Source organism: Lytechinus variegatus, chromosome 11 (assembly GCF_018143015.1).
Source record: "Lytechinus variegatus isolate NC3 chromosome 11, Lvar_3.0, whole genome shotgun sequence".
Lineage (NCBI taxonomy): Eukaryota > Metazoa > Echinodermata > Echinoidea > Temnopleuroida > Toxopneustidae > Lytechinus > Lytechinus variegatus.
The window spans coordinates 20,018,467-20,090,555 of record NC_054750.1 but is presented as its reverse complement, the minus strand read 5'-3'; the positions used below and the strand labels follow the sequence as shown (position 1 = coordinate 20,090,555).

Below are 72,089 nucleotides of genomic sequence, written 5' to 3'. Positions count from 1 at the left end.
GCGACGAAATTCACGACGTCGCCAATTTCGTCGTGAATATTCGCGATTTGGTCTATTTGCGATGTCCCTTCAGGGCCACCATACGTACCTAGGATTTTCCAAGGGGGCAAATTTGTCCGCCAAAAAAAAAATGACAAGCAAAAAAAATACGTCCCTTGCATATGAGTTGTGACTCGTCAGGGGGGGGGGGGTCTGCCCCCCCTTAGGTACGCTAGTGCCACTATATTCATAGCGTGGTGTCTCAAGACCGGTAGTCCTATTTTAGTCCCTCCCCCTTCCCAGGGGCGTATTCTTGGAGCCCCGCCTACATGTACATGGGCCTAACCCTGAAAGACCATCCAATAGCCATGTTCACAATCAGAATGCTGTACCAGAGAGTCAAACTATTTTTTTTTTAATTCTAGCATCAAATTAAACACAAATTATTCACGAAAAATAAGTACAGTATGAACGTAGGGCCTATCCGATCCTATATACTACACAATATCATGTACACTCTCTATCTAGATCCCCTTTGTTTTCTTTGACGGCGGAACCCAAACGTTCTTTCAAAATTACGAGCGAACGAAGCAATTAAGCTATGGCATTTTTTTATTTTTACCAAAATCAAATCATACGTTTAGAATTTTGTGTTTTAACGCAAAATATGTTGTCGAAATAATAAATTTGTTTTAAAAAATCGTCAAAATACATCACCCGCTTTGCCACAAACCCATCAACCCTTCCTTTGGGCCGCCGAATTGATGTTCTACCTAGGGGCGCCATATTAAAGTTCGACATAGGGGCATCGAATCGCTCTTCAACCTGGGGGGGGGGGGGGCGCCGAATTGATGTTCGACATAGGGGGTGCCGACAGTAAGCCAATTTATTATTTTGCAAACTCTGTTCAAATTTAAATTTTGTTCATGAGCATCTTGAGAGAGAAAAGCGCACAAAATTAGGAAGTAGGCCTATATAATATGTAAAGAATAAATCGATAGACATTCTAGTATGGCGAACTGGTAACCAGACTTTAACACACTAATTTATTGAGTCTGTCATTCTCAGTAGCTACGGCTGTCGACTCAAGTTTGATGATTTAAAAAGGCTTACTACCAATTTCTTAATTTTAATCCATTAAATTGTCATTCAACTCTCTCTCTCTCTATCACCAGGTCATCGCGTGGCTTGACCCCGACCTGGGCTCTGGTCTTATTCCAAGAAACACACTGACTCAAAACAGCTTCTAGGGCACATGAGAGTAATTCAACCGCGCGCAAAGCATGCCGGACAGGCGTAAGTAAAGATCACATGACTTTATTGATTAAAATAATTCATTAAAAATAGATCAAATGTTTGTATATCAAAAGAAAAACGATAGACATAATGCTATGTTCATACTCTTTCATAATCAAGGCGTTTGGGAAGGCTAGACTGCATTTTTGTATTTCATTTTAATCATTATTACCCACAATGCAGTTCTGGTTTTTCTGGCGATGAACTGGCCGAAATTATGGTTAGTCTTATTTCAGGCCATTTAACTTTTGATTGAGCTGGACAAGTACCTGATTAACATATCAAGTCTTTATGTACTGTTAATTGTGACTAAAGTCAGTGAATTAAAGCAAGATCTATCGAGGGATTGATTTTTAATGATTTTTTGATGAGCTATGATATAACACGTGAGTGAATGGGGGTCTGTAATACTCATGTGTGCCCTCTATTGTAGACGGCGAGAAGACGATGGAGGTGAGGCGATTAAATCGCAACTTTGGCGGGTTTTTTTAAATTGTTGCTGTTGGATGTCGGTTTTTCTTACTCCGCTACGCATGAAAAGTCTTGTTCAGATGACACAGGATTTATCACAATTGATTAATAGTTTTGAAGTTTTTGATAAAGTATGGTAATTTTCAAAGGTAATCATGAACATCATAGAGTCATTTGGGAACATTTCGTTAATTTTGTTGTCTGATAAGTTGTCTGATGATCTATGTCATTAGACATAAGGGATAGTAGTTTTGATAGACTTGGGGTCGGTATCATTAGCGTCGCTGCTCTATCCGGGTCTTTTCGCATTTACTACACGAGGAAACTGTCAACAACGCACGCACCAATTCCTTTGAAAACGCAAGTCAAATCACAGTGGAGAGCTGAGAGGCTTTTGTCGAAAGTTAGTGGACCGGAAAAGCGTCAGAATCTCATGACTCTGGACAACGACATATTTGCGATTGTTCGTCCGGTGCAAATCTTCGGATGATCAGCGGCTGTCCCAGTCCTCCAACTTTCGACAAAAGCCTCTCATTCTTCCATTGTGATTTTAATTGCATTTTTGAAGGAATCGATGTGTTACAGAGAGTTTCCAAGGAGTAAATGCGAAAACTACATATTGATATCAAATCAACAACTGGGTAGACCCACCATTTTAGAGGCTTGATAATAGACCAGTTCGTAGTTACTTCATGGGCAATTTTGGTCAAATGACCTTTCATTTCTTTCATCATGATAGGCAGATTTTAAAGCAAGATATTACGTAAGCTTGCCTTACATAGCAGGATGAAGAAATTGAATAGACCAGATGACTAGAATAGCACACCAATGGACACTTAATGAAGGTATTTGTTGCATTCCTACTTTGAATGCATATCATAGCATGTTGCACGATGTACTTGACAAACTGTGAAATACCAGTCGTTCGTGGAAGCATTGTCGTGTTTTGTGGATGTAAATGAAAACGACAATTCAAAAGAATATATGAATGATCAAGACATCAAAGTTGGTGCTTATCTCATTAAATTTTAAAGCACCATGTCACTTTAGTACAAATGACCTTCTTCTGATCATATGTAGAATCTTTTGATCATGCGCAGAAAGGAACTACGAACTTGCTTATTAATTAATTTTCCGTTAAAATTGTTCTCCATCACAGTTTAAGCAATTTTAATCTAATTTGTCTATTATACCCCCACAAAAAATGGGGAAATAAATGCGACACTCAGGGCGGAATGGCGTTTTTTTTTTCTGTTCAACAGTGATTGGCCTGTTTTTGGAACGATAAACCGCGCAAAGAGGCGGTTTGCTGGCTCGTTCTCGCCGCTGATCGCCTGGTGTGGCCATGAAATGATTGAGATTCCACGTTGATGGGACTCAGTCACACCAACCAAAACGGCTCCAGACCGACCGATGGGATGTCATAGGAAATAACGTAAAATATACTGCTGGCCTGTAATCGGATTCGCAGTTCTGACTGCGGCATGTCTCTTCAACCACATGCTTACTTGTTGTGATCGTCTGGACATGTTTACGGTAACGAATATAGGTCAATGGGTTAAATGGGTATCTCGGAAATAATTCGAAGTTTGAACGAATGATAGAGAGAGTTAACTTGGTGAAATTTTAAAGATCGGAAGAAAAGGGTAAGAAGCAGAGAAGTGAAAATAATCATAAAGAAATCTAAATGTTCACAACCAGACGTTTACGATCTTGAAATAAAGATTGAAGTACATCATAAGTAAATTTCCGGATGGGAAGTGTCGTAAGTTAGGAACAATTACGAATCATTGTTGACCAAAAGAATGTAACTCATGGAAAGGAAGGAAGAAGGGGGGGGGGGTGTTTCCACACCTATGGTCATGACGTCATTCTGTTATTACATCCCAATTTCTCCGGTCCTTTTGACAATGATTTTCGATCCCATGAAGACGAGAATTTGGGCTCTGCACATCTTGCTTCTATCATCCCTGAAAATAGCTCAAATTAGGTTTTTTGTTACCTTTTCCAACACACCTCCCCGGGAGTGGTAAATTTCCCACTTAGACCCGATGTAAAGCCGAATAAAAAGGGTGCAATTAATGGCACGTGTAAGCGATTTGGGTTCGTAATCGGGGTCCCATCGTGTTAACCCCTGGCCCTCATCTAGCGAGCGTTTCACGAAAAGTCATGTCCGTGATCTTCACTCAGTAATATGCTCCCAGCCAATCAGATACAAGGATTTGCAATCGCTTATATCGTACATCGATGAAAAATCACTGGCATAACTTTTCATGAAACGCCCCCCTTGTGCTACGGTGTAAATAGTCCATTGGTATCCCGTCACACCGGCAGGCGTGCTGGGTTGGAACAGGGTATCTGACCACGATCTTCCGCATCGAATCACATTGATCCCACCCGTTGCAATTGATGTTAGCAAGCATGGGAACCAGAGTCGATATTTAGTATGTACATCTGAGCAAGTTGACGTTTACAATCTCTTAAAAAAATATCTTACACAGATTAATTTCGAAGAATAGCAGCATGACAGGATATATGTTTTCCCCAATGATCCCATGCAGCACAAAACTTCAACGATTCGCACCATGTTACCGAATAAACTTGGACTTTGCGAGAACGGTTCTCACATTTTTAGCGGGGTGGGGTGGGAGGGGAGGGGATGGGGGTGACATGAAGCTACATGAAACTGCAGAAGATACAGATTAAAGGTAGGAGGAAGGAGATGTCAGGATGTGGCAGGAAATGTCGAATATGATCCCACTTTAACACATAACGATCCTGCATCTTTTTATTTGGGGGGGGGGGGGACATAGAATAACACTACGAGCGACATTAGCAAGTGAGTAAAAAAAGAAATATCATGTAGACCTACATTCATTCTCCAAACCAAACATTCAGGATTTTTCTCCCGAAAGCATCGCGTTTTTAGCATTAAGCTATGATTGTTTTCACTTTTATTCGTTTGCAATTTTTTTAGTGGTCTCCCAATTCTAATGGTCTCAGTAAGCCAAACGCACTAACTCGCGACAGGTATGTCATAATGAAGATAAATTATGAATAGGATCATAGTCAATATCATGCATGATCGTCAAACAAGGGAAGGGGATTCAAGTCCCCCCCCCCCTCCCCGGCGTCCCCTTCATAAAAAAATGCACCCGAGACATGGGGGTCTGGCAGGGCCATGGTAACGATTTTTTTTTACTGGCGTGCTGATGTAAATTTGATAAGCCCACACCCCTAAAAAAAGTGTTTCACTACAAAATGTAGGTTATTTTGCTTACATTTCTATAGCTTTTACACCCACCGGAATTCCAAGGATGCTGCCTATGGAGAACGCAGCTCACCCGCTTCCCATGGCAATGAGGTCTGGCAATAATTCTTTTAATGGAAACATTTTTAATCTGATATATTGATATATGTCATTCTAATTTATACACTTTTCAAACTTTACACGTCTCTCAATGTACTGCCCTTTTTCATTATTTTTTTATTCAGCGGTGTGGCAATACGTTTTGAAAATTATAATTTGAGTTAAATTGTGTTGTATCAAGCATGTTATCTATTCACAATAATAAATATGATAATCACATAGGATTTGAAATTTTTGGCGCCATTTTTATATAGTTCGTCACTTCTACAAACAGATGCCAGCGATTGATATCGATCAATCAAACACTGTAAATCTTGCCACAAGTCAAAATTTTGTTACTTGGATATATACGTTTTGATATACGGCCTCTTCGCCTTTCAACCACTTGCGTGTCCTCAATCGATCGAACTGTTTCCTCGTCTTAACCAATTTCGTTTTCGACTGAAATTGACTGAAATTGTGATTTGTTGGCAATACTTCGGGAAAGGTCAAGAACTTTTAAATGCCCATCGGGCTCCTTAACTGGTCAGAAATCTCGAGGCAAATTGATGGACACAATAGGCCTATCACCCCACGACCTTGTGTTTTATTGAAGATAATTTCTAATGACATGTCGGAGTTATTCACAGGTGGCGAACCGAGAAGACAAACTTCATGAATCATATAAATCTATGATACATTGTCATGATTGATATTCTCCTATTTTTCTGTGGCATGTAGGGGGGGGGGGTTGTCAGTGACGTAATGAGCAAAAAAATTGATGGGGCTAGATGTGGCGTATAGCGTAAAATTGATAAAAAGTTGCGAGCGAGCAAATTAAATATCGACATTTTCTACAAAAAATCGAACTTTTTATTTTATTTTATTCATATATATGTATTTTTTTGGGGGGGACCTCCCAAGTCCCACGGGGGTGTAAGTGGGCCAATGGCCTTATATGCCTCATTAGAGGGGCTAAAAATATAACAAGAATACAATAAAGAAAGTTTGACTGCCAAGAACCATGCACCTGCACCGGCATCAAAGGAGGGAAAGGGCGTGGTCTTAGCCCTTCGATTGGCGCCATCTACTCTCTAAAAACAAAATAACTGAATAATCCACTCCTCGAATTCACCTGATTTCGAGTGACTTTCACTTGATGTGTGAATGTCACGCTTTTAACATGTTTAACAAATGAAATTTGTTTTAATCGCTCGTTCCTGTACGTTCACTCTTCACTCTAAATTGAGTGGTCCTCCACGTCACTACCACTGAGAGTGAAAAGCGAGTAAAAAAAATCCACTCATTTTGGGGAAGAATAAATCGCATAAAATACAGAAATACAGAAACTAAGTCAAGATGACCAACAAACGCAGAGCGGACACAAGTCTGCTATATACATCAAAACATCCGCATGAATTATATTTACACCTTCTATATATCGTTGTATGCCCTTCAACTGTTTTTCATTTTTCGAGTTTTCTGCCACGTGCCTCTGTGACAGTCACACCAACGAAACGGACTCCAAACCGAACGATTGCATGTCATTGAAAAAACGTATGAGCTTTGATCGGTCTGGAGTCGGGGTCCACAAAATATACTCAACCAACCTGAAATCCTCTGATTCATGAGTTACAATATCGGGATTATTGAGGAGAACTTCGAGGGAGACTGAAAACAGACAGGTAGCCATGTTCATAAATCTTCCCTTCCCATCTCTCTCTTTTCCCATGAGAATCATCATATTTTTCATGTTTTTCATTCTATTTTTAACATTCCAAAGTTTTAACCCAAAGTTTCAACCCATACATGCCATATTAACAAGGTTGACGCTGACGGACAAAGTACACTAACCAATTAAGGTGAATTTTATCCTGACTTCACATTAGTTATAATATGAGTGAAATTTGTTAAATAATGTTGGCTAAATCTGTCAGAGAATAGCAGTTATGATTTTCTATAGGGATGGGCTTCCAAAGTCATAGTATATAAATTCCATAACTGTAATGGTTAGTGATTGGTGCATTTTTTAAAATGAAGTATATCATAGGACAATGTTTCTGATTACATCGAATGGTTTAAAAAGCGGTTGATACACTTGGTCCATTTTGGAATTGGGGATCAATTCGATTGTGACGTCACAAAATGAAATCTTTATAAACAGATTTCATAACACTGATTCTCCATTATATATCATCTATGAGTATTCGGGAGCATCCTCAAGGAATAATGTCTGATTCTAGAAATACATTCAAGCACTATACATGTACTAGTATTTATTCAAATTGAGTTTTTCGTACTTAATTCAATGCGAGTGAATAGGCATACAACATATGCCTATTTTCTAATTTGTGTTGTTACATGATTCAAACAGAATCACTTTTTTCAAGTGACTAACGCAAACCACACCAACAGCAAAACGCATGCACATAACGTAAAGTGTTTTGTATAAGGGGGCTCAGTGGTATATGTGAATCTATAATAAAATTGAAGAATCAACTCAATTTGGAGAAGATCTGATGCATGTAATTACATTTTCATCAACAACAACCATCAATAAATTTTAACCATCTTCCGAAGAAAAAAAATCTTTCAAGTTTATCGGGCAAGATTGTACTTCACACCGAAGTAGGGTTTCGTGCGGGAATGAGCGGAACTCATACCTTGCTACAGGCTAAATTACGTCAAAACCCAAGGAGGGGGTTAATTTCAAGGCTGTACCCAACTATTTTGTCACGACATATCACCTATCTGTAAAAGAAGTCTATAGATACCGTATTTGTCTGGCTTCTTATTCAAAAATTCACTTCTTGCCATCAAGGATCATGTAAATGTACATATTTTTTCCTCTTTTTTATCATACCAATTTAATCTTGTGTGTTGCTCATCATTGAAAAATTAGCACATTGGCAGACATTGTTTTCTCGGTACAAATACACTAAAGGTTGGAAATGTTACATGGGGTCGAACTCAAATACTCGTTTATTGCACAAAATTTGGGTCTGTGACTGCAACATTAGTCAATACCATGCAGCGGCACCACATTCTACCCATAATGCCACCTCTCTCACCTGCGATCTAATGAGGGGTAGGTGTACATTCACTTCAGTAGAGTACCTAGGATTTTCCACGGGGGGGGGGGGCAAAATCGTCCGCCAAAAAAATTGCCAAGCCAAAAAAAAAAGATTCAACCACAAATAAAGGATTTCGCGCCAGAAAAAAATTGACAAGCAAAAAAAAAAGTTTTCACCTTCAAAAGAGGGGGCCACTGGTGGCTCGTCAGAGATCAGTTGTGACTCGTCAGGGGGGGGGGGGGGGCAGTGATACGTCCCTTGCATGGGTTGTGACTCGTCACGGGGGCAGTCTGCCCCCCCCCCTGCTCCTGCCCCCATAGGTAAGCTAGTGATTCACTTGGTCTAATAAATTGCCGGTTAGTTTACATTTAACTTGGTCTTCTTGATATTTTACTTCAACGAATGAAAATTTGGTTAATAAACAATTCATAGATTGAGTGATGTTCAGCCATTAGACGAAATAGGTGTAGACCAATCAGCAACTCACCAAGCCACCACTAGCGGTATACCCATAATGCAATTCTCTCACCTGCCATAATGAGGGATGTCCATTGGAATGCCTTGGATAATGGCCATGTAATATCGTCCAGCATGTTTAGTTGATCCTGACAATTAGACTTCATTTCCTCAACGACTGCATGAAGAAGTTAGTTAAAGGGAAAATATTCTGTGAAAAAAGGGCAAAAGAGGAAGAAAAGTGTAGATTTAGATAAAATGATACATAACTATAGAGGTTTAAGGATTTTTTTGCGCTCTACTGCTCAAACTGAATGGGTTGATGTTCGGATTAAAACATTTAACAAAAATACATGAACAAATCAATACATATACAACCCCAATACTTGACACAATTTGCATGACTTGTACTTGTGTTGGTGCTAAATAACTTTCGAACATAATTTGAACATCGTTCAAATAAAAAAAACACTGTTCTTTATCAGGTTTAAGCAGTATATTTGAAAATAAGAGGAATTTAAAACACCCTTCAGAACAATACTGCGGCTTACTTTGGCAAAAGGAAGGAAGTTACAAAAGTATTATTTGTTGCAAATGAGCAATGTGTGTTCGTCCTTCTTCAATATCTTTCCATAGAACAATCATTTTCTTCCCCAAATTTTGCCTGAACATGCAACATTCAAGGAGTGTTTCAGAAACAACATGAACTCTGCCCCTGTACTCTGGAGTTCTCTACCATTAATGCACCATCCTTCCCCATCTTTAAATTAATGCTAAAAACTAACTAATTTTTAAATCAGTCTTTTTATAATGTTAAATATATCATGTTGTTAAATATTGCAAGTTTCCACTTCATTAGTGATGTAACTTTATGTATTGATTTCATTTGTTCCAATTTGTATTAAGTAGGTTTATTGTGGCGCACGCCACAACTGGGCGTTGTGGCGTGCGCCTGTAATCCAAGCTGTGGGGAAGTTACAAATTGATGCAGAGGTTCGAGCCCTGGTCACGTCTTTCGGATGGTGACGTTAAAGGTCGGTCCCAGACGTAAATAATCATATCTGATTGATACACGTCTGACAAAACTCAAATACACACACACACACAGTATAATTAAATCCTTAAACCTCTATAGTATTGTATAATTCAGATAAGATTTAATATATTAGTTATTAAACATATTTGTAAAGCGCATAGTCTTTTGAATATTATGCGCTGTATAATTTTCAAATATTAACTCAAATTTGACTGTCGTGTCACTTATGCCAACTTGGGCAGAATGATTATAGAACGTCAATGCAACAATGAGACAGCATTACTCCACACGTATGAGACTAAAGTTTACAGTGTTTACTTTAGAGCACTGGTATAATAGTTGGCACCGATCGAGTTTGGTGGTCCATAACTGTTTCCGATGAATATTACGTTTTATCAGCCATGTCAGTCATAATTCTGCTTGAAGAAAAAACACCTATCTCTCATTCTCTTCTTCACGACTAAAAAAAAAATCACATGACTATGTGTTTGTCTTGAATAATGGCGGGCATGGCGTAGGATTGGGATGGAGTTTAAGGGGAGCTGGATGGGGGTTAGGTCAGCTGAGGTGGACACTTATTTTGAAGAAAAAAAACTGCCAGAAGATCCTTACATTTTAACGATATTTTCGTGTGCGCAAATGTAGGTAATTTCGAAAATGATGATTGGACCGTTCTATAAGGTAAGAAAGAAAGTGAATTGTGAGATAATGGCTCCACATTCATACGCCATTTAAAGTATTACTGTCAGTGCGCACCAGCTTAGCGTATTTTGAAAGCGCCCTCGCGAGGTAAGATTAGAATCGTTCTGCCAGGATGTAACCCGCAATGTACCACTCTACAAGCCCTATTCAGGGGTTTCCCTTTTTCAAGTCCGATTAGAAAATAATACCTTCATCATCTCCTACCCAAGTTCCCCATTTCACCTTCCTTCGTTGCCCGTTGTGATTAATTTTCCTTGATTTTTAGATACGCCCTCATCTGTCACCGGCTCGGTCAACTTCGTAAATCTTGACCGAACAGAACAATAGCACCAGAACTTAATTCAAACGAGCATTTATTGTTTCCTCCTTCATACAGACACCTGCTTGGCTGCATCACAGCTTCACGATCATGGAAAGGGAGTTTTGTGTGCATTATCTTGCACGATAAATGTTCGTAATCCCCTCTATTTTATTGATCCAAACTTCCAAAGCAGAAAATATATTTTGAGATCACGAAGACCGTTTGCATTCAATCGTCAGTTCTTGAGTTCAGTCATTGAGGTTCAACCAATAATCATCTCACATTCCCACTAAACCGACTCCAAACTGATGGTATGTCGATTAAAATACTCTAAAAAATTGATAAATTCGAACTCATTCTTGTCTCTGTGGTCGTTCGTTTGGGTAATATAATTCAACATTTCTCTTTATTTTTTAGGAAAATATAGTTCTTTATCTTGAGGACGCTGAATGGTATCCATCCGGAGAAGAACCAATCAATCGGGGCTGCAGTGCACGCACAAACCCAACCCAAACCCCAAACCTTTCACTTGGAATATATACTCCCAAAATAGGAAAGCGCCGACCGTTCTGTAGTTTTGAGTTCTTGCTTTTGTAACGTTATTGATATTTCAAGGAAAATGAATTTTAAAAACTTTTCTGCTTGTCAAATTTCGATGAGGCAAATGTTGACCCATCATACCTCCATGACGTTTCTTCTTTGTCTTCTTCTTTCCCTTCTTCTTTTTGTTCTTATTCTTCTTCTTCTTCCCCCTCTCCCTCTTCGTCTTCTTCTCCTTCTTCTTTTACAAATACATTTTCCGTCGACGAGAAAGAATTTTTCGGACGAGTGGGTGGTGGCAAATATTGAACCTCCTAAAAAGAAAAAAAAACATTTACTCGTTTGGTATCCCTGTACATCGAATTTACATTACTTTTAACCATGGAGAATCTCTTTGTTTTAGCAGGTCAAAATCTAGACCTCGATATTGTACATAAGAGTGGGACACGGGTCAGGGAAAGTCAAAGAGCACGGATCAGCAAAAGTCACTGACACTGTCTATTTTGATCTGATCGTTCAGTAGTGCTATCACCAAGAGTATCATGCGTAGTGGGAAAACCAGTTGTCTGAGTGAATTCTAATTCTTTTTAAAAGAGAAATAAATTAAATACTTTGCTGTTCTGCAGCGAGCAATCCACTTCAACAAGTTGCACAAGTTGAATTGCTCAATAATGAGTTTGGTTAAGAAAATACGAATAAAATATAAAGAATAATAATTTCGCATTTCCAAAAGTCATTCGGAATGACAACCCGACATTATTTTGAAGTTAAAAATATTTCATTGTCTTTTATTTTTGTTTATATATTTTTCAAATAAGAGTAGCAATAATATAGGTTAAATGAAGTATAATTACACGAAACGAATTACCTAGCAGGACAGGAAGTAGGAACTTTTTTTGAATTAAAAATTATGATTATTAAGTATTATTATTATGAATTATGAGGATTTTATAACCTGCAGCTATTTAACATTGTAGTGTATTTCATGTAGAATTCAATCATTTGTTTATTTCCCCCACACATTCGCTATTCGCCAGTCTGAGAACATGTATAAAAGACCATCACCACATAACGCACACAACTGCACTGAATGAAAATGATAACTAATATCATTTTGATGGACACGCGTCATGTGTTGGCACGAGAGATGACTCCCAGCGAAACGAGTGTTGACAGACACACATAACTGGTGGTGCTGGTCGCCGCGTTGGCTTGTGGGTAGGGGAGTTTCCCCCTAAGGACTATGGGGGAATTCCCCCGGGACGCGTGTGAATTACCGCAGTGGTCTAGGTCAGTGTCACTAGTGGTGAAGGATGTGTATCTTGGCTTTATTTAAAGGGAAACATCGAGGTAAAAAATGTAATAGTCCTATGGTATGAACTTTATATATTTCCAACACTGTTAGAAAAAATAAAAGAAGTTCCTGCAGCAGAGTCTCGAGAACACCTGTAATCTTAGCGAATTGCGTAATCTTACAGGAAATTGGTATTTGATGTATGGAATCTTACAAATTTCCTTGAATAAAACACCCTTTTCCCCTTTTTAAACAGACCTGTTCTGTTAAATTGCAGAAAAATTCTTGTTTTATGAATTTACAGAATGATTATTACGCAATTCGGTAAGATTACAGGTGTTCTCGAGACTCTGCTGCAGGAACTTCTTTTATTTTTTCTAACAGTGAACAACATGGGATATTGAAATATGAATTCATGAACGGGGTAAATATTTTGAATGAAGTGTGACGTAATATTGAAGCGTATATATACCTAATTACTGAAAATATTTTGCATTGAGTCATTCATAATTTGTATCAAAAGTTAGAAGCACTGACAAATTATTGAGCGCATTATTTGTTTTATTACAGCCTTTCGTTAACGTTGTCCCATGACAACCGTAATTTTTATAATTAAACCACTGCAGTGTACACAAATGAGTTTAATCTTTTTCAATTCAGGTCTTATAAACATTAATTTTCTTCCATTTTTAACAAAATATCATTATTCAATATGAATTCCATAAAATCATGTGTCATAAATGTAAAATATTTGTTAACAGAAGAAGGTGTAGTTCCCTGAAAGCAAAAGCCTGTGACGGTGTTAAGCACCTAAGAAACGCACCTGTCCAGTATGTATCCTGAGAGAATCATATAGCCTCTGGTGTTAGAAATACAGCATGGTGTTTGGCAGTATAAACACCAACATAACATGTCAGTGTTAGGTACTCTGTTCATGATGTTAGTGTTCTTTACATAACGGACAGAAAGTGTTGTAATAACACCAAAGGATGCTAATCTAACACCATCAAATTAAAACTGATGTAAAGCGTTTGTTGTGCATGGTCCTCTATGGACACTTGGGGTGTAGTTCAAACACCCCTGTCTCTTCACTATGACCAGCTTTCTATTGTAATCAAGCCAACATCAGATTCGATTAAAGATGAAAGATGAGAGAGCAAAAACTTCACGAGCAAGGCCATTCGCAGCTTATGTCAAAGTTTGTCAAGTTTTGATGAGATGCGACAGATTCATTTTCATACTCTTCCAAGAAATTAATATTGACCTTTACCGGGTGAATAGGAGTCGCTTATTCGGTTAGGGTTTTGTTCAAGATTTTACTTTAATACGAGGAGACTCCTCAAATTGGCAATATTAGTATTTTTGTTTTATACAATAGTTTGGTCTGATTTCTCGTATAATGACCGCAAAGTTGATATAAGAAACCGCCTGACATTTTTTTTTCTTTTATTCATTTATTTGAAATGACTAAAAAAGTTCCTAGTTATTCATTTATGCCTTTTTTGTAACCACTGTTGTGGATCGAAATTCGAAATATTTTCCTCCACGATTTCCATAATTATTCGATTATAAAAGTAATACGTATGATTCCATTTCTCTCCCATCCCTATTTCATGTATTTATCTATGAATCTCCCTCTCTCTCTTTCTTTCTCTCTCTCTCTCATACATACATACATACATATGATCTCTTAATCTCCCTCTCTCTCTTGCTTGACTTTCCATGTAAGTTTACAATTATGTTTCTCCCCTCTCTGTCTCTCTCTCTCTCTCTCTCACACTCTCTCCTTTCTCTACATTTAATTTCCCGCGTGTCTCTGCGCGACTTTTTTTTCTAAAAATATCATTATATACCCCCACGTGTCTCTTAGAAAAGGTACACCAAATACCTCAATTGATACCCCCGTAGATCAACCGTGACCATGAGGAGATAACTAAGATGAGTCGGAGAGGAAACGCCTTAATATCCTTACCCCCTATCCGAATCCATTACGGTGTGTATACATGTTAGTCTGTCAAACACCCCTCATCTCAAAAGAACTTTTTAAAATATAAATCAGTATTTAATAACAACATAATCAACACAAAATTACAAATTAATCAAAAGAAATCTTCTTTGGTACACTGACAACTCGTCCACTTCCGACATTCCCCCTGATTTCTTTTTTTTGGAGGGGGGATGCGGGTGGTGGCAGGACCCACGTGGTATCGCTCGTCTACCTTTCTACCATGATTAAAATAATTTATCATACCACTTTTGGTTTTCCCCGTACAAACTACCATTTTTAACATAAAGACACAGGTTTCTCTTATACGACATAAGGGCATGAAGGGTATTCACGATTTACCACGGTAAGCCTGGGAACAATAAACTCCCTATAGCCAACGCTCTCAATGTAAAAAAATGTACACTCTAGTCAAATATTCATGTTTCGTCTGTATGTCATCAAAACGATAAAGGCGGGTTACGGTAGCCTTTCCGCGTGCGCGAAAAGATTATTCACCTGTTCTTGCATTGTGTAAGAGTTACCGTCTCCGTGACTGCCATGACCGAGGTAAATCGTGAGCTTTACCGCGTTTCGACATCGTTATGACTTCCCACAGGCACAACGTCCAATCTGTGACTATGAATGGCAAATTGCTAAATGAAATCAATCAAGTAAGGACGAAAAAGTAGTCACCCCACTGGTAATTGGGTTGTGTGAGAACGAGACATGCTTCGTGAGGACGACTGCATGGAATGGCGACAAAAAAAGTCGGACGAGCACGATACGGACATAATAAATATTGATTTAAGATGTTCTTCAATAGCATGGATATACTACATAATATCAATTGTAATTTACAGACGATAAAAAGCTTAAAGAAACGGGCTAAACTACGGGATGAACTACCATAACATACGATGTAATATAAAGCATGATAGGAGCGTGACAGCGTGTGACAAACTCAATTTCACGGGAGAACGTTCACGGAGAGTGCCGTCTTTCCCGCCAAAGATCACAAACCATATCTGAAAATGGCGCGAAATAACAGGTCAGGCGTGCAACCAAGTTTGAAATGTCGTCTGTCAGCATCGGTACGTGGTTGAAACAAGAGAAACGGTTTGCTCATTCTTTCTTTTTCTTCCAATCCCCTCTGGTTTCACAGATGACTGGTAATATTGCCAGAGGTTAAAATAAAACATAAATGAGATTGGGGTGGGGACGGAAAAGAAGGGGCGATGTGAATATATCTGAGGTTGATCAAGTGCTAAAAAGAATGCAACCCCCCCGCCCGAAAAAAAGGGAAAAGAATAAAATAGATGTAAAGTTGTTGGAAAGTAACCCAACCATTGACCCTCCAACCGTAGGTCCGTGCTCCAACAAATGGTCCTATTTTGAGTTCTCTGAAGTCGTGAGTTGGTCAAGGGCAATGGTCAAAACGGTTTTGGCTTGGAATAATGTCATGGTGGGGATAACCCAAAGAACATTGATTCTAATGCCATGATCGCCCAAGTGTACACTGGCCATTTGAACAGAGAAAATCTATTTCGATTGAGTCGTTTACATGTTTATGATATCCCGAGCGAAAAAGAATGGTATTATAATCAGTTAACAGAGTGAAACTTATACCATTTTGATCCTGCAACAAAGAAGAGCCTATGCAACAAGATGTTGCGATGAAGAGGTGATTATCATTATGTGAGGGAGTGTAGCGACCAAGCCATGTCACAAATTACGACACGGGTTTCAACTAGATAGGGTATATGGGTTTGGGCGGTCTGTGGACTACAGTAATTGATTCACTTTCCCCAATGCGTGGCAGTGTCAAATTATTTAATTGTTAGTGCAACAAATGGTTTCATTCCCTATTATTGATTCGATTCTATATTGTTTAATTTATTCCGAATATAATAGTAAATCACAATGAATTTAAGCAGAAATCTGAAATGATGTGGTAATTTTTGTTGACTGAGAGATGAAAGCCGAGGATCACTTTAAATTCAGGTATATAACAGCTCAAGATGGGTGACGTATTCAAAGAAAACTTTTTGATGATCGGGGTTAGAGCTTTTAAAACCACCTACTTTCCTTTCTTGATGAAACTTTTAACAAAGTTTTAGTTTTTAAGATGGAGGTAAGTCAAAACTAGCCTTGGGCTGAGTGGGATGTAATGATAAAGCCAGGATACAGGAACCTGGGTATAGCCTGTGACAACATGGCGCTACACGCACCAATAAGCATGTCGTTCATCACCGATATATCATACAGAGATGAGGTATCGATGTCACGATGTGTGACGAAGAGGCTTCGGGAACCCAGCCGAGATGATCGGATCCTCTCGGAGATGATCGAGACCTTCCGGAGAAGAACGAAAGTTACCAATGGTTACTTATGAAATCATCGAGAAAGTCCGATCTTGAATGCCGCGTCTGAACTCTGAAGAATGGTAAACATTGTAAAGGAAGAGATAAGTATAAATAAGATTCGTTCAATTTGAAAAGGTGAGATAAAGATAGATTTGAAAGCAAGGTGAAATAATGTGTGTGCATAAAAGATAAAAGCTGCATTCGGAAAAAAAAACATTTTGATATAAAGTCATATGAACTAGACCCTGTAATCAAGTTGTTGGGCGTTGGTATTATAATCATTTATTTCAAGAGAGTGATCAACGATGATGTCAACGATCATTGTTGGAATGCTTCCCAGAGAGTGGATGAGGTGCATACATTGTATTCGGGCAAGCAAATAGCCGATGACCGGCCGTAATCATGGTAATAATATATTTGTAAAGCATAACGTTGGAGACATCGTTGTGATGTATAAAAGCAGATTATCCTTGTTATATTTTTTGATTTTGTTCAAAGTTGATAATATCAAAAACATGTTCAACGGCACCAAAAGTTACATATAAACTTTTGTAATAATAGTGGAGGTGCCGTGTCTTAGGCGCCTGGCTATACATGTAAAGTCCGGGTTCGATCCCCGGCCGCGGCACCTATGCCCGTGAGCAAGGCATTTAATCAACATCGCTCTTTATCTTGCTTTCAAATAAATGGAAATGCTGTGTGCATTATTAGTAACTAGGTGTGCAAAAAAAAAACTTTTATAATAATGTTTTGGCAATGAATTATCGTTTTTCTAAACAAAAATACGAAAGTAGGTCAAATATTCCAGTTAATTTATTACACATTGAAACTCACATGTAAATCCATTGTTTTCACATTTTAATGACCATGAAATAGCAAAATGAATGGTTCAACGTTTGTAATTCCACATTGCCCCGTGATAAAAATTAGGCTTATTGGCGCCGATAAAAAATCTTGAAAAATCATTATGATTGTGTTGGTGAAAGTTTAATGTGCCGGGGGTTCGGTTCATGTTCTGGTTATGTGGGTAATATTACCTTCAAAACGAGTATTTGTTTGATGATTGTTTTCCTGAGCAGTTGCGAAAGTTGCTAAGGGGATTTCCGTTGTAGCATGATTGTCTGTACACACCTTTCATCAAGCAAAATGCTCCATGGTGTATTAATAGAGGGTCACAAATGAAATAGTAATTCCAAAAGGCAGTAAATCCTTATTGACTTGGGAGAATAGTTCATTTGTTCAGGTACTATATGTACTATTACTAGCCCCTTTTTTCACAAAACAGTTAGGCCTATACCCATAAGCACAACTATAGCACTCAGCAAAAACTGTGGTGTTAACCGGTGTACATAGAGGACCACACCAATTATTTTGTACCGGTGTTAAATTAGTGGTGTTAGTTTTACACCTAAAGGTGTTATTACAACACCTTTGGTTGTTACATTTACACTCTTTGGTGTTATGTTCAATCTTTACGCTGTAATTTTAACACCTCAGGGTGTGGTCATCTATTAACACCAATTGGTGTCAGTTTCAACACCACAGTTTTTACAGTGCATGACTAGGTGATATACGAATAAGAGTCATAGGTCACACACTCATTTCTTTTGTATTTTTACGGAATTTTATACAATATACAACTTTTTAAAGGATCTTCCAATAATCAAACCCTATCAAAATAGGTGACAATTACACCTGTTTTGTGTGTGTAGGGAGGACCCAAGCTGTGTTTCACGTTTTCCAGCAGAGCGCTGTCCTGCCAAGTTCCTACGGGAGCTACCATAAACAGAAACGGAGAAAGAATAAAGAGGAAAAAATGTATTATGGACTTCTGTGAATCTACTAACTACTACTAATAATAATATTAGCTGGATTTATGTAGTGCTTTTTGCCTGGAGATACTAAGCGTTGCTATTTTCACCCAGGCATATAGTTCGAGCTATACCAGTTTTTTAATCCTAAGTACCCATTCACTTCACCTTGGTCGAGTGTAGCACCATAGATCTCTGTAATAGCTCCATGGTAGCATAATTTCTTGCTGAATGAAAACCCCGCAGTGGCTAGGATATCCCACGACACTCTCTTTGAAATGCGGGTGTCAGAACCACTAGACCACGACGCACCCAGAACTGGACGCCACACAACTAGTGACATCCCCGGATGAGATATAATTTGTAAAAAGTATCTTTTACTCCAATATTAATATTATCATATCAATATTATCATATTGGATGTGGATGGATGGGAAGCGTCCCCATTTAGCTGTGGCCATGTTTGTCGTACATTACGTTCGTAAATGAACCCTGTTAAAAGGGATCGAATGGAAAATGTATAACATCGTTCACACATGCACGTCCACACTATGGCAGGAAAAGATAAACGGCTCCGCTTTGACACTTTACAGGAGTGTACGGGTTCATGAACATTTTGTCTGACAAGTTGTCAGATCTGACATCTTTCCTTGGTTCTGATTGGCTGAGAGGCAATGTTACTACATGTATAGTAACTGTCGGATAAAATGGAACTTGTCGGATAAAACGTCCGACAAGTCCTTTCATGAACCGCACACCAGGAGTGTAGGGGTGCGTGAACATTGGCCTAAAAACATATGAGGTTAAGTAAGAACATGGACCTACTAGAGAATAAGAAATTAATATTCATTGGTATTCTATAACTCAGAAAGGTCGGATTGTTTTACTTGGAACTATTTTGCTCATAATATACGAATCATGTTTTACTATAGTATACTTCATTTGTGGAATTGTGATAGCTGACCCCTGCATTATAATTTTGTATACTTGTTTGAATTGTGTCTATCATCCATTATTATCATTATCTAAATGACACATTGTAAATTTATCAATTCTATTGTATGTTTTTTTTCGTGAATTTGTATTTTGATTTATCAATAAATGCAGAAATTCCTGATAAAAATATTAACAGAGTTATCATTTGGACCATCTTCCTCACAAATATTTACCGACATGACGTGGAGTTCAATATATATATATATATATATATATATATATATATATATATTAATATATATATATATAATATATATATATATAACCGTGTAAATCTTACAAATCATTTTTTAAAAATGTTGAAAAAACATTTGATATGCAAGAGCCTCGGTATAACTGAATTATTCGAAGACTTGACTACCCATAAACCCTTTTAAATCATCACCAGTGATTACTTGACTATTTCTAGCTACAGTACGAATGAAAAAAAAATGAAATGAAATTTCTATTTATAAATCGTTATCTACCCGTGATTAAAGCAAAAAACAAACATACTAAAAGTTCAAACAGATATTCCTTGAATCTCTGGCTATCACTGATTAGGCCCCTGGCGAAATTATTCCATGGATTTGCTGCTCTTTCTTCTCATTTTATAAGAAAACTGAAGCAAAAGACGGAAAGGGATTTCGCGAGACCACGCACCGATGACATATTTAAGGCGGGAATTTGGCGGGATTTGGCGCCAACAAAAATTGGTTACGTTTCCGCGCTGCGTCGTCTGTTTTGTATCTCTTCACGCTGCCGGCCCCGGCGCCTCCACGGCTTACATGCCCCCTTCTGTCAGCACAGTACCTGGTGCTAATTACGTGGCTAAGATTCTTCTGCTTTGGAGAGAAATTGCAGTGTTTCTCTTGCACTTCACGAAAGTTGACTTTACAAATCGACTCTCGGCTTCACTCTATATTCGTCTTGCTTTGCGCGCCCTCACGCTAATCCGCTAAATTAGTCTGGTGATAATTTATGTTTATTTTAAAGATATGTGTTCTCTGGTCTCGTATTTTGGGGGGAGGGAGGGGGAGAAGGGAGGAGATAGAAACATATTTTGGGGCTATGTTTAATGGGTAGCTTTTTACTTCTATGTACTTGACACACATATGGCGCCACAAGATAAAACAAATTGAATAAACTTTGACCAACATTTTGTTTACCTGATGCACCTGGTATACTTGACATTAGCTTCGGGTAAGTTAATTAGTTCCATATATTTTATATAAATATCTTTTAAGCGTGATTTGTTGTGTGTTTTTATATTCTCCCTGTCAAACACGTTTGCTAGAAATACTTCATCAGGTGATCTCAAGTTACTCTACGAAATACATTATAAACATTTTCTTACTCTCTTATAGTCTGAAATATAACTATTTTCATATCGTCCCCCTCCCCCTTTAAACAGTTTTCTCCCGTCTGAATTTTTGTTTCTTATGGCTAAACTCACGGCGAAACCGACTCCAAACCGACCGATGGCTGGTAGGATTTGGTCGGTCTTGAGTCAGTTTCGTCAGTTTTACTACGGGAATAGTTTCGTAAAATTGAGTTTCGTCAAAGAACGTAAATATTAGGAATTATTGATCTAATTGATTCTAAACTGTCTTTTACCACATTTTTTTTACAATCATAATAAAAAGTGATAGAAAAGGTGCATTCTTTAAATGTGTTTTGTTCTCTGAGATGTGACGCAATGGTCCCTCCCTGATGATGATGATTATTATGGTGATAATTATGATAATGATGAAGACGACGATGACGATTTTGTTGATGACGATGATGACGACGATGTTGTTGATGATGATAATGATGGAGTTGTCATCTTTTATGATGATCATGATGATGATGATAATGATGATGTTACTGATGATGACAATCATGATAACGATGTTGGTGACGCTATTCTTGATGTTGTAGTTTGTATATGCAGCGCTCTGTAACCGAAAGGTAAAGGCGCTATATAAATCATGTGAAATGACTATGGATTTGATGGATAATGATAGTAACGACGATGACGACGATGGTGATGTTATTGCTGATGATTACGAGGATGAAGGCTACGACGACGATGTTGTTGCTGATGATGATCATGGTGACGTTTGATGATGATGACGATGACGAGGATGCTGTTGATAATGATAATCACGATGATAATGATGATGCGATGATAATCTATTATTATCTCGTTCTGTTCTGGAGGTGACTCATTGATTGTAGTTCTGTAATACTGTTATCTCCAGCGTTTGTACATCCATCTCACCTTTTACTTTCAATCCCGTCAGCCCCTGGGAGAATTCATTTCGCTGATGTACATCCGAGATAATCAACTCGTAAGCGTAAACATACACAATAATATAAATGAGAAGCAGCCTAATGTAATCATATTTTTATAACTTGCATCGTTTTTGAATACTTTTTGTTCTTTTTGACCAGGGTTGAAAAACGAATGTTCCCCTCGACATAACTGAAAATGAGATAAAATAAATGTTGAAATAAGTCTCGTTAAATCCTAAAATCTTTAAATCCACGCAACTTCACAAAGAAAATTATAGAAGAATGTTCTACTGCAAGTGAAATTTGGTTAGAATGCGTGAAAGGATAAAGGTTTTCATTTCCAATATTTTAATTTTCTGACGTCTAATGCATACAGCTCCCATTCCATAAAGTGTGCCTTTTATTAAAAATCTAAAATGATTTTATTTTTAAGGTGATTTTCCGCTAGCAGGTGACATTCAAAAACAGTACAAAACTTTAAAACTACACTCTAAAAACACGGAGTAAAATTTTACCCAAATTGGGTAGAAAGGGAACATGCATGTTTGCTGGGTATATTTCTTACCCAAAATTGGGCTATTTCAACGCAACATTGCATAAAATTTACTACATATTGGGTATCTTTCTACCCAACCAACATGCATGTTCCCATTTTAACCCATAATTGGGTAAACCTTTTTTAGAGTGTACCCATCTCGGCTATTCTTTGGTGTTTTTTTCGTAAAACCTTCGATAATATTTTACTTTTCTCTCATTTCTCTATATTTATTACATTAGTTAGGATGGACCCCCTTTAAAAAAATATTAGAACCGTTTGTCCTTAACTTCAAGACAAAAGGGTCAGCATTTCCGTCACTAATTGGCAATATAATAGACAGAAACAAGTGGCCAGAATAGGCGTGGTAAACATTGAACTCGAGCAAGTGTCTATTTTCTATTCCACCCTTCGCGTCTCACTGCGGTTTACCCGGCATTCCCTTCGGACGTGTGAGTTTGCTTCCGGTTTACATACAGTAATGCCGATTGAAATTTGATATGACTTTGAAATAGTAAGAAGAAACATTCAACATTGATTTTCTTATCGCTGCTTTCTCGCACTTTATTGCCGTGAGTAAACCACACGTGTTTAATTAGAAAAAAACTTGAGATGTTAGAGAACGAAAATGATACGAGACCCAGATACTAAAATTAGAGCTATAAAACCAGATATCCATGTTAAAACTATATTTAAACACATATCGGCGTATACCAGAAATTATAATTGTGAATTTCATAAAAATAAATATATTGGATATTTTACAGAATCTACATAATTTTAGTATATTACTATTCAATTCATACAGGCCTGTAGTTCTTGTATCCTACGGTGTGCTCTATGGAATTGTTTCATGTGCCAAAGGCCTATATTTTTTGTAAATACGTTTACTCGACGACCTTACAAAAGTGACGACCAGCCAGTGGGGTGTCATATTTTAACACCAGCCTTGGAAAAATAAAGCTGCCATTTTAATTTTCTCAAGATAATTATTTGAATGATGTGACAGCGAATATTGTGTCGCGGAAATCCCGCCTTATTGTCGGCTCTTGCCAGCGGCCTCTCACACACAGTCATACCCCCAAACTCTCGGGGGAGATTTAGAAACAAGAGTCTCCCGGATTTCGTGAGTTGTCACCCGAGTTATAGAGTTGGAATGAAACTTGATTTTGGATGGAATTAGAAAGGTCAATCCATTAACAATTTAACCAGAAGGGCAAGTATACGATTGGAAGGGTAAGAGGTTAGGTGTTTAATAATGTGTGCTCGAATATCGCTTGCCGATTGGTTACTGGCGGAAGTTATGATGTGTATTCCAGCGTTGTAAATGACCCTAACATTATCTTCTTGTGTTTTCTTTTCGTTTGTGATATGTGTTTTTATGAAATAAATCATAACATAACTATAGGAAAAATCTGTACAATATGATATTACAAAACACATACTCATGTTCTTCAACTTTAATTAATTTATTAGTGGATGTCCAAGCAACTAAACCCAGCACAAAAACATTACACACCACTGATCTTCAAGGAAGACAAGGTTGATATTTTTTCAAGCAATTTCGTTCGATAAGACAAAACTTCATTAAAATAAGAAGATTACAATCGTCATCATATCGATAACTTCAACACCATAACCATCATAATTCGTCATCGTGTTCTTCATCATCGTCGTCATCCTCATCATCATCTCCATCGTCATAAACAACAGCATCATATCCGTTATTATTCAGTATATTTACATAATGTAAACAATGCAAAATTATAATATTCAGTGAATGCTATACTATTGATAAAGATAATAATAACATTTTATTTAAACAGGGTAGCCACTTCAGTTAGGAAACTGCTCTACCAGCAGGCCCTGCATAACATTACTATATCAGATTTATATTTTAGGATGTGATTGGATAGATCACATTTATTGTGCAAGATGGAAACGGACAAATTAAACGTGGTAATTATTATAGCATTGACATAATGAAATGAAACAAAAGCTTGTCTATTTTGGGGCACTAGGAAGGTCGACGATCTACTCCCTTTCTCTCTTTCTCTTCGAGATTGGGCTTATACCTCTAAACGTCAGAGTCAATATACTCAGTCGCTCCTGGAATAGTTCCTGCAAATGTTCTAATTTTATTGGGTTCACGTCCAATTAAAACAAAGTCCCATAAAAGGTCATTCAGTGAAATACAAATCCTCACATTCATCGGGAAACCTGTTTGCAATCTAATGCTGCAGTTACACCAACGAGAACGACTCCAGACCAATTAATGACATGTCATCAGTCGGTTGGTTTCGCCGGTGTGACGCTAGTACAGCAGTGTATGGGAAGAAGAAAATTATTATGAAATATTGGATTAAAATTGAAATATTGGATTAAAATTCAAATTCTTATTGGTCTTTTCCAACATGAAATACAAACATACATTATGTACAGAACAGCGCCATTTTATGATAATCATCATAAATCAAATCAAATGAAAGCAGCAACCATTACACTTTATAATCGAATCGACCCGATTCTCGTAAATGGCTCGGAGTCTAAAATCTAATTACAAGAAGCTTGACCATTCTTATATAGGTCTACAGTAAATTTTTGATATTTCTCTCAACACTTTAATTATGTATTTTCAATTTCTTATAAGCTCTTCTACTTCATACTTAATTTTGTACATTTATCATCGTAATCGTTTGATGGAATTGTGAATGAAATTAAATTAAAACTATTTTGAAAAGGAAACTTTGATCATTTTTTAACCCTGTGGCATATTATATGAGGATAATGTGTTGAAATGACAGATCTATCGGAAGTCTTCGGAAGCTCTCGGAGTTGTCGAAGAATCAGGTCGATCCAGTTCACGAACACGACAGCTTTGGAGCGCCGAGCCGGAAACGACCGAACACACCCGAATGCGTGAATCGGGACAATCCGAATCACTTTCAATTTCCGAAATCACTTCGTTCCAATTCATTCCAATTACAGGAATAAGGAGTACAGCCCACAAAACTTTCCTCACAATTTGCAAACGGTTACTACTGCAATAAACTAAAAAGAAAGAAAGAAATTCTATAATAGACAAGTCTATCCAATATCATCAATTGACCTACACTTACTTAAGTCTCCGGACTGTGGACCACAAGGTCCGGGGTTCAAATCTCACCGCAGCACTAGCGTCCTTTGGCAAGGCGTTTATCTACATTTGCCACTCTCGACCCAAGTGTAGTACCCGGTAGGAAGAAATTCCTCGAATGCTCGATGCGCCCGATCATATTGCATATTATTATTATTATTACTTTCTTCCGTATCGAAAGCCGGGAACTTCGAAATGATGTTCATCAAGAAAACATTCAATAAATCCTGAATTGGCCTGTTTTTTACTTGAAAAGGGCATAAAATCACATAGAAACTTTTGACATTGTTAACGCGGATTCAACTATATTAGAGTGTAAGACATGTCGAGTCAATATCAGTTCGTAATTCATATTAGAATGGTCAAGATGGTGTTCCATCAACATTGAAGTTTCACAGAGCCCGAGTAAAGTTAACTGGAAAGGGAGTCACTTTGACTCTACCTTTACGCAATTCCAATATTTTCTTTTTACTCAAATTAAAAACAAAGTCCCTGAAATCCCTGTAAAATACTAAACACAAAATGCTAATGAAGTAGTAAAGTCAATGGTTAGCATGATTTTTTTTTATTGGTCTAAAATCATTTTTTTATTCCTTGAATAGAAAAACTACAAGGAATCACATAATTTATTACACTAATCATGTTAATATTATTATTTCCACTTGAGCTCATGTCAACATGGTCGAATATCTTGACGTCATAATATGAAATATCAAGGCGTGTTACTTTCGGTGTTGTCATGGATTGTATAGCTCATTCTCTTCATTTTTTTGCAACTCATCATTTGGGTCGAAATTTGTTATTCATATTTACAAAACTTAGTAGCAGATAAATCCATAAAAATCAAGTGTATTCAATACAGTCAAGAACTTTGTTGAAAGTATTGCAGTCTTCCGTTTTATATATATTTTTATGTCCATTAATGATTGTTTTTATTGATTTTACTGAAATAAATTAAAATTAAATGAAATAAAACAAATATTGAGATCTTAGTATTATTGGATATTTTTCAAGTATGTCTATTCCAATAAAAGAGCGACTTCTCTCCTTGTTGCCAAAGTATTGCCCTTATGCCCACCTCAACGGATGCGGAAAGGGAACAACAACAACTAATAAAACTGTTGTTGAGCGCCGCCTTTTCTTATCCCCGTGTGATTGAACTTGGAATGAGTCAGCAAAGTCGGCACCCACATGTGGGTTGTCAAAGCACCAAATATTTCATATTTAATAATCCAAAACCTACCAACGACACATGGGTTTCATCTGGCCTTTGCCTTACACCTGTTCGCGGGCATCATGCCCCCTTTTCCTCCCGAATCATCTTTGGCGGGGGACACATTGTTTTAATCTCAATTTCTGGTGGTTTTTTATTTCTTTTCTTGAGCAATCTTGGAAAGGTGATGACGACAGCAGCGAATTAAGGGCCTTGCCAAAGACGTGTCCGCCCTGTTACGAAAGTCATGTTCGCGCCATGCCGATTGGCAGAAAGTTGGTTGACGTTGCCATGGTGACAGTCAGTAGAGGTTTATGAGGTCTGGTCAGGTGTGAAGTGTACGAAAGACGCGAACCACCTGCTATAGCAAGGAGTAATTAACAAATGTACATTTGTAATTACGAATAGCTTCTCTACATTGCATGCATTTTCTGATGATATAATATGGCATAGAAGTTCAAGTTGGTTTCAAGTCAGTTTTCGTGTATCGGTGATTGTAAATTAACTTTGGTTTCAATACAAATTGAAGGGGGAATATTGAACAGTTCAAGGTTTTTTCTACTTTTTAATACCTGTTATTACTCATTTTCATAATCAATAATAACGTTAATCGACTTCATTTTGGTATTCGCAACATTCTCCAATTACAAACGTCAGTTGGCTTATTCTGCTGTACTCATCCATGATCCACCCCCTTCCCAAACTGCTAGCTGGGTGATTTCCATTTTTCATAGATTACAAGTCAAATTATTCATGGTTATCATTGTAGTAATAAATTAAACACTACAACACAAGTCGAATTTCAAGTTATTGATTTTCATTTAATTACAATAAAACATAAAAATAAATATGCAATACACATATAATAGAGTAAATTATCACATTAATAAAGATTAGCTAAGGAGATGAAAGAGGACGTATAAGGTGATGACCTTAAACAATAACAAAGAAAACTTACATTTCATAATATCGAACTTTATACATGTTATATGAACAATATCCATGGCATAAACCCCTTCCAAAACACACACACACACAAAGGTATCAAAATATAGTTTAGGTCGCGGGTTCGTTCTAATGTTCGGCTCTACATTTTTGAAAGATTCTTCGGAAATTCTTCTCAAAGAGTAAAAAATGTGTGCTAGGAAATTCGTCAAACTTCCGAATCGTCTACCTTTAGCCGAAGAATGCGGAAGGATCTTCTCGGATGAAGCTCTCTGGATCTTGGGATAGATGATGGAATATCATCCAAGGTCTTTGAAGTCATCCAACATGATCTGCAGACAACGAAAGTTCCACAAAGTTCAAACTTTGAAAGAACTACTTTATCATTTTCAGGATTTAGATACATTATACAGATAAAATGTGAGTGCAATTCTCATAGATTTTACTGCAATACAGTAAAATGAAAGAAAACATATTAATGGCGGATTGTCATGGTAAAAGTAATGGATTTGATTATTTAGTTGTATACCACTGGGCCACCTTGTTATACCTCTGAAATCACAATGCGGAATGGAAGCGGGAGTGCTGGGGGGGGGGGTTGCTGAAGCACCCCCCAAGATTTTCCCATGGGATGCTGCGTGTGTTATTCTCCATTGCCAGCACCCCCAGTAATCCTGGTAGGTGTGGGCAAATGGGGAAAATCTAATGAAAATGACCAAAAAAAATAGTAACCCCCCCTTTTTTTCGCTTGTCAAATTTATTGAAACCAAAACGACCTTCATTTTGTAGTGAACCCTTTTTCTTTTTTGGGCCTGTCAAATTAATTTCAGCACCCCCAGGCAAAAAAAAAAATCGCCCCCAGGGTCCTGTACAATGGTCCCCGTAACATACAGCTTGGCATGAGGCTGATTTCTGTTGTTGATTCCATTGATTGTGTATGTATGATCAATTCTAACTACGCTCAATTGCTAAGCTTTGTGAAATGGGGTCCAGGTTTAAATAAATTTCATACTATAACAGATCATCTTGATTTCCAATATACTCTCGAAATGATTGCTCAATGCATGCGTCTACAAGATGTTGGCTTCAACCGTGGAGTTCTTATTCAGAATAATATAACTCCATGCTTTTACTGTGGCGGAAAGCCATGGGGAGATATAGGATGGGGGAGATTTTGTTAGATTGTAATACGAGAAACGTGCAGGGAAAATGTATACCTATGGATGAAACCTATGGCAGCTGAAAGGATCGAACCGTTTTTGATGAACGATATATTGATCTTAAGGGCTACCGATGATGCTTCTTATGAATTTGGGCTCAGACATGATAGGCTTATATCTTAATTGACTCCAAGACATTGTATTATGTCTGCGGATTGTTGCCATGGAAACAGCGAAAGCATCTGGAATCCTCGAGCGAGGGCAATTTCAAGAAACACTTTGTACCGACTCAGAGGGATTCTATTTAAAGACTATTTTGGAGATAGCATCATCTCGAAGCACGTTAAATCGTGAAATTATTCAAATCCCCGACCTTGGCCAAATCTTGAATTATCTTCCCCGATACTTGATACAAAGAAGTTTTAATTAAAGTTTGTTGGCTCTCAGTTGGTTCAAGCACCGAGGCAGCCAACTCTGGCTAATGACGCAGTCACACTTACGCAGACGACCCCAAACCGACCGATGATATACCATTCCCAATAATGTAATAGTTTTGATCGATGTTGAGTCGGTTAGGCCGGTGTGACTGTAACATTTACATCCTGTTTACCGTAGTGTCACTAATCAATAAGTTCGTTAGATTAAAGAGCGGTTTTAAATCACTCTTGCCACAATTTTGTGTGTTTATCAAACATTGTGTCAAATCTCCGCTTGATGTCATTTTTTGTAGAATTTGGGAGAATCATAACACGTTATTAATTTGGGAAGAAACTTGAGGACAGATTGAATGTGTATTAAGTTAACAAAAGAGAATATATTAAAAGGGATACTCCAGGCTGGAAATAATATGATTTGAATAGGTAGAGGAAAATCAGACAAATAAACACTGACAATTTGATCAAAATGGGACAAGGAATAACAAAGTTGTGACATTTTGAAATTTAATTTCAAAATCCGGTGAAACAGTTCTGGGCCCCGTTGCATAAAAGTTACTATTATAGCAACTTTGCCACCCAGGGGTAACTTCCCTGAAAATCCTTGATTCGGAATGGCTGATGAGAATTGTTACCACGGAAGTCACAATTGAATGGCAAAGTTACCATAATAACATTCTTGCAATGGGGCCCTAGACTTGTCTTCATGAAAATTCAACGAGCAAATTGATGATGTAATATTCCCACTTTTTTGTATTTTATTCTGTTAAATTGGGTTCATTAATTTTCTTTTCTCTAAGCACTAAAAAGGTTGAATTGACAACCGTTTTATGTCATTAGATATTCATTGCTGCAACTTATTTCATTTTAAGGGAGACATAATCATTCACACATGTATAAAAAAAAAGGGAAACAGTTATGATTTCATGAAATAATATAAGAAAAAGGAAAGTAGGGATGTGACATCATCAGCCCATCTAATGAATATTCATGGCGATGTGTATAAAACTGTTTTCACAAAATATTACTAAACAAATTCAATAACTTTTGTTATTTGTTGTTAGATTTTGAAGAAATTTTTAGCCTTTGCTCTGTAAATTTTACCGTATTTATTCAGATATGAATATCTTCAGCCCGGAGTAGCCCTTTAATGGAGGTGGATCAAAAGACTAGAAAGAGATATTGATAAGAATAATATCCTGAATACAGTGAGATTGAGAAAGGTAACAAAATAATAATAAGATGAAAGTTAAGGAAGAATGAGAAGAAATAAATGAAAAAGAAAGAAGAGAGAAAAAGAGAAAGAAACGGACAGAACACTCAAAATGGTGAAAAAGTTGGGGACCGGGATTTGAATGTAGCTATCGGATATAACGTTGATCTTGAAAATCGATCTATTATGAATAAATGGTGTTTTCAGCAGGTTATTGTTTTTTCCTCTATAGCGTTATAACAAAATAATAAAGGTCTTTGTACATGATAACACTACCATATGTTCTTCAACATTCATAATGGCACAATGAATTATTTTCATATCAACTTCATGCATACATGGAATAATCAAATAAAAATAATATCATACTTTAAACCGGTGTATTACTTCAGTAATAGAAACAATTTGATAGAAGGTCTCAGATGCATTACACCACTAGACCCCCAAACCCTTCCGAAGGAAAAGTCTACAAAATGTTTATTTGGATGAAAATCAAACAAGCATAACACCGACAATTTCAGAAAAATAGGATGAAATTAAAAAAAAAGTTTTAATGTTTTGCTTATTTTCACAAAACAGTTATTTGCAAATGAGAGCGGATATTTTCACGTACTCACTGTTTCTATATTTTCTTATTTTATTATATGAACGATATTTTTTCATGACAATTTCGACCATAAGCATGATAAGGACGTTTTCAACTCAATGATGTCAGGGGCCCGTTGCGGAAAGAGTTGCAATCAATCGCAACTCTAAAAATTTAGGCGCAACTTGATTTTCAACCAATCAACAGCGCGCATTTTGGACTTGCGATTGATTGTTTGGCTTGCAGTTAAACGCAACTCTTTCTGCAACGGGCCTCTGCGTTGATGACAATTCCATATGTTCAGAGAGGCATCATGACTAGGATGTACACATAATTTTCTTTTTAATTAATTGCAACTTTAAAAAGTCATAGCATTTTTATTTGATATCCAATTTTGATGATTTTTTAGTGTTATAGGCTTGTTTGGGGTCGGTTTGGCCTTTACGATTCATCAAAACCTCTAAATGTTTTTATCATTGTTGCGATTATCGCGAGACTCGTTTTCTCCGTGCAAGTAGAAACCAAAGCACAAAATCATAGGATCACGACTTTGTGTAACCAAAAATATATATTTTAGCTCCTTTCCATAACTTATCGTATGCAAGGAGACGAAAGATTTAGTGGTATACTTTAGTATAAACATAGAATTAACAACGTTCCAAATTCGTGCAACTTCTTCCATGATTATCATTGTTATCTTTTTCTAAAATGACCTTCTTAATGTATTTAGGGCATTAGATTCAATTTTTATATTTCCATGGCAAACGGAAAACGAAGCACCGAAAATGAAAATAAATATGATTTCCGATTAATTATCGTTGTATCCTCCCCACATAAACAAATCACTCCAGTTTAGTAATAGGCCTACCAATACCGGTTTAAAAACTATGTTATGTTTAAGAGAGTTTATAATTCTGTATCTATATATTCTATTTCTATTTTCATTTATACACTGCACCTTTTTTGAATCGCCATGAGCACAGCAAAGAGGACACTTGTGCTTTTAGTATTTTATCATTTTATTATAATATCAAATAAAACAGGTGTCTGTAGTATACGGGTGTATTTTTTTTTTCATTTTTTCCCCATAACTTTAGTTTATGGAACTTAAAAGAATGAAGAAGAGAGATTTTTCGATTGTCTGCGACTGCAACGTATTCCTATTTCACCGAAGGTGACACCGCTCGTTCAGTATCACGTTCGTACATTGATGAAAACAGTTTCGATTTAAGTCGACGTACCCGTACCACGCCACAGCATATACCAGCGTGATAGCGAGCGGGCCGTGGGCCGATGCTTGGCCGGAAATCAGGCGTAGCATCACGCTACGAACCAGTGGGGCGACTGTGGTGCAACATTTGCACTCTTGCGCAAAAAGCCGAAAAACACGGTTGTTTGGAAATAAAACATCAATTACCTATCGGGTATATGTAGTGTCTGAAAACAGACACGCTAAATGTAATGGAAAAGCTGGTAAAAGCAGTAATTTGCAGTTTACCAGCCCTGCTGAATCAACGAAACTCGAGTGTTGATGCGGCTTCATTCATTTTGCCAAGCTGGGATGACGTCATCATGTACGAACTAGCGCTCGTTCGAGCACTATGACACCGAACGTCAAACCCTCAAATACGAGTCACAGATTTGGTCAGTGGACGAGAAGGCTCGTCACAGATTACTTCGCGCATGCGCAGTGCTCCCAAAATTCCTTAATCTCGTACGTCCACATGGCACGTCACAGAAAACGAAAGGTCTCAATGACTGCGACTCAGACGTGACTCTAAAAATAGCTCATGATTTTCGCCGTGTTTCATCCAAGATTTACATGACTTTTTTTGAGGGATGGTAAATGGTTAAATCGCCCTCGACAGCTAATCCCTTTCTAGGCTCTGGATCTGATCGATGTTACATTCGTATCCAGTCACACCAATGATACCGACTCCAAACCGACCGATGAAATGCCATTCGAAGATAACGTTATAGCTATGATCGGCCATGGAGGCGGTTTCATCGATGAGACTGTGGCATCAGGTTCACTATCAGACTTTGACCTCACGTATCATAGTAACTCCCCCTATGTTTATACCGGGCTCGTGACTCCAGAGATCGGGGGCTGTTTCACGAACGGTCCCGTTAAATATTTCCACCGGAAACTGTTGGAAGCTCATGAAATCCTTGAATCTGATTGGTTGACGGCAGATTTCCAGTGAAAATCACCGACAACACGCTTCAAGAAACGTTCACAAGTTCTATTTTGATGAGGTTTATCAATCAGGTTTACTCTGTTAGCACAGAATATAATAGTGCTTGAAATAAAATTTGTGGGAATGGCGAAGAGTAACTAATAAAAACAAACAACAAAATAATTTAAAGGGGAAAAAATCAGTCAAAAATGAAAGACCATAATCAGAACAAGAACATAATTATTGATGTTTTCTGCTTTGTCAAGGAAAAATATACATTTCTATCATTTTGACGATTCAGAATTTGTTTCAGCTGGGGATTTTCAACATTTCCAATTCTAAGAAGAAAATACCGATACAGAAAAAGATACCAAAAACGAAATCTTACTGCAATGAACATATTAACCAGGTTGATGCACTCAACAGGTGGTCAGGCCACGATGCGATTCCCGGATGTAGTGAAATTTCCAGGAAATTCCTTCGAAAACTGATGCGCAATTCAGGCTTATAAATCCACTGCCCGGGATCCAGTCTGGTTGGATATCTCAGAACCGCTTAACACAATTACATAAGCCTTACATGAATTATTATATACATACCGAGGATTATGTTTAGTTAGATTACTAGTAGGATCTAGCCATACGCAGTTCGGTTGGGATGTGCATGTAGTTGTACGAATGGGAGGTTAGACTCTTTGGTCATAAGTCATAATATGCATGTTTAGTATAAAGATAAGAATCCTGAAACTAAAGAAGGATACATAGGCTAATCTCTCAACTTATTCTAGTCTTATTACATCTTCTTCTCACCTCCTAGTTCTCCTTTATCTCTATCTATACGTATATACCATCCCTCACACCTTCACTTTCTATCTAATTACCCCTCCTCTGCATGTATTTCCCCTTATTCCAGCATTTTTCTCCGGATTTGCCCTCTTCTGTTGGTATTATCTCATTTTCTTTTCATTTGCTCTGCGGTTCTCAGATTTTGAACTTATCTCGACCTTTCCTACCTCACACCTATCCATTTTTATCTCATTTGTACGCAATATTTTTAACCGATATGAACAACTCAGGGGGCACGAGGGGCACCCTAAAATGATTGCCCCACATCCCTCCGGCTTGATAAACTCCGTAGCGCTTTTAGCTTCCTTGGTAATTTATTTCAGGAAGAAATCGTATCATTTTACGAAGTAATCATTTGTTTTGTAATTGCCAGTTTGGAATTTCTGCACCCCCACTTCTTTGAAATCCTGGATCCGCCCTCGATCACCGACAAACCTAATGGCCCTCTTGCATCCTTCATCTATAGAGATAAACCCCTCGCAGTTTACCTGAAGTAAAAGCGTCTTAGCCTCAAGAAAATAGAACATTTATCTCCCTATCACGTGCTTATAATGACGGCCGTAGCCAAACTAAACTATTTTTCTAATAGCATCTAAGGAGGGGAGATAACATCCCGTATCAAGGGGGTGAAGGTATCTTCTTTCATAGGGGACACTTTCCGACGTCTTACTTCTGGAGGAGGATTAAAGTTGGAGGGGGGGGGTATCAGTCTTTTCATGACCTAATTTTAATAATTTCGAATATATAGGATTAAAGTTAACTGAACTACAGTTTGATGTTGGTTAGGATGTAAAAAATGACAATGATAAGAGGAATATATTCTTGAAATTTGAGGAAATACCGAACGCGAATGTGAGGCTAACAAGTTGTACAAGAAAAAATGTCATATGACTTTTCAATGAAGCGTACAACTGACGTCATCCGAAGGGACTTCTTTCTCTCTCTTTCTTACTTTTTCTTCATCTCTTTACCTTTCTACACATACACGCATACAGCCCAATAGCATTTATAATATCAACCTCTTATACCCCTCTCTCGCCTTCCCGTAGATCATGGAACAAAAGGTGATCAGTAGTAGTAGTAGTAGACGTAGCAACAGCAGCATCAGTAGCAGTAGTAGTAGTAGTAGTAGTAGTAGTAGTAGTAGTAGTAGTAGTAGTAGTAGTAGTAGTAGTACTAGTACTAGTAGTAATAGTAGTAGTAGTAGCAGCAGCAGCAGCAGTATAGTAGTAGTAGTAGTAGTAGTAGTAGTAGTAGTAGTAGTAGTAGTAATAGTAGTAATAGTAGTAGTAGTAGCAGTAGTAGTAGTAGTAGTAGCAGCAGCAGCAGCAGCAGCAGTACACTAGCAGTTGATGTGCAGTGATGATTGTAGAGTTAGAAGCAACATCTAATAATGACAGCAGTCCAGCAGCAACATATTAATTGGAATGTAACAAAAACAACAGATGTGGCACGAAAGACAAATTGTATCTTTATATAGGCCTACTTGGACAAAAAGTTGTAAAATCAGTATTAAAATAGCATTCGTCGTGTAGCAATAGAGGAAGTCATTGCAAAATACGCGGTGAAGATTCGCTATCACTTTCACTATCAATCCTTTCTTCTTGTTCTAGTTCTAACACCAAAAGATCACGTCTCTCTTCGCTTTAAAGGAAAGAGTTCGTTACCTGGAATCTCATGGGCTGTCACACTAATCGAAGGTGTTGAAAGAAAACCTCGAAATATTTCTCTTTGTGACTGATTCCAGGTGGATCAATTGACTTTCTGTTAAATGCTACAGTTACACCGATTCCTAAGCGACCAATGGCATGCCGTTCGAAGTAAAGTAATAGAGTGATTGATCTGAAGTTGGTGTCGTTGGTGTAACAGTAGCGTGGACCTTTTCAAGTCGTTACACCTCATTTTACAATAGACAATGATAGAGCTCAGCTTATAGCATTGTGAACTCAAATACACATGTGATATAACTCGTTTGTTGGATCATTAGGATTAAACCGTCAGTGCCCCTCTTACAAGTGAGGACATCATACAGGGGTGATGTCACAGGAGCGGGTACGGGAGGGACCACCTCCTATGATTTTCAAGTAGTAAAGACATATGGAAAAGGGTAAGAGCAGAAAAGAAAGGGAGAAAGAAAACAGAACAGTATATAAAAGAGCCTTGCGTCGTTTCACCAAGTTAACTATTGTCATCTAAAAAGAAAAAAAATAATGACGACACATTTAAGCCACCTACCCCCCCTCTTCGTTCCCCTATCAACATCGAAATATCCTTTTAACCCCCCCCCCCTCCCCTCCACATCTCTGCTATTGTTTACCCTTTTCTCTTATTTTTTTCAATATCAAGTGAAAATTGTTCGCATGGTGTGGCTATAAAATTGGCGCCATAATCGTGTTCTATTTGAATATTCAAAGGATATTCTTAAGGCATTTAGGTATTGTGGGATATGATCAATGTCCTATCTATGCTGTTGAATGCCTTACCATACATTACCGCTGTTCCTTCTCTTTAAAAGGATTGGAAGTCATGGTTTTCCATCTTTCTGTGTCTAGTGAAATATCGAAACATTCATTTATCTTTCTGCCCGTCATTTCCTCGATATTCCAAGCCAGCTTTTCCAGTTGAATAAATATTCACATAGAAGTACGATTGAAGTAATATGTTACACCGGCGTCTAAGATGTAGGCCTCCTCACGTTAACACACCGTGAAGAGATTTAGGTCTTTTTATGGTCAGCCAGTTGTGACGAAATTTGAGGGTTTTCTTTGTCACCTCTTTATCACCTATGGTTGACGGATTTGAGGTCCTTTATTGTTATCTATAGCAGTGACGAGTTTGGGAATTTATCGTCACCTATTGGAAACGATTTAAGGGTCTTATATTCCAGTGGTTATAACGGGTTCTGTGCCTTTAGTCGGTAACGAATTCGAGGCTATTTATCTCCACCAGGTCATGACTGTAAGCTAAAATGTGTCTTTTCACCCATTCGTCGCCCAATATTTACAAATTTGGGACGTTTAATTTCAGACAGAGATGGCAATTGGAGACATTTCGTTTCCTTCGATGTTGGCAAGTATTGTCCTTTTTTTTAATTTAGTGATTATAATCTTTATACCGTCCATTTTAGCCCAGTTATTATATTTCAGAGCTTTTTCATTGTCATCCAACGGGAATTTCGTCATTACCAAGTGGTGACGATTACTTCTCGGCCTCTCGTTTTTCCGAGTGGTGGGAAGATTTTGGTCATATATTTTTGCTTAGTTGTAAAGAGATTTGAACTTTCATTGTTATCTAGTGGTATCAAAATATCGACTTGTCATTATTCTTATCTGGTGGTTACTAGATATTGACCTGTCATTTTTTCCCAGCGGTTGGGGGATTTATATTTACCCAGTAGCAACGAGATTTTGACATGCCATTTTTCTTATCCATAGGTGACGAGAATTTGACCTGTCATTTTTTTTCAGTGGTGACGAGATTTTGACCTGTTATTTTTTTTCCAGTGTTGACGAGATTTTGACTTTTCATTTCTTTCAAGTGGTGACTATTTTTTACCGGTCATTTTTTTTTCAACGTCACCGCCATTATCATTATTATCACCGCCACAACATTCGCCAACTCCATCACCACTATCGTCACCACCCCCCCCCCCATTATCATCATCATCATCTTCTTCTTCTTCATCATCATTATCATCATCATCATCATTATCATCATCATCATCATCGTCATCATCGTCATCATCATCATCATCATCATCATCATCATCATCATCATCATCATCAACGTCATCATCGTCATCATCATCATCATCATCATCATCATAATCATCATTACCATTTCCAACACAAATATCATTAACAACATTAAAGAGAAATTCCAGTAGTTGCAGTAAACACTGATTTCATGAGAAAGTCTGTAAAACAAGGCTTAATTGTCAGTATATCATCGAGGATCTAGATCTGGTACAGTTACATTAACTGAACTTTGTGAAATCTTGAAATCTATGCTGAAAAATGTTCACACCGGAGATCCCCAACACAGATAAGCGCACGTGGGACAATGTATAATTATTGCTTAGAGCGTCGGGCCCGACGCCCGACGCCCTACCCGAATCCTATGCGTATTTGCTGATTTCTCAGCAATTACACAATTTCTTCCAGAATCCTTTGGCACATGCGTTTTATTTATACAAACAGGCACTTTGGTGGTCATTTCATTGGATTCTGTACGAACTCATTTTGATATCGTTACCAAAACTAGCATTTACCTTTAACACCATCTTATCATTATCGATATCAACAGCACGGATCAAAATCACGTTCACTTTGTTATTGAGAGGTCGTATTTTTCCAGTGTTGCCGAGATTTTGAACTGCCCTTTTTCTTATTCAGTGGTGACGAGATTTGACTTTTCATATTTTTAGTGGTGACGAGATTTTGACCTTTCGTTTTTCCAGTGGTGACGAGATTTTGACCTGTTTTTTCCAGTGTTGACGAGATTTTGACTTTTCATTTCTTTCCAGTGGTGACGAGATTTTGACCTGTTTTTTCCAGTATTGACGAGATTTTGACTTTTCATTTTTCCAGTGGTGACGAGATTTTGACCTGTTTTTTCCAGTGTTGACGAGATTTTGACTTTTCATTTTTCCAGTGGTGACGAGATTTTGACCTGTTTTTCCAGTGTTGACGAGATTTTGACTTTTCATTTTTCCAGTGGTGAAGAGATTTTGACCTGTTTTTTCCAGTGTTGACGAGATTTTGACTTTTCATTTTTCCAGTGGTGACGAGATTTTGACCTGTTTTTTTCCAGTGTTGACGATATTGTAACCTGTCATATTTTTCCAGTGTTGACGAGATATTTTTTTTTTCATTTTTATGCAGTGGTGACGAGATATTGAACTTTAATTTTTCCAGTGATGACGTGATTTCGACTTTTCATTTCTTTCAAGTGGTGACGAGATTTTGACTTTTTATTTTTCAGATTTTAACCTGTTATTTCTTTCCAGTGTTGACGATTCTTTCCAGTGTTGACGAGATATTTACCTGTCATTTTTCCCAGTGTTGACGAGACTGTAATCTGTCATATGTTATTCGAGTGTTGAATAGATTTTCACCTTTTAATTTCCAGTGGTGACGAGATTATAACCTGTCATTTTTTCCCAGTGTTGACGAGATTTTGACCTGTCATGTTTTTCAGTGTTGACGAGACTTTGACCTTTCATTTTTATCAAGTGGTGATATGATTTTAATCTGTCATTTTTTCCAGTGTTGGCGAGATTTTGACTTTTCCATTTTATGCAGTGGTAACGAGATTTTGCCCTTTTCATATTTTTAGTGGTGACGAGATTTTTACCTTTCATTTTTCTAGTGGTGACGGGATTTTGATTTTTCATTTTTTTCCAGTGTTAAAGAGATTTTTCTATTATTTTTATGCAGTGGTGACGAGATATTGACCTTTCATTTTTCCAGTGATGACGAGATTTTGACTTTCCATTGTTCCAGATTTTTACCTGTCATTTTTTCGTAGTGTTGACGAGACTGTAACCTGTCATATGTTCTTCGAGTGTTGAATAGATTTTGACCTTTTATTTTTCTAGTGGTGACGAGATTTTGATCTGTCATTCTTCCAGTATTGACGAAATTTTAACCTGTCATTTTTCCAGTGTTGACGAGATTTTGAGTTTTTATTTCTTTCCAGTGGTGACGAGATTTTGTTTTGACCTCTCATTTTTATCAAGTGATGACAAAATTTTGACCTTTCATTTTTTCCCCAGTATTGACGAGATTTTGATCTGTCATTTTTCCAGTGGTGACGAAATTTTGACCTTTCATTTTTTCCAGTAATGACGAGATTTTGACCTGTCATATTTTTCAGTGTTGACGAGATTTTACCTTTCCTTTTTTTCCAGTGGTGACGAGATTTTGACATTTCCATCTTTCCAGTGGTGATGAGATTTTAACCTGTCATTTTTTCAGTGTTGACGAGATTGTGACCAGTCAAAGATTTCCCCTATGTTGAAGAGATTTTGACCTTTCATTTTTTCAGTGTTGACGAGATTGTGACCTGTCAAAGATTTCCCCTATGTTGGAGATATTTTGACCTTTATTTTTTTTCAGTGTTGACGAGATTTTGACCTGGCTTCTTTCTAATCCAGTGGTGACGAGATTTTGACCTATCATTTTCTTTCTGTTTTTGGCGAGAGATTAACCTGTCATATTTTCCAGTGTTGATGAGATTTTGACCTTTCATATTCATCCAGTGGTGACGAGATTTTTACGTTTCATTCTTATCCAATTGTAACAAGATTTTTTTCAATATGAATATGAATGTAGACGCTTTCAATTGTCGAAATAGCATCTAAGGGATTGTCTCACCATCTTTACTAGCAATATAATTTGTTTAGCATTTTCGTGATTGCGATCACGACATCACTGTCTTTGTCATTTCATCTGATAACCTGCATCATCATCGTCATCACCATTATCATTATCATCACCGCCACCTAATTCGCCAACTCCATCACCACTATCGTCACCATCCCCATCATCATTTTTTCATCATCATCATCATTATCATCATTATCATCATCATCATCATCGTCATCATCATCATCGTCATCATCATCATCATCGTCATCATCATCATCACCATCATCATCACCACCATCATCATCGACATCATCATCATCATCATTAGGAACACAGTTATCATTAACAACATTAACAACATAAACACCATTTTATCATTATCAACAGCACGCATCAAAGTCACTTTCACTTTGTTATTGACCTGACAGTCACAATTTCTTTTATGTTATCTGTTGCTCTTTGCTTTAGCACCAACCAATTCCTACATCCGCCTATTTAGGATTCACCCATTCACCTGCATTCCATAAGAAGCAAAGATAATAATGACAAAACAATCATCATTTGTAAGATTCATCTTTTTTATTATTATATTTTACAATCTCTTTTTATGACATGAAAATATAGGAATGTACGTACGTGGAATCTTCTCATATGTCTACAAAACACGATATGAAAACTTTACTCGCTGAATCTACTTGCCTTGCAAAGTTCATTGCTCCCATGCAAGATAGGGCCCTATCACACTTCAAATTTTCATGCATGTTGGTAGATGTATGAAGTTTGCTGTGTGAAAGGGCATGGAATCAAATTCATCGAGTCATTGCATTTGTTATTTTTTATCTAAAATATAGTATAAAACGTGCAAAAATATTTTCTACTTATTTTTTTTACATAAAATAGCAAGCATTAAAGCAGGAATGTACAATAATATAACACTCTTCGCACATAGAAATACATATAGGAATGACCATATCTAACTTCCATCCAACCAACATTTAGCATTAAATCGCTTAACAATCTCAAAATATATCTTTAAACTTCTTGTGAAAATAACAAAAATAGGGAAAAGGCACTTGCGGTACCAGCCGCATCACAGCAAACCATAGAAAATAAAACTTCAACATAACAAATATACAACATAAAATTGTAAACTATATATATAAAGATGATATCGCGACAAAATTAGGAAAAGTGCGGCTAGACGGCCTTGTTTCGATCTCACTTTTATAACGAAATTGCTTAGATTTAATCTGGGAATAATTTTCCTCTTTAATCATGAACTAAAATCTAGCAGTCGCAAAAACAATCTATATGCAAATAAAATCAAATGCATGATACAATTGAATACATATAACAATATATTTGAATTTCTATACATTCGTGACAAGAGTCGGTCAAATTCGACAATGTAATTTTATGCTCTTTTTTAATCTCAATTTAAAATTATAGTAAATCTTAACTCAGGCATACTCCAACATATTCTTATTTGTTTATACCGATAATGATGTTAGAACTGTCTATATATTGAACAGATTTTTAGAATATTACAAAAGTGGGTAGGTAGAGTGTAATCAAAATCAGATTCTTTGATGAACCGTCTAATTTAGAAGTTTAAAGATAAAGACCTCCTCTTTTCCGAATGATGTACGAATAAGTGTCGGATTACCCCCTGAAACAGCACATAACAAGCGTTCGGGGTAGTCTACTCATTCAATACCAGATGGAAGAAAGGGGTGGAGGGCCGCAGGGGTGTACACTATTACCCCTACTTTTCATTCTGCCATGATTTACAATTTGCAAGCAAAATTTAGGCATTGATTACACAACGTTGTTAAACGTGGCACATTTATGATTCTTGTATCCAATAACACTAATGTTCAAGATACACCTGCAACCGACTTTGTTTATAACATTAGTATCATTTGAACACCTGCCCAAGAAATACCAATCTACAAAATGAAGAAATTGTATTTTACAGCCAATATACCTGGAATGCTTTCAATTTTCAATGTTTTATCATCTTGTTTCAATTTCAACATCTACTCATTTGATCCAAAAAAGAAAATGACAAAATATATTTTACAGCTGATATGTCTGGAATGCTTACAAATTTCAGCGTTTTCATGATTTTCATACTGGAATGGTTGAAAATCTAATATTTTCTTTAGCAACCGGAAAAGAAACGGTCCTCAAAATATCATTACTTAATTAATAGTTTGGAATGTCACTGTCCGTTACTAAAACTTAAAACCGATAAAGACAGGGAACTCACCAATTGGTTCCTAATTTAGGAGTGGTTCAAATAAATATTAAATACCAGTCATCGCTGAAACACGCGGTATTTTAAACTGATGTTTTAAAAAAACATTGGGATAGAATACCATCCTCACAAATAACACATCAAAAGTAGGCCTGATATTCACATTCTATATACTATATTTGAATTATAAGATCTTCCCTGGTAAACGCTTCTTTAGAATATACAAATGTCATTAAAATTGTCTGAACCTGACTTATCATTTATAAATTTTAAACAGTCTGGGTAACAGGTTGCAAAACATGTTTACGCCTGAACGGTATTGTTAGAAATGTCGGCCATGTAATTTGATTCTGTAGTTACAATTTATAGCTAGACTGTTGTTTAGTGGTAAAAATGAAAAATTGCCTTGCTTTCTTGATTTTGGTCTATATTTTAAATTCAGATCTTTGACAAACAACAAATATCAAACTGTGCAGTGTACAGGCAATTCGCCTTCTGATTTCAACACTACAGCCAATTCTACTAAATTGTTTATGCCATTTATGTGACCGTCCTGGCAATGCAGCTGTTTGTAATTATTATAAGATTGGGTCTTAATGAAGTAGGTTAAATATACATAAGTCTTTCAATGGAGCACTTCTGTTCATAGGTGTATATTCAGTGAGTTCCCTTAAACAATAGACAATGGATGCACTAACGTTTTCGAAAATTACACCCCAAAACACGATTACGAATATTACAAACAATGTGTTTTATACATAAATATCGATTTTGATAACTTCTATGACTTTTTTTATCTGACGTTCCACTTACTTTTATTTAGACATAGGAATGTGAAGCATTGATTTGCTGGAATTATTCAGATTTTACAAAATAGAATGTTTTGAAGTTGCAAACAATTTCAGACTCTTATTGAATGCATATGAACAATATGAAAGCTTAGTATTTTTTTTAGAATGTCAAACGAACTTAAGAATATTTTCCTCCTGTACTAACAAGGAGTTTTAATAAAGGTATGCTTATATTCAGTGCAAACCATAAGTTTATGCTTAAGTTTAAGTTTTTTTCACATACATGAAGAAATATAACAAGAAACATGCAGCGTTAACATGAGTCTGTTACATGTGTGATTAGTAAATAATTGTCGTATTACTTAATGCGATTCATTGCCGAGACGACGATAGAAGAAAATTAGTTTCAAATTTAGAAATCTAGTAAAAATCTGACCAAATATATTGCGATCAATATCATTTTTTTGCAAATGCCATATGAACTTTTTTTTTAAAACATAATTTGAAAAATCATCTGAATCATAATTTATTTCCAAATCAATAATAATGCCTCACAGGACAGAGCGAATAATCTTCGTTTTGAATAATTTGAATACAAATATTCTATAAACCTCTGAAATAGGATTCTAAAAGAAATTAAATCACTGAATCGATCAATGCATTATTTTTTCACAATTGATTAAGCCATATCAAACCAATCTGCCATTTTTATCTTCACACATTCTGAGAAAGATTGTGAAACTTATTCATTTCCTTGATTTAGATGCTGCACATTATACCAATAACATGAATAAAATATTTGTGGATTCATCATCCACATGCATCGTCAACATAAAGCATCTGTTACAGTGATATTTTCATTGAACGTTAATGAATTGAATATAATAATCTTTGCGGCTAAAATAACAGGGAAATGTAGAACTTGGCAGCATATACATAACACATTTAAAACAATTCCTTTTTCGTTAATTGTTGCTTACATTTACTGCTATAATTCTTATATGTGAAACGCTTTAATTGGATTTTTCTTAAATTTAGAATTTTGCCATCACTACGACAAGCCTCAAATTGACAACTTGGAATGTAACCGTCTGGTTGTTACTACGCATGCGCGCTGGAATGGCAACTCCCAGGTGGAATTCTATCACGTCAAAACGAATGGAATGAGAGAAGAAAGAAGGAATGAAGATAGGAATGATCTTCTTGATAGAGAGTAAAAATGATTGGATTAGAGCGAATCGGGAGAGAGGGATAGAGCGAGTCCAATCCTTTTTTCCCTCTTCATTTTGTTCCGTCCAGGTCACCTTAACTTGGCAGAACAGGCGGTTTAATGTGTCAATTATACCGGGAAGTTTCCCGTCTCAAGGAGGAAACAGAATGCTACGTCCCCCTCCCACGGTCCGCTGATGTAGCAAAATATCCAATCAATCTCACACGAATAATTCTGCAGCTTTGCCTCAAATTACTGCAGGCGCACGTAGCTTGGTAGTTCACGTCCCGAATGGCAAATTTAATAATTTCATAGTTTTCGTCTCTCCATTTTTTTTCTTCCAAAGTCTACGGCGCCTTTTCCTCAGAATAAGATTAATACAATATGGAATGAAGAATTATAGGAATGTCTGAATCAACATGCATACATAAATGTTCATAATGTACAAGTAATATCATATTTCTCCTCGCGATTTCTAATTATCTATCAAGCGAGCGTGAAGACAAAGTTTAGTTCACGAAAGTTCTTTTTTTCTCAAAAGAAGGTTGTATCTTAAAGGCTTTCATTGCTAGCTGGCGATGAGAACCAAGGCGGGCTGATGTCGCCAGGACATAGCTGATCGTCGCTGGATTCGCTGAAATAAACGCTGTTCGCGCTTCCGCAGACACTTCCCGTGCTCCCGCAAATGCTTTCCGAATCGCCGATCCCACTTTCGGACGAACTTCGGCTGCTCCTCGCTCGGTTTCGGACCGGTTCGCAGGTCATCGGAGGGTAACCGATGACCTCGATTGGTGAGTTGGGATCGGGCTCGGTTTTGACCACCATCGGAGTCGGAGAGGGAATTTCGGGTTCGATGTTCTCGTAGGTCTCCATGGGTGCAGCAACAGCTTCGGCTTCCTCGACGTCACTTCCGTCACTCTGGTCATCACGAAGCTTCATCAGGAAGTTGATGTACCGGATGGTGAGGCGAAGAATCTCGTTCTTACTCAGCTTCTTATCAATAGGGTGGGTGGGCAGCAGCTTGCGAAGCTCGGCAAAGGCAGAGTTGACATTCTGCTGCCGCCATCGCTCTCTGCTGTTGGTGAACATTCGGCGGACGACTTTTCCCGAGCCTGTCCGCTCGATTACCGGTGCGTGCATGGCTTGACGAGGAAGATGAAATACTTTCTGACTTCTTGGATGTACGGTGAATGTCTGCTGGTGAGGGTTGGTCGGTGCTTGGTGCGGCTGGGGCTGTTGCTGAAGCTCAGAGAGACCTTGGCTAGCCAATGCAGGGTTGACAACGGTCGGGAAGGTCCAAGTCACCTGGGGTGAAAAGTGCTTTCGCTTTACACCGCCGGTGGAACCAATCTCTGCGGTGATGTCTGGCTTCATGTCTGGCTTGGTACCAGTCAACATCACTTGCGGGGCTGCGATGAGCGTCGGTGAACGCGAGTCCTCGACGTCAGATGTGTCGGTTTTGATTTGGACGCGTTCAGGATTCGGGAGAGTAGGACTCTGGACTACCGGGCTAACCAGGTTGCATCTCGGTGTTGGAGCCATGGTCGTATCTGCACGTCCTAAGGCTTTCCCGGGTTGAGATAAAGTGATGTGAGGTGGACGAGACTTGATCACCTTACTGGTTGGCAGCGGGTTGAACTTCGCTACGGCATCCGCATCGGTCGGTGAGGTGATCGCGGAGAAGCTCGGGTTGACGTGGCCGAGTTTGAGTGACAACATCGGGGCCATATCAACGAAGTGATTGGCGTGGAGTTGGGTGGGAGGGGCTGCCATGTCAATCATTGTGATAAGGGGTTTGACGTCACGGGTCACGTGAAATTCGACTGGTCCAATTGTTCCGGTGTTGGGTGATGACGATGATGACGGCTGTGAAATGATGAGGAGGTATTACGTCTGTAAGGGATGACAAAAAATAGAAAGGAATTGTGAGTGATTTTCAAAAATCGAACTTTTCCATTCATATTTAACATAATTTGTGAAAGCAATTTTTATCTACGGAAATCTCAAATATCCAATGAAAATAAATATGTAATCATTTTTTTGTCGAAGACATTATAAATGTGTTCGTTGGTGTGTGTTTTTTAAAACAGGTTAGTGTTTGCAGATAGTAGGTAAACAAACAGTCTTTCGCTAAAAAAATGGGAAACAACAGCGACTTAATAAACGTAGATTATCATCAATATCATCAAAGACATCTGAAAAGGGGAAAGGATAATACACAACTGAAATATTCACTTCAAAGTCATAATGATATATAATCATAACTGAACAATATCAGCATATACCAGTTCCATTGAACAATATGCAGCCAACATAAGCAAACAAAAAGCAAAGGCTATATGAGCCAACCGAAGAGAAGGGGCGAAACTCCTTATCATAACTCTGGATTACAAATTACGTACTTTCTTCCAGATATTTGTAGGACCTCCACATACTACAAGACGTTAGATTCAAGACCAAATACGTTGATTCTCAGAATCCACCTGCGATAACAATGCTTTCCCAGAAACCGACACCTGCAACAAAGGGCACTGAAAGTGGTTGTATTCTGAAAATACTCAGACTTTCCGAGTCTACTTTCCAAGTACAAGATATTCAGAGGTTCAATCTGGACATAGTATCACTTTCAGGAAATCGACCACAGAAAAGGAATATTATCTTACATAAAGCATGATTGCGTTAGGCCAGGGTTTAATAGATATTACTCCAATCTTACCAAGGTCTGGTAATGTCTATCGCTTTCCATTGACCGATTCTTATTTAACATTTTAATAATAATAATTGATAACTATATGGCGCTTAATACTTACTTTGTCAGAAGTCTATAAGCGCTCTACAGTATATGCAGCAAAATTATCCTGGCTTTAGCAGTGCTGTTACGCGCGCTGCGTTTCGAGCAATAAATTCCTCCCGGGTACCCATTTACCTCACCTGGGTTGAGTGCAGCGCATTTTATACTTGTTTATTCTCTTTGTTTAATATTCCTAAAAGTCACTCAAAATCTTTTCTTACGAAGTGAATGGACACTAGACACAAATACACAATTACAAAGATTACAAGGATGTATCCTGAAATGGACAAATTCCATGATGGAGAGATCATTTTCATCATACCATGAACTTACTACTCTCGTTTCGTGATCATAGAGGCCTACACTCTACATGTCTTACATAAAAAAAAACAATTAAAACGTCTGTCATTAGGAACCAAACAAAAAAGAGCTCATTCTTTTTAATCAATAACATTGATTTTCCATTCTATAACTTATAAAAGAATCTTATTTTTAATCTTACTTTATTTTGGTCCATGATTACACACAAACGAGTTCTGAGAGTCTGGGATTAGAACTTTTACATAACATGGTTATGAAGTATTTATGTCACATTATATCTGACTATGAATTCAACATTTGAAAACTATAAGTAGTAAGATAATCAAAATGCATCAAGGTTTTAAGCATTCGGAGCTCTTGGACCAACCTTTTTTCAGTGTTGCCATGGCAATTACACTCGATCTTAAAAAAAGATCGTGAACTCCACGTAATCACAGGAAAAATAAACACAATCGCGTGCACGCGTTCATTATCTCTATACTCAATAAAGGGGCTTTCTATCGAAATGAGTTCATCGCCTATTGATATTCAAAACAAGCAAGTTTTCACAGACTCTTTTCCATCGTTTTGTTTGAAAACTTCTAGGAGTTCATTGACTCTATCGTTTCCGAGCTTTGCAGGATCGTTTAAACATCAGCTGTTAGTCATACACTGACCAAATGTAAAGTTTAATTTGAGTATGAAAGTACAAACCTACTCCACCATTCTAAAGAAGGGTTTGATATTATTCCGTTCTCAAACGTGGCTATATAAATGAGGCTTACATTTAAACTCTAACATGCATTCCTTTCTGTTTTTAGGCTATGACCAAGCCAAGGGTAACGAAAATCTAGATCATTAAAATCGTAAAATAGCTTAACATGCTTAATCAGGGATCATCTTTGGGTCGTGAATTCTAACGTGCATTGGGGTTCCAAGCGTAAAATAATAAATTCAAATCTTTTCAACTCATCCAAACATCTTTTTCTTCTTCATAATCCTATAAATCAAGGAGACCAACAACATGTTTACCATACTCTATCTTAAAGCTTCTGAAAATTATGTCCTGGGCTCCTGAATAGTCCGGAGTGGTTCCAAACACGAAATAGGTATACATTCCACATTGAACTCCCCCATCTGAACCTGCAAATGGGACCATTTATAGTATCATGGGTCACTTTCTGGGCTGACCAGGTAGCGAATCGCCCTGACTTTTTCGTGGAGACCAGTAAGGACATGGGTTGCTGTGAGATTACCTCGCCAGCTGGTGGTGGGTATATTCTTTCCCTAGAAAAACAAATTGATCAAGGTGTCTCGATCCAAATTACACACTCTCGATTACCCCCATTTATCACCTCGTTTCGGGCCTTGTTTGCGGTTAGCTGAATAATTTATACAAATTAGTTTTATTTCTATTGACTATTAAATGTATTGTTTAACTTTGTGAGCAGCCGATTTAAAAAATTCTCAAACCAAGATGAAACATGTGTACTAGTGCATGTATAAGAACTAATAAACCCTGAAAACAACCATTATTGAATGAAAAGCGAAAACTACAAGTAAAACCCCGATTTTGTAAATAGGCGTCTTATAGACACCTAGATAGTACACATAAGTGTATGGGAAGAAATTAAGATGGTGTTTCTGGTCACTTTATATTTCAATTTTTGAAGCACTAAATAATTATTTTTGAACGCAAATTTTTCTGGGCTTCATTTTTGTGACATATCACAGACACAGGTGACAAGTGTGACCTTCTAGCTCAGATTTTTTAAAAGTCAAACCCATGTTAACCAATCACTTTAATATAGATTGTTGTATCTTTTTTAAAAAAAATACTTTTATCGTTTATTGAAACATGTTTTAAATAGATTTTCATCATCACTTCAATCAATGTCATAGCATGCATGATGATGATCACGATGATAACAAATTACCCGAAATGGTGCCTGGATATTCATTTTGCCCTCCATTGAACGGTAACATTGCGTTCAGAGTCATGACCATATCCTCGCAATTAGCTTTTCCTTTTCTCTTTCTATCCTTTTCCCACTTTTTTGTTGTATTTTGGCACCACAATTGAAAGAGCATTGGGGCGCGGTCATCCTTTGCCCTTTGTAGCACCATGCAATACTGGGTATAGATGTGCTAAATGAGAAAATGGGTGTAAAACAGATAATTGTGCAAACATCGTTTGTGACCATAAGGAAAGAAAAATTCTAGTAGAAGATAGCATATTGATACGACGCGATTCCTCTTCTGAACACCATGTATATGGTGATAAGAATGATTATGAAGGCAAAACATCCCGACTTATCTTCAAATATTATTTTTGCTGTTAGGTCCACACACCACAATCTTCGGATGAGCTCCTCGCCCACCGAGATCTAAGACAGAGATCAAGGGGCCGTCACCGGGTCTCATCCCCTCCGATCCCGCTACAATCCCCCTCGTAACAACGTTTATTTTTCTTGAATGAAATGGATATAAACTAGATGAAAACATACCTGAAAATTAGCCTACCTTTCAAATTTCCAGTTTTTTGTCCTCATCGACCAATATTTGAGGTACATGTAACATTAAATCTCAAATCTGCTAATTCAGCCTTCTTTGGAACTCACAGCAGTCTATTTCTTTTCAAGACAAATCCTCAATTTGTCTCTTTAAACACCATTAAAAAATGATTTCGTGAAATCAAGTTGGTAGACTGTAGTTTTTCCAGTCACAAATATCATCACCAGAGGGAGTGTCCGGGTACTTGATGGTGATGTGGGAGTTGACCCAACAGGCTGGTTTGGGTTAATGACCAACAAGCCAACTCTTTCCATTACACTGTATTTCTTTTTTTTTAAATAATTCTTTCTCAATTTTTGTTCTTTTCACCTGTAACGCCGGCCCTGACCATCGCGATTCTAGGACTTTAATGAGAAATGCTCACGTCTATTCGAGTGAGATGTTGAACATAGGGTATCATCTACCTCACTAAATCGAAAGAAATCTTCTTCTCTTATCACCTTTTTATTCATGGGATTTTATTGCACCCGACGGAAGTCATTGAACATGAAATCAGTATCACACACCCCCTGTTCTTGCCACTAAAACGAAAGCGATTTCGGCCACCCTAAAACAATGAACTTGTAAATGTTTGTTACGGCATTCAATCACAAATGTTCTAGACATACTACTTTGTAATTACTACTGGTTTAGAAGAAATGGCGAGGCGAGGGGTGGGGAGGGGGGGGGGGGGGCTGGGCTACAATGGGTCGGCCATTAACCACGTAGCCGGGTCACTGTGGCGGAAACTCGATGCATCCGGAGGTACCATGTTACTTCCTCCAACCCCGAATTTGAGCCTCGCTGTATACATGGTATAGGGCACAATCTCTGGTGGTAGGGTGGTGTTCTACCAGTACCAGGGAATCAGGTGTGAGAGAAGTAGAAGAAGTAGTAAATCAATGGTTTCTATTTTATACAGTATTTTCAGTCAGCGGCAAGCATAGTTTTCTGAGCTTGAATTAAAATCACACTTCGCCAGGATGTATAGCTATTTTATGGCATTTTACTTACGAGTAGATTCCTATTACATGTTGTACGTTCAGGGATGGGGAGGGGGGAACGGCTTTAAAAATGGGATGGAGGACCTTGAACAAAATCAAAATCAGATGACATTTCTTTACGTCTTTGTATTGAAAAAAAGTTTGGGGTCGAGCCCCCCCCCCCCCCATTCCGCAGCTCGTGGAATTGATCATGGCCTCAAAGTGAGAGAATTTCCGTTTCACTTTTTCACCCCAGAATTCATGTATAACAGATTAAATAAACAAGCAAAGAAATACATGAATTCATAGAGATATGAACGAATATATGTAAATAAACACATAAGGCCCTAATCAATAATACCTTAGAAAATATAATTAATAAACAATTAGAGCTACTGCTATAGTGAATTAAAATGTGCAAATTTGAAGTAGTTAATTAAATGTGATAAATACGGGTCCCCCCCAACAATGAATGAATTAATAATTTGATTAAAGAATAAAGCATTTTCTTCTGTGTTACCAGTGCAGTGTTTTTACCTTCGAAGTATATTTTCCAGTGGCAATGCAGGGCGCGATCCATTCACTTTAACGCATCTAGGCCCATCCGCCTATACATATATATTAACGGTTTATAATAGTTTATATCTACCTCTTTAGTAATCGCTATCATATGAAATCATGGAAGTTCCGTTCATTACACCCTCGACAGAAGAGAGGATGTGACGTGTAACAGTTTAACATATACACTTCTATTATGATCCCATGCTGAAATAAACAGTTAAAGGTATATATCATATTTTATAACCGCTTCGCTCTCAATACAAACAAATGAAATAAATAAACCGAAACATCGATTTGTTTTTTAAAACGAGACGGGGCAAAAATCAATACTTGAAAGTGAATATTTGGATAAATACAAGTCCATGAAGTCTTACCGTATTTTCAATGACTTTAGAACGTTTACTAAAGCCTTTTATATGGCTATAGATTTTCTTGTTTCTATGAAATTACACGTGAAATAATGGGTTATATCCCACCGATCCTCTTTGGCGCGAAAATGACATAGTTCAGGAGGACAAACAATTGCTGCTTTCATTCTTCATTAAATCATTACACACCAAAGACTAACGGTCGACTCGGAGATTAGTCGCGCTAATCGAGGCCCCTTCCGAAAACTTGCGACAATTTCCGCACCAAAAGAGACGCGGGAAAAGACATTGTTCATGTAACATACAACATCAAGAGTAATCAACAATAAATTTAAATTGGGCAATTGTCTCGTTTAATTAATCTAATTATAAGGTATTACTTTAATTGCCATTGTTTGTGATTACGTTTTCTGTATTGGTCGTTGATCAACTTATTGCATTAATAGATAACTCGCTTCAACAATGCGAATGAAGCAACAATATAGTAACTAATTTAATGACATTTCTATGAAATTTAATTGTTATCTGAAAAAACTATCATGGTCATTATTACTTCATAGCCATAAACCTTGCGAATCGAAAAAATAAATTGTTTCCACATGCAACAGACCGATGTTTCGCTTCCAGAAATGAAAATTTCCAAAAAAAATTGGATATGTACAAAGAACATGAAGAGGGATTATTACCACGGTCATAAAAAAATTCCTCCAAAGACGGTTCAATCATTTGCCCATTTCATTTTATCGCCTTTTCATTACCATCGCACACTGGTCATTTTTAGAAGAGAGCCAGGGGTGCAGTTTCGCACCCCTCCTGCACCCCAAACGTTCTCCATCACGGACTGATTTACTACATTGAATTAGAAACAGCACGCGCACTAAAAGAATAATTGTTACATTTCAACCGTTTTATTGCTATCATAAGGTCACCAGTAACTCCAATTTGATCCCCTGCAATGGGTCATTTAAGTGTCATCACCTGTTTTAAGGGTTAAGCTTATCTTTGAAAAGTTCTGAGAAAAGGTATAATAATATGAAGAAGGTGGACACAAAAGAAGAGAAACGTGTGGTGAGACTTCGACCAATTAAACGATGTTACTATTTTTCTTTATGTTCCTGATAAAGCTTCATATTTTGTAAAACTTACACCAAAAACAACAAAAAAGAGAACTTATTAAAGCTAAAGTTGGTTTTGGATAAAAAAAAAACTTTATCTGCTTAGGGGTGGGGTAACTCCAAGTCACGTGAATAATCTAGGACCTAAAAGATGTGGGCTTATTGCATGAATGTACTTCAGAGTTTCCCCTAACGCCGTGACAAAAAAAATAAATGAAAACTAAAATCTAAAGGCCAATATAAAGAATGAAATGATGTTTGATCTACAAGGCATCAAGAGAAGAGTACGGCCCAGGGAGTCTACGTCAGTTCAAGAAGATCCTGTTTGTAAAAACTGGCTTCAATTCAACGGTCCCGTAGGGAGGTTCCAGTCGGCTGGAGTCGGCATGTCTCTCTGGATTATCGCGTTAGCCAACCCAAATCAAGAAATCAAACAGATCTACAGATACACTCCCACCAGCCAGTAAATCACATTTTCAAAAAGTACAGAGAAGAAATCCGGGGAAGAAATGCTGCATGAATGTCTTGGTAGCATCGCCAGGGCAAGTCACAGAATATCGGTTTGTACTATTGGTATTCAGAAGATGGATAGAAACCTGTTGCCAAAAAAGGTAACCTGTGAATAAATTGGACCCATAACTTCATCAATATCGCCGTCATCATTGTTTCGCACATTTACTTCAAACGAAAAGAAAACATCATCGATTTAGGAATATAGCATGAAGTGAAAAATATATCAGATATTCAACAGTCGTCATTGAATCATATTGGTGAAACCTGGATATTCATTATGTTCATGAGACCCTTTATTTTCCACAAATAATAGAAGTATCAGATACAGGCACGATCCATGGTTGAATTCCTCTCTTGGAAAAACCACAGGCTATTAAAATCTTTTACCTCCTACACAATTTTTTTTATCATAAAGTGGAAAAAAGAATTGTAAAATGCCGCTTCTGATTAATGTAAGCAAGCATGGACCTTTATGATAAAAAAAACCCCGACAGAATTGTATTTACCTGAAAGGGTTTATGCCTGTCGATTTCTACATGTCATATAGGGCCTATTATCTCACTATAATTAGTATACCGTGATCAAACCGTCTCCTACATAGCTTTGTGTGGAATGAAGATGTTTTGTAATAATCACTTAAGGGTCTTGCAAATGTAAAATTTTGATGCTTTTCATGCCACATCCTGGACAAATTGCGACGCAAACACTAAAATGTCTATGTCATTTTAATCTGTCCATTTGCCATCGACACGGTATGTGTTGTTAGTTGTCAGAGGAGAGGTGGAATAACGACTTTTTCTGAGAAAGATGGAGTGATATTCATTTAATGTCAGAGGTCAAGTCCGGTGAACATCTTGACTTACGTCACCATAGCAACGCAAACATGGAGTGTGAATAATAACATGACTATACCCTCAGTGACAAGACCTTAGATATGAGCAGCGAGGTTAACGGCAACCTTCCAACATGGAAGTCTCTACAGTAACTCCATGGTACACCAGGGAAACCCTTGGTGTAACTGGGTTGCAAACTTAGGTCTTTTTACCTTTCTTTATTGTGGCACAACACAAGAAACATTTGTGTTTTTACAGGTTTCTATCAAATAAGGCCTTTGGTATCTCTCTTCCGTGTCCTTATTTTTCCTCAATTTTTACCACGATGTCGAAAACATCCATGTAACCAAAGACACATTCTCGAGTCACTACCCTCCAGCTTTGATGTTGAAATCACGACTGTGTCTGCTCTGCTGTCAGGGTTTTCCCGAATCGTCGTCACTCTACTTGTAACAGAAGTTCACATGTCATGATTTTGGCATATATTCCAGACGACTGTATTTTGTTTACTCATATTTCTATATTCTCTTCCAATGTTTGGGTTCGATAATGGTTTAGGGATGTATTAAGGGCCATTAAACCTGCATTGAGAAGTCAGGGGTCGCTGAACACTTGTTGATCTCTTCCTGAGTCGGGAATTTTTGCAAAGAAAATGACGTTAGAATTGTTATCGAGACACGATTCAGATAACAATGATAGAACCATTGACATCAGTCATGAAAGAACATTCAGGACTTCTGACGAAAGAGAGAAAGAGAGGGAGAAAAGGAAGAAAAGGGGCGACAACTTGGTTCTTGAAAGGATGACGAAACATTGAACATCTACGACATCTTAGGAGCATTACCAAATCAGGGAGATTGTGGGACTGGGAATCAAATTTTGTTAGGTAAGATCACTTTCCAATTATGATTTGAATACTATCAAAATAATACTCTCTTCGGTTGATATCTGGAACTCTCCCTCTCTCGATCTCAAAGTCACCTGTTCTTATTCTGTAGCCTCTATTCTACAAATTGAATCTCGACGTTGTTGTGCTCACAAAGTCAACCAATCGTTCTACCAGCTGTCAGACCCTCTACCCTTCCATACAGGTTCTTGAACTCAGTCATGCCCCTCAGGTCAGGTCTGCCTTGTCTTGTCCTTGAGAAAACTGACCTTCACTGGGGCACCTAACTCTTCCCGAACCATCACAAGCCCATCGGAAACTTGGTTTCAGACATCCTCAAGAATACCTAGATGACCCAATATTATAATATCAACATATCTTTGAACTTCCACTCCACTCTTCGAGAAGAAATATCTGAAACCCATCGGAAACACAGTCATAGTCATAATCAAGAACATGAAGAAAATGACCGAAGAAACATCACCTTAATAAGAAAGGACATTCAATTGTCTTCTTCGTTTCATCATGGGGATATTAACACAGATCTCCATAGTCTCATCAATGAATTCAATCTAAGAAACATGAACTTCTTTGTAACAGGGCATTCAACTGTCTTCTTCGCATCATCACGGACCTAAAAGTTGGTAGGCCCATGGTCGCATTAATGAATTCAATTTGTAGAGCTATTATTAAGAGGTCAAGAGACCACAAACAACAGAATTAGCGGCATCTGCTTGAAGATTCATCGGGTTCAATGTCATATAACTTCAGACATCATCATCGTCGGATGAGGATTCTTTTAACCACCTGTTTCTTGGGTTCTTCGTGTCTACAGGGTTTTCAACCAACGGCCAGAACACGGGGACATGGGGAGGGTGAGAGGAGGGGAAGCGGCAGGGACTGTAGAGCAACGTCGATGTTGTACAACTAAAAGAGATATTGCCGTATGAGGCGAATGATCTGGAATGAAAACGCGACGCTGTGAATAACCATTTAGGCCTACTATACTCAACTGCTAGGGAAACGTGAAAATCAAAGGAAAATCTTACAACTAAAACCAAATGAACCATTTGATGCCAAAATTGTGACATCAATATGGTGAACGCCATGCTCCCATGTCAGTCCATCCCCGGTCAGAACACAATTTATATTTGGGTTATGGTAAGCGCACACTTATGTTGTCATTTTTTTATGTCGCGGTTGCAGATGATCTGAATTCACTCATCAAGGACTGTAATTTACAAACAAGAAAGGGATTTTGAATAGAAGATTGTTTGATAAGATAAGTTCTGATACATACCTATATCATGTGCGAATCTGTTCAGTGATCTTCGATGTTGTGTTTGAAGGTATTCCTCGAGTTTACGTGGTTCATTGGCCTGAAGCATAGAAGAGGTACAGAGATTCGAATCCCACTTCACAAATGATCTCATTAAAAACACTAGATGAGACTGACATCGTATAGGTATTATTGTGCAGTTATATTATCCACGTCTCTGCGAGGCTGAAATTCGTTCAGTATAGTATACTGTACTAAAATATGGTAGGCATACAATCATTGATGTCCGCTGAAATCCGGGTGCGAAGCAGTACCAGTTATATAACCTTGAGGAGATGTACGAGTTCAAAGCAGAATTCAAGTCTCCAAACGTTGTCCGTTTCCACTATAAATCAGTTTACAATGAGATGTTCCGATGCCGTCATGCGATGTTGAAGTATATCCCGCAATTCATGTGTAGAATGAAGTCTTGTATTGTTCCAATAGACGTCGTGGATATATGCCAAGTCGGTTGCTCGACCTCGTTTGATTACAGTGTACTGGAATGTGGTTGTTGGAGGGGGAATGTATCTGGATTTTGGTCGCGTGCTGTTCGCGCGAGTCGAACGACAACTTGTTGCTTCGGAGCCTCGCACGCTTCGGGTTGACTTGTACCTGTTACATTCGACCTCCGCGAGAGTTTTATATCAGCGATCGTATGCTAATCTCCCCGACACGGTGCCATTCAGTTGCTTGTGCCGAGGGGGCGGGGCTGGTGCTGTACGCGTGCCCGATCAGCTGCTGCAGAGTCAATCAATTCGTTCAAGGCTCGCGTTCTTTTGACCAATCAGCGCTGCGATGGCCTCAGCAGAGTGCGATAGTTTTCTCCAGCTGGCGCTGCTCTGCTGTTCGGAGAAGCGCTCGCTCGCTGATTGGTTGCATTTGCGTGAGCATACATTACACGATCCTACCATGATCCTACCAACAAAGTGGTCCTTGGTAGGATATTTTTGAAAAATACAGGGAAGTAAAAGAGGACGAGGTTTTATTAAACATTGATATCAATCCCACCACCATACCCCCTCTCTTCCCCTTCTGCAATCCTTTTCCAGCTGCAGTTTTCTCCTTCCATTCTCCCGTTTTCCGACTATTTATGGAACATGTAATAACAGGTCCCCAGGAAAGCAGAAGTTTTAGTAATTACGCGTCTCCCATTCCCGAATCTTGATTACTTTATGACTTTACCCAATGTGTCCTAATATCTTAAAACTTTACTGTATTACCTAGATTATTCGGAGGTCGTTGGTGTTTTCACGACGCCCAGCTCCATGTTTGTGTTACATTAAAATGTTTGTAAGTATTTAGTTCATATACAAAATGATAAAGGTACTACCTGAAAACAGGTTATCTGGGCAGCATTGTAATGCTACCATGGTCAGACCAACGAAGCAGACTCCAAACCGAACGATGAAATACCGATCGAAATAACATAATCGGTCTAGAGTCGTTTTTGTTGGTATGACTGCTTCATAACATTTTGAAATCGGCTCAGTAATGAGCGGGACCAATGCGAGAGGAGGCGGAAAATTATATTCCAGGGCTTAAAATTCAACTTTAAAATATCAGGGACACTGCAATACAATGTTAATTGGTATCTTTTGCTCCTCCTGCAATAGATCATTACAAAATCTAAGTAAGAGATGTTTTCAAAAATGAATTAATTCATCTTGTAGTATAATCAACCATAGAGGCCCTATATTCATCTTGTTGCGAAAAAAGTATTTTGTATGATTGAGTCAAAGGAGCTGTATATCCTGCACCATCACAACTGCATATTTTTTTCCATCGTAATTCGTTAATAATGAGCACTTGGTGTATCATGTACGCTAATCATCATGCATATCACCGATGTACATAACATTGTACTTTAAACACTACCAATTAAAAAGTATGAGTTAATCGTCTCGAAAACGATTTTTTTTTAAAGGTGGGTGTGAGCATCTGCATCCAAGTTGAGATCCTGTGGATACGTGCAACAACCCCTTTATTATTCCTGATTACCCTTCTTTTTTTTGCCTCTCGGATTTTTTGCGACGAGAAAGTGCCTCTGGACAATGGTGGCGAACTTCGACCTTTGTTTTTATCTATTTATTCGTTTGCTTGTTTTTTGTTTTTGTTTGTTTTGCTCGTCCGACTCCCCCCCCCCCGGGTAAATCCTGGATCGGCCCAATCCTGTCTCAACTTGCAAGAACGGACCCAATGCCGGGTCCCAATCCTACATCACGTTTCGAATCATCGAAACAGTACGCGATCAGTGGACTGAAAGTGGAATGAAGATTTGATCATACTCGCTTCTTAGTTCTAACAAAAAAAAGCTGTTTGCATATTTGAAGAACCAAATATGAATTCATTCCCTTCCGTTGATCAGTGTTCATTTGGCTTGATAACGAGAGATGGCGGCATATACATTTAAAACCCAAACGCTCAGTCAATACCAGTTATTCCGGAGAAAACGAAGAAAAAAGGTTTGAAAATAATTGTAAAACATACTTTCCTCATATCTCCCTCTCTCTCTCTTTCTCTCTATCCCTCTAATTCTCATTTTCTTACAAAATAAGAGACTCGGTTGACATGGTTGACTTTATCTTCGGTGGAAATTGTGTCAGTATAACTTCACCTGTAGTATACATAAAAATATGATGGTGATCATAATCATCTATAAAATGTATATTTTATTATTCTGAAAACAATTGTGAATTCTACAAATGGAGGGAAATAATTCATTTCATTAGCTGTGCTATCAATTTATGTTTTTTTTTCATAAATAATGTTATCCTAATGCGGGTATACCTATTTACACAGTGATACCGCGTTCATATGCTGTTGAAAGATTAGAAAAGACCTCGAAACTGAACCACTTAACATATCCCAAAACATTAACCCAACAACTGAAGTTAGCCTACAAATTAAAACCTCATCTCAGATTTTCCTACCATCATTAATTTCAATTCACCAAGCCGACCTCTGGCCGAGTTATGATCGCTCCGAGTTCGGGGTAGACGGAGCAGCATTTGTCATTTTGCTGATTGATTCCATAGTTAAGCGACCTTCGGAATAATAGAAAAACGTGCAGAGTTGAAATATAAGCTTTAATTTCATTAAGTTCCTTTTAATGATCGACGTGAGCTAACTATTAGCTGGGACCGTTAATTGACAGAGTGCACGTGGCCCCCATTACTTCGCGTCAAAGTCATTGCAAGTGGAATAATTCACCTTCAGAAATTGGTAGTAGATACCTTTTTTATTTGTCATACGTCCAGTGTCAAGGGGAAATAACTAGAGGACATTCACCTCAGAAAACTGGTCATTGGAGACATCGTTGATGGACGAAATGTTCATAGACCAAATGGTGTTGGACGATGTCCAGCATTGAACCGGATGGCGATGCACCAATCTGCAGCTGCAATTTGCCGTATATTTGGCGCACTCCCCCAGTAGCTCCAATTCACAAAATTAGTGAAATTTCTCCTTTTTTAACATTGATATAGGACCCGAAATATTGGACGAAATGGTCATTGGACAAATCGTGATAGACGAAATGTTCTTTGATCTGACGTTTGAACAAAGGACCTACTGATCTATCATCTAGCAGATCAATGATTGGACCGAATGGCGTTGGACCGATTGGCAATTTACCGTTGTACATGGTGGCGGCACCGGTGGCACTCGCTACTTGGCATACTTTCTTAATGATTTCATTTTTTTTTTACCAGAATGTTCATCAGAAAGTATTGTGTTTCATGTTTCGTCAACTTTTGTCGGCTTAAAAGTTGTCAGATCTGATTATTAACTGATTATTAATTTTCAATCGAAATAATAATTTCAAAACCTAGTGACCTCAGTCCTCCCTCAATCAAGCTAGGTCCTATCATGGTCCATGGTCCTATAATGGCATAAAGATGACAATACTGCGCTGCCCCATGTATTTTTCACACTAGTGTGCTTTTTTTTACGTCTGCGAATAATTCCTTCAATTCCAAACGTGTAAAGGAAAAAATTCTCTCACGAACATAAAAAAATTAGTTGAAATGCATTTTTTTTGTTTAATTCTGGGTGTCTGGTGAAAGTCCGTCTCGGCCCAATTGGCAATCGTCACGTGACTCTTAATCCATTTTAATCCCTCTCCCTTAATCCATGGATTCGTGTTAATCACCGATGGCAGATTTTAGAAGCACACTATCTCCTTTACAGAATGACATTAAATTTATGAAATAAAATATTGGGACTGCAAAATCATTTTCCCTGCAAATCGACAGTCATGGTTCACTCAATAAAATAATTTTGTTATTCTAGACCACGGTTAACAGTTCCCCCGATTTTTTTTTAATTTTGCCTCAGAAAAACACAATTTTACTAATTATGACAGCTCAAAGTTATGCAATAAATCTGTAAATTTTATCCTAATGCCTCCAGTTTGAATCTGCAGTATGATATAGGTGTGACACGCCTTAAATAATAACAAAAGTAGAGGAGGTGTTGGAGATGAAAGAAGAAGTTTTCGTCAAAGGAGACAAAACAGGAGGAGGAGAAGAAGAATCAGACGAAAAGAGAAAGAAAGAAAGTAAGAAAGAAAGAAAGTAAGAAAAAAAGAAAGTAAGAAAGAAAGAAAGAAAGAAAGAAAGAAAGAAAGAAAGAAAGGAAGGAAGGATGGAAAGAAGGAAAGAAAGAAACAAACAAACAAAAGAAAGAAAGAAAGAAAGGAAGGAAGGATGGAAAGAAGGAAAGAAGGAAAGAAAGAAAGAAAGAAAGAAAGAAAGAAAAGAAAAGAAAAGAAAAGAAAGAAAATATAATGATGTTAGAGGGGATGTCAACGGAAAAGAAAAATTGAGAAAAAGCTTTAAAAAAATTTAAAAAAAGCAAGTCAAACATTACACCAATTTCGAGAATGTATTTGGACACCATTTCCGCTTCATCTTAATTCTCTTTTAAAAATCCCTGTAGGCAAAAACGCTTATTTTTAGAAGTAAAGACCTTGAAATTTGTAGAATAGACAGCAAAAAATGGAAATAAATAAAAGACGAGGCAAGAGCAACTGTAACGAGTTACTAAAAATAGAACCTTTTCGGCCGCGAAAGCCTCTCGCTGACGTCATAACCCATGTAGGGGTCACGGGGTCAATAGATAGTCTCCCGTTTGGGATGGCATTCAGAGTTCGGAGGTTCAATAAAAACATGACTGACCTATTCCTTATTAAACTGTTGACTGAATTTGCGTCATAGGCACTTGTTTATACCGGAAACCGAGAGAGGAAGTTTGCAAGTTTAAGGGATTAAACATTCTTCAATTTTTAGAAAGCACGAAAGTATTAAGGTCCCAAATCACAGATTGACCTCTATGTTTAATGAGGAAGACCTAAATATAGGAAGAAGTCTATGTTATCATCACAGCATCTCAACATTAAAATCAATAAAAGGACACTATACCTCGTGCTGTGCTTTTAAAACTTCCGAAGGATGGGGTGATAAAGAGGCAGAGAGAAAAGGGGCACATGGGTCTCAGTTTATTGGCTTTTTTTTTTGTTTGCTTCGCGCTGTAACATTCTCAGTCACTCACTACGATAAAATAAACAAGATTTATGACCTCTAATCACAAATTAATAATGTCTATCATTATTTGTTTGAATTGTGTTAGAAAAATAGTTTTATTTTTCAGAGTTGTGAAAGGCAATTTAGACTTCTTAAAACACAAACGAATATACAGTACGAATATGAACACTTTAAATGTGCTAAATTAAATGAGCTTGTATCTTGACTGCAAAACAAGTGTTGAGTTTCCTTCACATAGTTCCTTGGGTGTTTTATTGAGCACGTTACATTCTGTTTTTTAGCACCGAAAGTGCTATAAATAAGCACCTGAAGTGACGTCACTATGTTGAATCTAGTACGATGGTGATATGTCGTTCAATAGAATATTATGATGAAATCAGAGCGTGAGGAGTTTTAGACCAAAATGAGCTAAATCCACTTTCGGCATTTTTCTGTAAATCGAGTTTTTTTTTAATTCACACTTTCCTCTAGATATATCCAGTGCTATCATCTTAGATTTATATAAATCATGTTTTTTGAAATCTAGCATTCATTATCAATTTTCAAGAATTTAAGAATATATATATTTTCATGGATTCAGCTCCTTTTGGAACAAGAATATATATTCAAGTAAGTAGAATGTCATTTTTGCCAATTTAAACATGCTCAATATAATATTAAACATGTTTAAATAATTGAAAATTGAACACGAACAACATGCATGAATATTGCTAGCAGAATACATTTCACACCCTTTCTGATGTTTATCCATTGAAAATTCCAAAAAGAAAAAAAATATGACGCTTTTTTGAGGACGGTGACTTTTGATATCTAATTCCAAAAATATTCATTAAAAAATAGTAAAATTCTGTTATTTTCATCAAAGTTTTCACTGAAGGTGTGAACTTGTTACCTACAATACTGACTGCATAACTTTATGTGAAGTAGCAAAAATGACAAATTCTATATGGAATTAGCTACTTTTGGAACAAAACTGAAATTTGAAATTAATATTTACCAGCCTTCCATTTATTTTCAAATGCGATATGGTGCTTTTGATTCACACGTCTAAGATACATATATTTATATTTTAAAAAAATCTATTTCTGTCAAAAGTGGATTTAGCCCTTTTTTCATCAAGCTCTTCACATATGAAATTTTAAGATCCTTGACAACCTGAAAGATTAGAAGGGGCTTGTCAGATACAACCACAACTTATTCAACAAAAACTGTATTTCACTTAGGCATAGTTTCGTTATTATTAGAACTACTTACTAAGTATCGGCAGGGAAAATGCACGAATTGTAATCAACTTGCCTAAAGAATTACAGATAAACATCACTTCTTCCAATGTGCAAAAAAGAGTTTCTGCAAAAGAAAGCCCAATCTTATAGGGAAATCATATACTGCTTTTTCGAGGCTTTCGTGTTTCCCACTTCTCCATGTTTACGAGACTAAGGGGGTTAATTAAAGTTCAACTTGAGAGTGATAAATAATGTTCAACTTTTTTGTTAAGAATCCTTGAAGTTGAGGTGAAAAACAATCTTGAAGTTGCATGGACACCTGACGCTTACTTGTCTTCCCCCAAAAACATGTCTTCTCCGATTCAATTTGAGATGAATTCACAAAGTGGGAGGATCGAGAAACCAGCTGTAGTTTATAATGCTTTATAATGATATCTATTAAGTTAACAAGCGCCGGGATAATACTGGTGTAATAGGACGTTTCCTTTTCTGATACCAATAGTGACGTCACGCCATGGCGGGCGGTGCTTCGAACCAAACAGCTGATTTTGGAGGAAGGTCGAGTTTTCTGTGTGAGTTCACTCTCTTTTTTTTAGTTGGGGGCTTGTTACTTTCATTTAATTTCTTTATTTCGTCTTTTCCTTTCTTCCTTCTTCCTTTTATTATTTCTCCATTCATCATCATTTCTTTTCTTTCTTTCTTTTTTTCGTAGTCACATTTTCTCCTTTACTTATGTTTCAATTGTTTATCCCTATTTCTATCCAAGTTCTGCTACCTTTTCTCTGTAAAATAAGGAAAGAAAATAACAGAGAGTCAGAAAATCCTCACATGTTAAAAACAAAACGAATCGTTTACATTTCAGTGTAGTACCAAAAGCGCACATGACTTTATCATTCGTATTTGTTTTTAATCTCTCTATTTATATTGTTTTTTAATATCTATTTCATTCATTCATATCAATTTATTCATTTTTATTATACAGCACAGGCCCTAACAAATAGTCTGCATTTTCAGCGAATACAATAAATAAAAAAAAGAATCAAAAAAAAATACATAACTTATACAGATTCATTTTGTGTATTTATATTTAAAAAAAGAGAATTCAAAATCCGTTTCTGAAACACTGTCGTGAAAAACACTGTTTCAGAAACGGATTTTGAATTCTCATATTTTTTGTCACATCATGGGCACTGACGAAGAATATCACCTTATTTTTAGAGCTATACGCTCTTTTAAAATTTACGATTTTATTTCTACGGCATTTACTATAACCATTTGTCATTATTTTATTCCATATGCGGAAGCAGACTATTTCTATCATATTATTGTTATTATATTATTATTATCATTATCATTATTATTAATATTATCATCATCATCATCATCATCATCATCATTATCATTATTATTATTATTATTATTATTAATGTTATTATTATTATTATTATCATTATTATTATTATTATTATTATCATTATCATTATTATTATTATTATCATCATTATCATCATCATCATCATCATTATCATTATCATTATTATTATTAATATTATTATTATTATTAATGTTTTTTTATTATTACCATTATTATTATTATTATTATTTATTATTATCATTATTAGTAGTAGTAGTAATTTCCTTTTTCCCGAACTGACCACAATACCTGTTTAATCCTTGATGTATTTCATCTTTACTCAATCAAAACAACTGAATGATTTTTAATGCTTGCTGGCGTTGACTGACATGTATTTTTTTTTTTACACATGATGTGTACCAGGAAGAAGAAAGCAAGATATCGAGAACAAGGAAACGACTTACCCGTGATTTCCCCGATAGATCAAGCCGATATCCCGCTAAGTTAATCACCCAAATGTATTGTTTTTATACTCATTAAACACGTCTTATCACGCCTTTCGTAAATGCCGGAAGCTATGTTTTGGCAACATTGAATTATTCGTACCGGAACGATACCTTTTCGCTAATTTCTATTTACCAATCAAATTATATGGTCTATAGTCTATACTTGTCTTGGATTAATCCATTTTAAGCGGTCTATTCAAGTTGTCTTCCTGTATCATTCTTTTGTGTTTTAGTGCTTGCTACTTCTAGAACTTGTGCCATTTAGGACCTCTGTGCGATTGAGCCATCATACTTAATACACATAAATACGTAAATGAAAATATGCATGAATTATTGAATAATCAGGTAAATGAATGCTTTATTAATTAAGTAATCAATTAATAGATAAATGGATGCACGTTCGAGAAATGAAGAAAATAGTAAACCAATTAATAAATAAATCAAGCAATCAATACAGAGATGAACAAAAAGTACTCAAATTATATCAAGGCAAAACTAAATGAATAAAGAAAGTAAGAAACAAATGGGGAGATAAAATTACTTTCATTAATAAGATTGTCGATTCCATTAAACATTAACCCAAACCCAATAAAAAAAAGTTTGGTCGATAACCACGAATCATGTATTAAAAATGCAAAATGCCAAGGGGGTTGGGGTAAAGACAGTGAGAAAACTGTTCCAAACATTTGCTATGATGGTATGGACTATAAGGACATGATGGAAGGGGACAACTTTCCAGTTTTTGTGTCGTAATAATTTCGTTCGGTTGTCTAAAATAATAATTATTGCGGCCTTTTGTGTGCTACCCCCCTGACAGAAATCTGATGATAATTTTGTTTGTCAAGATAGGTGTTGGCGATTGGTTTGGTTACCGAAATGGCAGTGACATGTGAACTTTTTATTAATTATCAAAGCTTTTGCCCTTTTCTCATGTTTTCGGGTACTGGCATGTATGTTTGTTTCCCTCATTTTGAATCAATATTACAAGAAAAAGTCTCAGAATTTCGCTATATTTCGCACACCCAACTTACAATAATGAATAGAGGCGAAATTCATTTATATAATTCTTTGTTAATTCTGATGTTCATACATTATCAGATATTTCGGCATCGGGATTCATCATGCCCCTTTCCAATTCTCACATGAATGATAAATATATTATACTCAATGTTTTTCTAAAGGTGGGCCTATATTTTACGGATAATCATGTGAAAATGCGTCATTTTCTAAAGTTAGCTATCCCCAGCAACATGGCTTCAAAAACAGAGAAGACAGAATAAAAGTGCAAAAACTGCCACCAGCTAAATGGGCCATACCCTTCTTTTGTCCTGTACTTCGACCACATCTCCCAGAAGATATACCAATATCTCTCTTCAAAATCAGTTTGACCGAAAATGACCTCGCCAAGAGAATATCATCCAATGAACTCTGTATTCTTATTTTTTTTACTCAGCTGATACTTTCCAAACTACGCTGCAACTCCTCCCAGTTGAAAGGTTAAGAATGAGTAAAAAAAAAGGAGAAAAAAGAATCCCGCCAATTGTACAAAAGTCCTCTTGGAGGCATCGAACCCTCTCGCGCTCTCGAGAGAAATTCATTCTCAGCGCGGCGTGAAATTGACAGAGGACGAAAGTGACAATACGACGGGGAGCTCCAGAGTAATTAGTTTTGGCGGATTTTAAAACTTTTGCCAAGGAAACGTGATATGTCGTGATAAATATCGAAAATAATGCTAGGAAAATGGAAATATAGGGTAGTCTTGCCGAGTAGACACCGATGAAGACCGCTCTTCACACTTTGAGAGAGGGGTGAAGTTTGCACTCCTAATACAACACTTGCCGCTCCTTTTGGGTGCCATCACTCTACCATGCCTATAGTGCAATGATAAAGGTGCAAAAGTACACATATTCGCTCCTGGTGGGACCCACATTTGCACCATAAAAGGTACGAAATAGCACCTTTTTAGAGCACGAAGGAGAGTTGTACCATCAAAGGGTATAACTCTGCCCCCTAAATTGGTGCAAAATGTTGCTAACAGCTTAAAAGCGTATTCGGGTGCAAAGTTGCACCGCAAAGGAGCTTCCTGCGTTGCATTAGAGGGTGCACAATTTTGCCCTTTTAAAATATGTTTATATATTGTATGCCAAAATAAGATAGACTCTGAACCCGGTGAAAAGAAGAAATTGGAGCACTTTAACAGCGAAGCCGGAATCGTACCGTGTACCGTCGTTAATTACCAGGATGTTTCCTTCAAGGAAGTATTGTATTCAATTTCATTTATTCGTGAATTCATCAATTTTTATCGGAAGACGAGTGAGAATATATCACTTTTCGTCCAAGAATACTTCATCTTGAAGAAGTATAATTAGCTCTTATGTTTAATTTTTTTTATATCTGATCTTAGACCACCGGTTGTTAGGAGGCGGAGAGACATTATGACCTAAAAAAATTATTGTAAAATAAAACAATTTGACTTGACTTTACAAATAATTTCATTATTTGCCTGCTTTTTTCATATAGGTTATTTGTATTGGTTTCTTCAACGATTTTTGTTTCTGTTTCTTAATCATTTCTTTGACAACAAAAATTATTTATGAAAATATATAGATTTCTAGAATTTTATTTAAAACACATTTTCAAAGGGTGTGTTTATTCTGCCTGCAAGTAGTCAAAAAGCTATGCTGCTGCGGTATCAAGCAATTATTGTTAAGAATTAGAATATTGGTCGAGAATTCCCTGAAAGTTTCACAACTAAAACAAAATGAGAAACAGAAAAGAAAAGGGTGAAGTGAAATATGACATATTTTGAACATTATGTCACAGTGTATCATAAAAATCAGATTTTGCCTACTCGCTTCGCTCGTTCGCAAGAAATTTCCCCCCTTATGCCATGTCTAACCCCTTCCAAATTGGCTCATTATGCCACTGACAATGAAAGAAAATGGAAATGGAAGAGAAAAGGATATCTCTACAGACACACATTGAAAATCGTTATTTTTTCATATCTAATTATTTGGAGCTCTTGCACTTTATTATGGCCTACAATGCCCTAAAATTTGTTCATGTTTCACACTCTCGGCGACGTTTTTTTTTTTTTTTTAGGGGACGGTGGGCGAATTTTTTTTTTAAACCCACCTAACTATTCATTTCAAATGGATATTTCATGAAATCAAAATGGTTTTTAATTCCAGACTAGACGGGTACCTGGGACGAAGTTCCAAGTCCATCTGGGAGGGGGCAACCCCCAAAGAACATAACATTGTCTGCTTTATATTTTCGCTGGATGTCGATTTGCACGCACAGCCACGTGTAGATGTCATTTTCTTCTCTTTTCTATCTTTTTTTCCCTCTGACTTTCTCCCCTTTCATTTCTTTCTTGTGGTTGCACGGTCGCCCCTTGATAATTGATATTGGACGAGACGGTAAATAGGTGACGAAATAAGTAATTACGGTGCCACTACCCGTATAGGTGATGCTGTCAGAACATCTGACCTATCAGCACCCATTCATTTCGGCCTCATGAAATTCGGCTTGTACACCTCGGTCATTAAAAGTACATTTTACCTTATTTGGAAGTGTGATACGCGCGAGCAATCATCGCTCATTAAATTGTGATTCGCAAAACGTGAGTCAAATTATTTATTCATAATTATTTATTTCTTTGTTACTGCATGTGAATGAGATTTGAATTCATTAGGATCAATACTGTTATTGTTCAGGTGAAAGCAAATGAGAAAAGGAAAATTATTTACCTTTTTGATACCGCTCTTGATGGCTGTCTCATTAATTACCTATTTCTTTAAAGACAAGTTCGTATGATATCTTCTTGTTTTTTATATGACGACGACATTGTTAATGTTATGGATCCTTTTGCCTCTTGTCTATGCAATCATACACATTTTTAGTAACTGTTTTCTGTCTTAATTTTACACACAAAGATAATCAAACAGTCACTAATTCACTCAAGTTCTTACATCTAGCAAAATATCTAAGATCATACCGACAAATTATAGCATGTTCTAAAACTATTAGCGCGAAAACTTTATGAAGTTTAATAGTTCTATAATTTTATTTCGTCCTGGTCATCATTCTGATTATAGTGGTTGTGAAATAATTAATTTTTATAGATATTAAATTTCAGATATTCTGCTCAAAATATCTGACATATCCCGGTCATTTTTTCTTTGGTCATAACATATACGACCAGCTGTTACTTCCTCCATTTTGCGGTTATCTAGTAATTCGTTGACTATATGCTTTGCCGGACATAGCATCAATCGACATCTGATCGGAAATCATCGTCAGAGCGTATACACACCGCTCCATGTCAACTCAATTTGCCCCAAGATCAATATTTCTCGCTGGCAATTAACGCGCTATTTTGCCCCGGAGAAAAATGCAAATTCTAAAACAAAAGCTTGACTTGTTTTCTAAGAGGATAATCGGAACTTATTCGTACCCCAACAGATTCCCCTCCCCGGACACAGGAGTCTAGAGAAGAGGGCACTCGGGGAGAGCTATGGGGAAGTCCGTGTCCATAATTGGCCTCATGCCTTGGAGCGGTCTGTCGCCGGTTTCCCCCATCATCATTATAACTGACTGGGGGCTGTTCGATGATTTTTTTTTGGTCGTACTCATTCCTTGGGGGTGGGGAGATTGACCCATAATTGTATATTTCTAACCCATGTCAGGATGAATTCCTCATTAACCCCCCCAAAAAAAAAATTGAATAAAAATATAATGATAATGAATTATTCAATAAATAAAAGCTTAAACTTAGACAATTTCCCCTCTTTTAATCGTCTTTTCAGTAGGTCCTATAACTTTAATCATATATCCATGCTTTACTGCAGTTTTGATTTCAAATTTCCAATCCCCTTATTCAATCACCCAAACTTTCCGCCTCTCACGCATCTTTCCATCTCTACACTGCAAAAACTCCGGTGTTGATTTCATTTAACACCAGCCCGGAATCTATATATGTCCACACCAGAGAAGTGCTGAAACAACACCAGTTTGGAATCGGTGTTGTATAAACACCTATCTGGTGTTAGACCAAAACGAAACTGGTGTTGTTAACACTTCTTTGGTGTGGACATAATATAGATTCCGGGCCGGTGTTAAATCAACACCAGAGTTTTTTGCAGTGTATTGATTCCCCTTTCTCTGCTCATAGTCATTTGTTTGTTTCTCCATTTTCTCCTTAAACCCCATGTCCCGTACTCTGATAGCAGGTTTAACTTAAACTCGGGTTTGAAGTTGTGGTTTAAGTATGGGAAGCCAAAAGTATCAAAACTTTTATTAAGTTGTATGTTTCTTATGTTTACTCCGCTCTTTCCTGATTCATCGATGGTGAAGACAATCATTCATCTATACTTCCTTGACAATTATGAATGATTTGAGAGTCAAATGAGCTGAAGTATGTTATCTCTATACTGTTAGTGATTTATGTAACAATTGGCTATCCATACTTAAAATTACTGATTTTAAGCTAAACCTGCTATCAGAATACGGGTCCATTAATTTATCTTACCCCTCACCCCCTTATTTCTCTTGCTCATTCTCGCTCGCTGTCTTCATGTGTGTTTTCCCTTTTATAGGTTCATGTTTTTATACACTGCAAAAACTGCGGTGTTGAAACTGACACCAATTGGTGTTAATAGGGGACCACACCATGAGGTGTTGAAATTACACCCCAGAGATTGAACATAACACCAAAGAGTGCAAATGTAACAACAAAAGGTGTTGTAATAACACCTATAGGTGTAAAACTGACACCACCAATTTAACACCGGTTTAAAATATCTGGTGTGGTCCACTATGTACACCGGTTAACACCACAGTTTTTGCTGTGTAGAGTTTCCTATCAACATGCTATCATCATTAGATGTCGTCCTCCAAAGAATCGTTGACGACGTGAAATTATACTGGATGATTATACATTCATCCAAGCAAAATAAAATGTTATGAACTAGAATAAAAATACTAGAAACTTGGTCATTATCAATATAAAGGGGTGCTTTTTTTTCAATGGAACCCTCCATTCTTCTCATGATATGTACATGTACTTATATTGATTTAATTGTATTGATTATATTGATTTAAATTTGACATGCATGTTAATTTATATTTGAATCACTTATTGAATATGTATATCATTTATTTTATTCAATGTTGAATTTTGTTTATGCTTTTATTTAAATTGAATTAATTTATCTTGTAATTATTTGTATTATGTTTAAGAATGAAAAATAGATTGAATTGAATTGAATTGAGGTATTGCCATCAGAAAGTTCTGAGAAGACTAAACATTGGGAAAGCAGGGGGTGCATTAGAACACAGCTTGCGATGGGGGAGACATAATTTTGTTTGTTTGTTTAGTATATAAATACAGCATGGGAATGTTTATAATCTCCTATCTCCATGCTTATATAGAGATCAACTTG

At 37.1% G+C, this 72,089-nt stretch overlaps 1 protein-coding gene across 1 annotated transcript; it reads right to left on the bottom strand.

Annotated features, from left to right (window-relative positions):
* Positions 1–41,978: 41,978 nt before the first annotated feature.
* Positions 41,979–57,722, bottom strand: LOC121423567. Its single transcript, XM_041618927.1, has 2 exons — positions 56,997–57,722; positions 41,979–46,686 (listed from the first exon to the last, which is right to left on the bottom strand). Exon 2 carries the CDS (start codon positions 46,573–46,575, stop codon positions 45,346–45,348), a length of 1,230 nt encoding a protein of 409 aa, XP_041474861.1. The 5' UTR covers positions 46,576–46,686; positions 56,997–57,722; the 3' UTR covers positions 41,979–45,345.
* Positions 57,723–72,089: the final 14,367 nt, after the last annotated feature.

Coding starts and splice junctions, on each gene's coding strand:
- LOC121423567 (XM_041618927.1), bottom strand. CDS start 46,575: ATGATTGACATGGCAGCCCCTCCCACCCAACTCCACGCCAATCACTTC.